At 39.0% G+C, this 68,181-nt stretch overlaps 1 long non-coding RNA gene across 2 annotated transcripts; it reads right to left on the reverse strand.

Annotated features, from left to right (window-relative positions):
* Positions 1 to 14,397: 14,397 nt before the first annotated feature.
* LOC110805210 (uncharacterized) lies at positions 14,398 to 39,247 on the reverse strand. Of its 2 annotated transcripts, XR_008921367.1 has the most exons (4): positions 39,096 to 39,247; positions 38,551 to 38,771; positions 38,210 to 38,262; positions 14,398 to 14,947 (listed from the first exon to the last, which is right to left on the reverse strand). It is a non-coding gene; the product is annotated as an uncharacterized lncRNA (long non-coding RNA). The 2 variants fall into 2 exon arrangements; XR_008921366.1 differs by lacking the exon at positions 14,398 to 14,947 and having other exon boundaries at positions 36,799 to 38,262.
* Positions 39,248 to 68,181: the final 28,934 nt, after the last annotated feature.

Here is a 68,181-nt window from a genome sequence, read left to right on the forward strand (position 1 = left end):
GGAGATTTGTGTTCTCATCATCGAACCTTCCCTTTCGGGAATGGGGACAAAAGTAGGTGTCTACAGTTAGCCCCCACTTTGACTGAGTCTTGGAGTAAGACGATGGTCAAAGTATCAGACGGAGTGCGTCATACAAGACATGGTGTATGTGACCTATTTTGCGAGGGTCTCACGAGCCCCCGAGTGATAACATTTGACTTAAGGGTCATCACTTGAAGTGTTAACACATTCCTCACGTGTCATTGGAATTTGTTAAGTATAGAAACTCCCTCACTTTGTCATTGGAAGTACCTACAGATGTATAGAAACTCCCTCACTTTGTCATTGGAAGTACCTACAGATGTATAGAAACTCCCTCACTTTGTCATTGGAAGTATCTATAGACGTTTTGAAATCAAAGCTATAAAGTGTAACCAGGCCTGGCCAAGCCCGATCACGAGGTAAAAATGTTTTTAAAGATTCTCATTTTCAGGGTTAGCTAAACGAGAAAACCCCCTTGTTTTTATAGGACGTAAAACGAAGGAAAATCCAGCACATCGCTCTTTTTTGGAAAATCGGAAACCATCTTTTGATTTTTGGAAAAGGGAAACCATCTTTTGATTTTTGGAAAAAGATAAACCACCTTTTGATTTTTGGAAAAAGATAAACCATCTTTTGATTTTTGGAAAAAGATAAACCATCCTTTGATTTTTGGAAAAGGGAAACCAGGAAAAGTTATCGCTGCAGCGACTAAGGACCTACGCGGTTAGTGACGCAGACCCCGCCCGCTGAAGGTGGGCGAGCCTGTCCTGCTGAGGGTGGACGCCCCGTCCGATAGAAGCGGGCAAATCTGTTTTGATGTTTTGAAAATAAGGACCTACACGGTTGGTGACGTAAACCCCGCCGGCTGAAGATGGCGAGCCTGTTTTTTGAAGATTTTTTGTTTTCGAAAATTGAGAACCTGCGCAGTTAGTGACGCAGACCCCGCCCGCTGAAGGTGGGCGAGCCCTTATCCGCTAAGGGTGGACGCCCCGCCCGCTGGAGGTGAGCCAACCTGAATTCGTCTTTTCGATTTGGGACTCGCGTGGTACGTGCCGCGATCTTGCCCGATTGAGGTGGGCAAGTCCCTATTTCATTTGTTCTTGTGATTTCTTTTGAGAATTTCTTTTTATTTGTTCTTGTAAGAGCGAATTCTTTCGAGGGATGCTCGGACTTAGTTGCAACCTGAATGTGGGTTGACAACGTGCTTAGACGGACCATTGTCTCGTGGTCATCATCTTTCATGGTTTTGAGCTAGTCTTTACGGCTCAATTTTGCCACTACCTGGGTCCTTGATTACGGGATTATGTATAAGTATCAACGGCGACCTTTGTCTTGAGGTCGTAATCCGGTTTTATCTTTTTATCCAAACACGGGACTTCGTACAGCGTAGTCTGGGAATATTGTTTTAACCTTGCATACTCTCTTTTGAAATATATATTTTCTTTCGAGCCCCCCCAAGCACTCGCGCTTGACGGTCATTTCTTGTCAAAGAGGTTCCTTGGGGATACGCATTTTGTAATGTCCTTGATCGTGTTTGGGGATCGTGCTCGTAAGTGCGAGCGATCTTTGTAGTGGTGTGCTACTTTGATGAAATCGTGGAGTGCGACTTCATTTCCAGGCGACAAAAATTGCTTCATTCTTCAATGATTAATACATCAAGCTTGGATCGGTCTTTTTGACAAATAAACGCTTTTAATTTGAGAAACCAACGACGTAATGATTCTTTTTGTTTCTGAGAATGACCTTGATTATTATACGTTTGTTTTATATATTGCTTTGAAAAATGTACACATATTTTTTGAGACGAGTCTAAGTTTTGACATTTGCTTTCACTATTTGGGCTCTAAAAGTGCTTTGGGCTTGATCTTGATTACAACAGAGCCCCGTGTCTACTAACACGATTTTAGGCATTTTCCTGGTTCGCGTTTTGGAAGAGTTGGGCCTTGGGCTGCATTTTCATCGCCCCAGGCCAGGCGTTAGATATTTCGGCGCCCAGCCTCGGGCGCTGAAAATGCTACCTTAGCAGCTTTTTTATTTTTCCAAATTTCTCAACGCGTTTCCGAATGGGATCAGGATGATTTCGTGTATATATAGGGGGTTAAGTACGTCTTTCTTTTTCACCACTGCCAACTTCTTCTCTCCTACAATTATCTAGCTTTATTTTTTTTTCTACTCTTGCCATGTCGATTCCTCCTTTCTCCCTCCAACAAGTTGTTAGGCGCTAGCTTAGAGCCCTTAATTCCACAGAAAAGGTTTTGCTGAAAGGATACCACTTAGAGGCACTTTTAGGCTTACAACAAATTAACATTGATTATAACTTTCTGCATGCCGCCCTAAACTTTTGGGATTCTGATCACCATGTTTTTGTTTTTCGGGGCAATGAGGTATGCCCTTTGCCAGATGAATTTGCCGCAATCCTGGGTTATCCTACCAATGCTACTCCTGCTACCCCTGGCACTGTTGAAGAGGGTAAAACAATTATAGGGGCTTTCCTAGGACTAGATGATGACACGCTTGCTGAGATCATTGTGGGTGATAAGGTTAATTTGGCGAACCTTGCAAAACATCACTTTAGGCCTAGTAAAAATATGACTCAACAGAAATTGAATATCCGGGCACTTGTATTTTTCTTGTTGAACCACTATTTACTGTCGAATAACAATGGTGAGTTTGGTGACATAAGGTTGATTCCCCTGATCAGTCAGATGGAGAGTTGTTATTCCATTATGCCGTTGATTGTTGCCGAGACCTTGTTGGGTGCGGATGAGTTAAAGAAGGATGCCAAGTCTGAAAATTTTAAGGGGAGCCCCCTATTGCTGCAGGTAATTGATCGTTTATTTGTGCGCATAATAATTATTTTTTCTTTTCGTTTGCCTCTACCTGGAGCTGATTTTCAGCGCCCAGGGCTGGGCGTCGGAATTTCTAGCGCCTGGTCTTGGGCGTTGAAAATGCGTCCCATGCCTTATTATTTTTCTGATCGTACCCGTTTTTTTTTTCGCAGACTTGGCTCATGGAACGACTTAGGCTTCTAGAAGCTCCTGACGATCCTAAACATTATCGCCCTATAGCCTTAGGCAACCGAAAGTATTTGCACCAAGGCCAGGACGAGGCCGAATGGGCCTCCTATTTTACTCATGGCATATGCTCTATTAAGTGGGTGGTACCGTGGTGGGGTTTGACTAATATGACGGGGGGTTCCGAGACGTTAGTTCGTGTTTCTTTGTTGGGATTATCTCGGCCTGTTTACATCTTTCCTTACCAAGTCATGCGACAATACGGCTTAAGGCAGACTATCCCATTTGCTGATACGGTACCACCTAAAGTAGCGGTCTTTTCACGAGCACGGGTTCAAGCGTGGGCTAAGTATTATGGTGGCCTCCCGCGTTGGACCGTGACTACAGATGGCTTTGTGGGTCTTTCCGAGAATTATAAATTTTGGATGAGTTCCGATGATAAGGCTGTGAGAACTAAGGCTCGAAATGAAGAGCCGGCTGAACTTTTGATACCTCGAGGTAGGGCTAAGTATGGAAACCGTAATCCTGCTAACCCTCGCGAAAATGGCATTAAGACTGTGAAAGCTCGTCCTGATCGAAAGCGAAAGGAAATTCCTCCCCGTTCCAGTTCTAGGCCTAAAAAGGTACCTAACATGAAGGGGCCTGCTGTTCCCAAAAGACATGCAAGTTCTCGCGGAGATCGTCGCCGGAATAATGTATGGGTTAGGAAAGTTCAGCCCCAAGTAGAACCAGTGGCTGATCGAATTGATGTCGATAATTCTTCCCCTACTATTGTTTGTGCCCTTGAGGCTGAGCGGGCTATAGCTGTTCAAACTGAAAATGTTTCTGAGGCCTTGGCATCCTTGGAAGTTAGTGTCAAGGAGCCTGTTCTTATGGAGATTGATATAGGGGTAGCGCAGAAGCCTGTGGAGGTGGACCCTGCGAACATTGCCCTCTACAAAACTTTGTTTGATTATCCGGAAGAACTCGAGTAGTGTAGTTCTTGTTAGGGTGTAGGTGCCCTTTATTTATTTCAGTTGTGTTTGTTTTTCATTCCTTATCACTTTTGTTTTCCTTCTTATTTATTTCTAAATATTAATAAAGGCGTGATTTTATTTTTCTGGTTTTTTGCTTTCTGGTTCTCACTTTGCTTCTCTTTTTTATTCGCTCATTTCCAACACCTATGCACATTATATATTTTTTGATTGGACCGAATCCATAAATAGGATTGCCTACGTATCCTTGTTAAATAACTTTAACTTAGAATCAGGTCGCGCGTAGTTCTAGCTAGAATGAATTCTAGGATGCCGAATTTGATAAGTATGTTCTGAGATGGAAACATATTATTTGAAACGGTAGAATAGGCGAGGAGAAGTTTATTTTAATCTGCTGCTTTGCCGTAAGTCGAAATTTGCTTTATGATTTTTTTTTTTAGTACATGTATTTTGCGCATCGTTTTTTTTTTGTGGTATGTATATCTGAATACGTGAACACGTGTTGTACCCCCCAAATGTTTGTTATTTTTCCGTGTATGTGCGGATAAAATGACGAGCACTTCTGGGTAAACTTCGGCAAGCAGAGAGTTTCAACGCCCAGACTGGGGCGTTAATGATTTCGGCGCCCAGCTCTGGGCGCTGATAATGATTTCTGGGTGATTTTTGGCGTGTTGCTTCTTTTCTTTCACATGTTTCTTGCTTTTATTTCTTTTTTTCTTTGTTTTTTTTTACTTTTTATTTGTCAGAAATCAATTTTAACACTATTTCGGAAGCTTTTTGGACTGTTAGCGTGAGATGCATTTTCGTCCGGATTAATTTTATCTATTCGTGACTCAAAACGGCTTTGAAAATGGAGCTAGGGTGCGAAAGATGTGAATATCTTTGTGTAGGGCTTTTGGGTGGGTTGAGGTGCGTGTTGCTAATGATGTGGATAATGGGGGTTATGTTTTTTTTTTTGAGCAACATTTGCATCGTTTGGATTTGATTTCTTTTTGGTTTCTTTGGGTTGCATGGGTTGACTTTTATGATTGCACGGATTGACCTTTATGTCTTGGAGGTACGGTTTATTTTGTGGATTTCGAGAATTGGTTTTGCTGTCACGATTTAAGACCGAGTGGGCCTTGCTATTGGGCCTAAAGTGGGCCGCTTCCTTATATTTTTCGATTTTGTTTTTGCAAATATGATTAGTGCTTGTTGTGTTAGAGCAATTTTTTTTTTAAGAGAAATCTTATGCCTTTATTAATTTGGAAAGTAAGGAAAACACACTGAAATAAATTAGCCTATATTCTAATGGGTCTTAGGACCGTCTCTAGAGTTTTATTATTTCTATCATCTAAAGAACTACTAGGCGTTTTGCTAAAGTGCTCTCTATGGCTCAAGCCTTGGGTTTAGTCTCGTAGAACCTTGGTCCTTCGCCTGTACTCATCTTGAATTCTATTCCCTTTGCATTGACCCACTGATATGTCTTCACCCATCCGTTCTCGATCTCTTCTGGTGTTGATGTAGGAGTGATTAACCGGGTTGGATTGAAACCTTCATCTTGCAGGGCTAGGGTGGTTATTACAGTCTCGTCCTCCATAGGCCTTGATTCGTTAAACAATGTCCATAGAGCTTTGTTGTCTAATATTTCAGTTGTTTCAGTCTTGGTGAGGTTGGGTGCCTCATCCATAGTATGACAGTCATGGAAAATCTCAAATCCGGGTTTTAGCAGGCCATTCTGAACAAAGGGTTCAGGGAAGTCGCAGCATGGGTGTTCTTCTCCTTCTCGGACAAACATACCGTTAAGGGTTCTTTGGTATGGGGGAAGAAGGGTGGTTTATTTTGTCTTGGCTGGCTTAAGGCGTAGCCTAGACAAGTGGTCAGCAATATCTTCCTCAGTTGGTGTATAGCCTAGACCAAAGGGAGTAGTTTTGTCGGGTGGGGGATGGAACATGTTGTTCTTCTTCCTTATGCCCAATGGAGTTCCCGGGAAATAACCTTGAGCTAGCAACATTTTAGGGATGACCCGGGACGCTCGCGGATCTAGAAATACTAAATTATAGTCCTCAATGACTTGGATGACTTCATCCACTTGAAAACCGTAAAGGTCTTCTGCAGCATCGGTCCTTCCGACCATAGTACAACTGACGTCGAGAGGAGGGGCGCGTATTTCCAGAATTACCCCGTTATGGTTAAGTTTAACCATCTGGTGCAAGGTAGAAGCCACACCTCCTAAGTCATGGAGCCAAGGGCGCCCTAAGAGGAGGTTGAAAGTGGGCTTGATGTCAACTATCTGAAACTCCGTGGTGCGTGCCACAGGCCCGGTTTGTATTGTGAGGTTGATTTTTCCCAACACATGCCTTCGAGAGTTATCATAGGCTCGCACCCCTTGCGTGGAGGTTTGGAAGTCATCATTTCCTAGCCCCAAGCAATGGGAGGTTCGCAATGGGCAAACATTTACCGCTGAACCGTTATCTACGAGTACTAGGGGATGTTTTGTCCTTTGCATCCAACCACTAGATAGAGAGCCTTATTGTGGGCGCCTCCTTCTTTAGGTAAGTCTTTGTCAGTAAAAACTATTGCTTTTTCCTCAACATCTCTCGTGACGTGGCTAACCAACGAGTCAGGTGTGATGTCCGTAGGGACTGAGATGAGGTCAAGTGAGCGAATAAGTTTTTCACGATGTTCCTTTGAAGTGCACATGAGATCCCTGATGGTAATCTCGGCTTTGGTTCTTTTTAGTTGCTTCAAGAGAGGATTTTCGATGACTTCTGCGACGTTGGTGTGCCGCACGTTTTCAGGAGTCTGTCTGACTGGGATGTCGTCCACGGGAGGTGGGCGAATATCCTGTTGGTATACCCTTCCGGACCGATACTTGGGACAGGTGTTAATGGGAGCATGCCCGGGCCAAGTTTCAATAAAGAGGTCCTGGCCCGATACTTGGGACAGGTAGATATCTTCAGCATCATCATCCCACACACCGCACACTTCTCTCTCGATTTGGTCCATAGGGACCATGGCGAGTGGTGCACCTTGGGGCGTAATATACACCATAGGGTCAAAGTTCATATTTTCCGGTTGATCGAGAGAGATGTGACAAGAGCCGAGTGGGCTCTTCTTGTTGTTGGGTTTTCCAACGTTAGGGAGGGGTATTATTTCATCCTCTATCATATACTGGATCGTGTTTTTTAGATTCCAACAGTTTTCAGTATCATGCCCATTTCCTTGATGGAACTCGCAGCGAGCGCCCTCGGGTGTGGGGGCTATGGGCCTTAGTTTTCCTTGTTTGGTTAGTCTTTGGAAGGCTTGTACTAGAGTCGACCCGAGTGGGGCAAACTTTCAGTCTCGGGTCCACCTTCCGGGGCTCCTTCGGGTTGGGGTTTCTTCTACGGCGTGGACCTCTTGGGCTTGAGGCGTGTGGCCCCTGTTGTAGGTATTACTTTTGTATGCAGGCTTGCTTTGTACTGTTTTTGTGAGGTCATCCTCGATCTTTATTCCTACATCGTAAACCCTCTTGAAGGTGTCAAGGCCCAAGTATCTAAGATGTTGTTTATAAGCTGGGTCTAGGTTGTCAATGAATTTTTGGACCAATTCAGTTTCAGGAGGCCTATTGATTAGTTGGGCCGCTTGGTCCCTCCATCTAGCGAAGTAGGTCGTGAAACCTTCATTTTTCTTTTGGAAGAGGACTTCCAGCTCGCGCATGGTGACTTGAAAATCCATGTTCGACAAGTATTGCTTGATGAAGACATTGACAAAGTCCTTCCAAGTGGGGAAGAGCTTAGGGTCCTGGTGGTAGTACCATTTGAGTGGCACAGGTTCCAAGGACAAAGGAAAGGCAGGCAGATACATGGACTTGTCCACACCTTTCAAGTTCATGGCATTCACAAAGCTCAAGAGATGATCACGGGGATTGTCCGTGGCTTTGAACTTCGGTAAGTCGGATGAACTAAACTTTTCCGGTAGTTTGCCGGGAAAAGGTTCAGGATCGAGGGAGAAATACTTGCTCCCCATAGTTTGCTGCGGAACCATTTTTCGATCTTCTTCTCGTTATCGAGGTCATGTTTGGCTTGCGCAGCCGCTAAGGATTCGTTTTCCATTTTCAGTTGATTCATAAGTAGGGTCATTTGGGCAATTTGGTCCCGCAGCTCTTCTATGGACATGTTTGAGGGTGCGAATCAAGGTTGGGGAATCGGAGATCCTTGAAAAGGGGAGTGACGAATGGAGCTTGGAGTTGCTAGACCTTGTGTTGGTGATGTATCTTCGAGACATACTAACCTTTGATTTTCAAATCGACGCCAAGTGGCAGAACCAGCCCTATGTATAAGACAAGCTAAAGTTTAGGCCCAAAGTTAAGCATTACTTAGTCTAGACTTTTGACTCTTCCTATCGGTTTTCTATTCTCACTCTTGTTGGTATATTTTGGCTTTTCTTTTGGTCATTCTTTAGATTTTCGAAACACTTGCCCTCGTGACATTCAAAGTTATATTAATTGGCATGCTTGGTTTTGGTGCCGAACATTGTCGTCATGGGAGGCCTAATGACGACGCAAGGAGTTATTTATTTTATAAGTCGTTTTTAGAATTGAGTGCCTTTTCCGTACGCGCTCGTAACAAATTTGTTACGAATTTTCTATTGCTACGTATATTTTGTGCGCGGGCACCGAGGCTGCGGTGCCTGGCCAAAAGGCCAAGCAGCAACTTCAACGCCCAGCAGGGGCGATGGAATAATTGGCGCCCAGCCAGGGGCGCTGAAAATGCGTCCCTGACTGGTACTCGTATTCTGTTCGTCTATTTTTTTTGTACATACGACTTAATTTTGCGTGCTTGCCCAATAACGTTCTTTGCGCGTTATGCAACGTCGTGGGATCCGTTACAGGCCGTCCTGGGCGTCGCTTATTTTTGTGGCAATCGCCCGGGGTTGCGGAACACGTATTTTGGTATAACTCTTTTGTCAATCGGTGTTTATGAATGTTTGGGCAATTTTTAGGGTCGTTAGTTTTCCGGTATTATTTGTCACACACAATCACAACATAATCACATAATTCGCTACACATAACTAGCATTACAACATGAAGCAAAAAATAATATGTCACGTAGTTTATGATAGGCTTCTATGGGTAATATTTGCACCGACTTGGTACCGCTTCTATCGTAGATCCAACACATGCCCCGGTCGAGGTAGTGCATTCAACACACGAATTTCGTCCCAAGAGGCCAATCACGATGTAGGCCAAGGGGGCATGCACCAATAAGAGGGACCTTAGTGGGCGAGCGATTGGGTTTGGGACGGGTGTACTACTAGCGAAAAGTGCCGAGTGGACAACATTCGAAGCATATGCACCCCCCGGTTGGCGATGGGTATCCTTAGTCCCAAATCCCGAGATGAAACATGCCAAGGGAGCCGAGATTCGTTATGCGGTTCTGTCCGTTCACATTAATATGCTGATTTTCAGGTCGTCCCAACTTGATAAGGAAATAAACGCGGAGTAGGATCGTTTCACCCTTCGGCTATTTTGATTACCTACGAGCACGAGTATTTCATTAACGCTCCCCAGTGGAGTCGCCATTGTGAGGGGGGTCGAAAAAGCACGAGGCTAATGCGTGACCTCGTCCCTCGTGGGCGTGACGTTGTCAGATCAAGTGTAATTGGATTTCCTGTGAGTTTACACCCAATTGATTAGTAATATAGGAGTCGCCATTCAGTTTTTAACGACAATGAGAAAAACTGACAAAACCCGATTATCGTGACATAAAGGGAGTGCAATTATGTTCGACCACGACGGCCATAGGTTCCCTTATGATCCCTGGTGTGGGGATCGCTCAACGTACACCCGTAGGGCAGAGATTGAGAGTTCGGGGGACTGTAACTACCGAGAGGAGTGCTCATCAATAACTCCAGAGGCAGGTTATCCTTACTAGCTCAGCATAAATAATTGAAGGGACATGTGTTTAAACTATTAAACTATTCTGAATTGATTTTAGCAATATGCAACACATAATACTAAATCGATCGTGATTATCTTATTTAGATTGATTTAAGGTACCTAGCATGATAATTCAATTGTCCAGGGTATTATCTTATTAGGCGTGATAAATCAATCAAGTTAATAGTTTGACAATTTTATAAAAGGGCGATGAAAGCGATTAAATCATATGAGGGACACATTACAACGCACTCTTGAGAGGTGCGTCACGGTTCTCAGAAAACTAACCACTTGGCTTTGCTATTTCTCCTTTTATTTAACGAATCTCGGGTTTCCAAGCAATGTTCCAGTATTTAGGCTTAATTCATCAGCTACAAGGGACAGGATGCGTTCTGTTCGACTTTTGGGTCGATTGCGACAGAACGCCGGATCAATTTCGCAGCGAGAGGCTAGGCTTAAGGCTAGAGTCAATACTCAGGTTATGGAATTGTGTGTTGTGTTCACGTCGGTTTTTAGGCTGTATTTATAGGGAAAGATTTTGTGGAAAGATAGATCTTTAGAATACGAATCCAAAAAGAATTCGGAGACGACACGGCCCCAGGTATTTTCAGCGCCCAGGGCTGGGCGCCGAAGATTTCGGCGACCAGACCCAGGCGTTAAAAATAGGATCTAGGCCGAGCCTTTTGTCAGATCTGGACTCTTAAACACGGAGCTTTGAGACTTATCCTAGTTTCTTAGTGTGTATTAACTTATGACGGAATGCGTCTGGGCCCGTTACGAACTCTAGGTTCGTTAGGAATTTAATTAATATGTAACTCTTATTTCCGAATCATAGCAGGAATAGAATTCCTTTTGCCAATTCTATCTCTTTTAGGACTTATGTTGGAGTGCAACACCTAATTCTGACAGATTTCTATTTTTTATGACTTTGCCACTTTTAACAACTACTTCTTACGGCAGTTACTATTTTTAGCAGGTTTCTATAAATAGCAGTTTTGGCTGAAATGAAAGGGTGATTGAGATTCGTTATTTTATAGGAGATGCGTTGCCAAGTGGAGATTTGTGTTCTCATCATCGAACCTTTCCTTTCGGAAATGGGGACAAAAGTAGGTGTCTACAGTAATCAATTATAATTTTAGCTTTGTTTTGAGACCTAAACTGTCAATTTTTAATGGTTTTAAGCATGAAATTAGTCAAATTTCATGCTAAGGTTTTAAACGGTTAATTGGAATTATTGTTTTATCGATTAACGATTAATTTCTAATTAATTCAAGCGTTTTAAATACTTAATAAAGTTGCTGGAAATTTAAGGACATGGATAATAATTAAGTTTCATTATTTTAATGATAGGAGTAGATTTATAAATTAGTGGATTGAATCACAAAGTGGCCCCCGTACTTAGAAATTCAAGGTACGTACGTGCAAGTCTAGGGTGACCACCTTATTTTCACGGGAATTCATGTGGTGATGTTATATTGTGATTCATATATTTGGAATATTTATGGATCATGTTTGTTGAATTGAAATGAACAAGCATGTTATGATTAGTTATGTTTGTTGAATTGAAAGGAACAAGCTAGCATGTTATGATTGGTTATATTTGTTGTATTTAAATAACAAGCATTTTGCCCAAGCATGGTTATGCATGTATGGTTTATTCAAATGCAAGGAATGGTTTATACTATTGCATGTAATGTCTAGCATGTTTATGAGCCAAGTATATTGTGCCTAGTTGCATTATTGTTATTTACCACATTAAAATTTTCTAATCCCTTAATAAATCTCTTCTTAAATTTTAGTCCCTTAATTCTCGCTCCTTTAATTTTCTAAAATATTGTTACTACGTGGGAGGATTTTCATTATGTCATAGTCTTATGATATTTAAAGAATTTCATAATATTAGTAAGAGTTACTCAATACCAAGATAGATTTTTAATAAATTCCAAATGGAAGGAATATTTGTTAATTGAGGAATTTATCATAGACTAGGCATCTAGGACTCTGGTAGTTGGGGAATGATCGAAGTCTATTATAATCAGGAAAGTGTGTAATCCGTATATGTTATCTAAGGTGATCAGATTCACAAAATACACTAAATTAAGGTTAGTTTGAACTTTTATTTTCTTAAATGTTAGTACTTCCTCCGTTTTAGAAATATCGCATCATTTTTTTTTACACTATTCACATTACGAATTTGGCCATTTTTTTATTAATATAAGAAAATTTAATTTAGTCATGTGGGGGTTATGGTAGATTCGTAACAATATATATTTTCTAAATATTATTTTTTTATAACTTTTACTTGCACATGATTTGAGATATTAAGAGACAAACTAACGGTTGGAGGAGTAAAAGTCAACCATGGTGCGATATTTCCGTAATAGAGGAAGTATTAAACTTACTTATATCTAGTACCAGGTTTCTCCATTTTTTCCGAATTGTTATTTGTACACTGTGTAAATATATGATAAAGTTGTACGTGATTTATTTCCGTAAAGTACATCTTGCAATGTACGCTACTTCTCCAATGATTAGTTATTTGTCCCTTAAGCAATTTAGTTAAGTTAAAACACAAGTGTTATTTGTTAATTGTGATGATTTGATTATTTGGCAACTTTGCACAAGGAGTCATACTAGAGGTGTAACACGGACAACATTACAATTAGGAAAACAAAGAGTGATCGCGAAATATATGATTTTGATCTAACGTGATTTTATTCTTTATCAGATTACAGATCTGAAATTGGAATTTCAAACTTAAGATTAATGTTTTATATATAATAGTGTTTCATTTTAAGGTCAATATTTTGATGTTGTTTTGAAAATTTTGGGTGAATTTGATATATTGTGGTTAATATGATCAATGTTGGATGTATATTTATTTGTACATAATCGTTGGAATAACTATTACTTTTATTTAATTATAATAGTTAGGGTTTTTAGTCGATATTTTATTGTATTTGTTGTACCTAACAATCATTACATGATCCCTACTCAATTCAACACAGGAACTTGCCAGCAATATCATCCAAAAAAGAGGTCGATTGTTTTGTTTAAAGAAAAAGGAAGAACAATCTATATAATATATTTCGTACTAAAAAAGAGGAAATCAATGTGTTGATACACTTGTTACTCATTGATTTCCCTCTCTTTTAATATTAAAAATAAAGTTAAAAAATAAAATTAAGCAACAAATATATTAAAACACAATAATATCACGTAATATATGTTCAACTTACTGAATTTTATGGTAACTTACTGTATGTTTTGTTACCATATAATACGGTAAATTTTTTCCCCCTTCAAAAGAACTTACTGTATTTTATGATAACAAAAACTAATTAATATGGAAAAATATATAAAGAATTAAAAGATTCATCAATATTTTTACCAACTTATATGGAGGATTTCCTATATATGTATACATAATCAAATTCTACACATAATCTAATTCAAACATACATCGCATATATCAGGATAAGTATTTGAAATTTATATGGTTTATAACAGCCATATACTATGTATAACTACCGTATAATCTATTTAGCTTATGCACTAACCCTGAGTTTACCATTTATACGTTTGGCCTAAACTTTTAACCAGCATTTGATTGTTATTCTAGGTTTAACATACATAGTGTATAAAATAAATTGCCAGTTAACAAATATAACTGATTCATCACGAGTTAACAATAAATCACTACTACAAAAACACCTTTTCGTGTCGCCTCTAAATTGCCTTTAGTGTCGCCTATGGTGCGACTCTGAAGCTAGGGACTCTAAAACTTTTTGGTGTTTTGGAGTCGCCCCTTTGAGGCGACACGAATGTAATTATACGTGTCGCCTGTTATGGAAGAGGCGACACTGAAGATATATTTTTCAAAAAAATTAATTTATTAATTAATCTTTCCGAGTCGCCTATTAAAATAAGAGGCGACACGAAAGGTACTTTTTAATTATTTTAAAAGAATTAATTAACCTTTAATGTCGCCTCTAATCTCTATAGGCGACACGGAAAATAATTTCCGGAATTATTTTTTTATTTTTTTAATTATACGAGTCGCCTCTAAATTTTATAGGCGACACGAAAACATATTTTTCGAACATTTTTATTAAATTTGTTAATAATCAAGTCGCCTAATATACTAAGAGGCGACACGAAAGAGTTCTGCACAATTATTTTATTAAGCTAATTACCTTTAGAGTCGCCTCTTAATGTTACAGGCGACACCAAAAGTATTTTCCGAATTATTTTTTAAACGTTTTTACCCATTTTGAGTCGCCTATTATACCAAAAGGCGACACCGAAAGTATTATTTTAAAAATATATATATATTAATTAACCATAAGAAGTCGCATGTAATTATAGGAGGCGACACCTTAAGTGTGTATTATGTTTTTAGTTTTTTTTTTTTATTTTGTTCTCGCTAATTTAAATTATTTCTACGTACGTAATAAATTCAAAAAAATAATAAATAGAGCTGAGATTTGCAGAATTGCGAAAATATTTTTGTATTAATTCAAACAAGAAAGTTGGTTCAACGTACAATTGTAAATAATTGTATTCCAAAAAATAACCTAATTTCTATCTCTGAAAACTAGAAAATGACTACAAACAACTACTAATAAAATATCTACTCCATTTTTCTCGAACGTCATCGATCTCCTCTTGAGTGTACGGGTTTAAAGAAAATATCTGTACTTCAATTCAACAAAATAATGTATTAATAATAACAACTGAGATAAAATAATAACAAACATACATGTACACGTACCTCTTCCACATTACTAATACTTTGTAATCCAAGTAAAACTATTTGATACATGTACTTCATGACGTAATAGCCACATTCAAGCATTTCCTATTCGCGAGAACACTAAGATACAAATATAATACACATTAAATTAAAGAATAACATATATATGAATGAATTACAATAAAAATAATAATCAAACTAATTAAATCTTTATGTAATTTCTTTCCATCTTAGAGACTTTCGAGATCCTTTGTTGTTGGCTTGCCAAGTCCCATAACTCCTAAACATGAGAACAATTGTTCCAAGTATTATTAGTTGTAGACTCTTGAAACACGGTTAATCACTTGCGTGGCATATATCAGTCATTTGAAGACTCTTGAAACTGAACAGATACATCAGATACATGCATAATTAAAGGACAGCTCCATTTACACCACTTCGTTATTTTCTCCTGGTAAAGTCTTATGTATGCTTATCTGAACTAGGGTAGCTGTATCTGAACAGACGTGACTATTGAAACGTAGAGACACACATTTGAAATTTATATTTTCTGAAACTTGTTTGTGTAAGGTGAAAAGAAAAATTATTAATATGGTTGGGGTCTGAAACAGGCCAAGTTGATGCAATCCGTTTAGGGATCAGTAGAGCATTACAAAGTTGGGAACCTGGGTTGCGTTATCTACTCAAAGAAAGGTATAGTATCCTAGTCACTGCCAAAGCATTTCAAGCCTATTGCTTTTTTTTCTTTATTCTGCTGCTTCATATTGTTTCTCTTCTATTTGACAATGTTATGCTTTTTGCTAACAATCCCATTAATTTTGCAGCAGTTCAGATAAGCATACATAAGACTTTCCTCAAGTATGATACGCTCAGTTACAGCAGTGACTAGCATTTTAAGAAATTTGCCTATGTTCAACCTACTCAACCATAATATTTGTAAACCTGGCCTAGAGCTGAGAGAGGAGGAGTGGGATAGAGGAAAAACAGCGGCACAAGGGTATTAACTACGTTCATTTTAATTCATGCACACCAATTTTTGTGGACCAACGAACATCCTTTAATAGTTAATGAGATACAAAGTATTAATTTTCTTAAGCTTTTGTATGATAGGTTATACATTCGGATACTCACATTTGTAATTATGTCATACATTCAAACCCCACCGATATTTTTACTCCGTAATTTATATGGAACGAGAGGTAAATGTTAGGTTATGATACATATGACAAAACATAAATCATGCGGAAAAACCATAAAGCCAGGAAACATATTATTCACACATAATCATTTAGCATAGTTTAGATGCATACACTTTGTAGCGTGCCTTCCCTAGCTGCGCCCGGACCGAACAAGAACAAGTCTTTAGGACTCCAAGTGTCGTCCCTCCGTAGATAGTCCACAGCACGTCCGGATCCGCCTTAAGCTTGACAAACTAGAATTGCCCTTAAGGTTGCTTAGGAATTTCGGCTATTATGGTGCAAGTGTTTGGCTGATTTTGCTTAAAAACTTTACCTTTGAATACTTCAATTCTCGTCTGTTAAATATGTGACCCTAGGCCTATATTTATAGAGTTTATGGAAAGGAATTGGAATCCTACTAGGATACTAATTAGCTTAATTAGAATTATATTAAAACTCTTATTAACTATTTTATCCTATTAGGATTAGGAATTTAATCTTTGAACAAACCCCTTTAGATTTAGGATTTGTATCGGACACAAAAACCCACGAGCACGACCCTCGCGAGCGCTCAGCCCACGCAAGCCTTGCGGCCCACGCGAGCAGCGCAGCTCGCAGCCCACTCGTGCGCGCGCCTTAGCCTGCTGGGCCTGGCCTTGCGTTGGGCCTGGCGTGGTCTTGGCTGCCTTGTGTGGCGCGCAGGCTTGCTGGACGCGGGCCTGGCTTCGTGCTGGGCCTTCGTCTAGCAAGTCTCGTCCGATGCTAATTCGTACGACGCGCTTCCGATTAATTTCCCGATTCCGGAATTCATTTCCGATACGAACAATATTTAACATTTCCGATTCCGGAATTAATTTCCGTTTCGAACAAATATTTAATATTTCCGTTTCCGGAATTATTTTCCGATTCCGATAATATTTCCGATGCAGACAATATTTCCGTTTCCGGCAATATTTCCGATTCCGGCAATATTTCCATTTCCATTAATATTTTCCGATACGTACCATGTTTCCGTTTCCGGCAACATCTACGACTTGGATAATATTTATATTTCCGATACGATCCATATTTCCGTTTCCGGCAATATCATCGTTTCCGGAGTATTCATTTCTTGCTTGTGACGATCTCAGCTCCAACTGAAACCAAGATCCGTCGATTCCGAATATCCATAGATGGATGATTTAATTCCATTAAATACTTGATCCGTTTACGTACTATTTGTGTGACCCTACGGGTTCAGTCAAGAGTAAGTTGTGGATTAATATAATTAATTCCACTTGAACTGAAGCGGCCTCTAGCTAGGCATTCAGCTCACTTGATCTCACTGAATTATTAACTTGTTAATTAATACTGAACCGTATTTATTAGACTTAATATTATATGCATACTTGGACCAAGGGCATTCTTTCCTTCAGTCTCCCACTTGTCCCTAAGGACAAGTGTGCATTTCCTAATTCCTTTGTCGCTCGATGTTTGCTCTTGAACATAAGGTAAGAGTTGTCATCCTTATTATGTCCAGAGGTGTTTCTCGGTTTCAGAGTTCAACTGATCAAATAAACAAATAATCATAGCCTATGATTCATCCGAGCACGGCCATGCATTTTACAGTTTCTAGCTCTCCGAGTGGCCTTGTAAAACTTTTAAGCATCTCATCCTGATTTATGGGAGGACAATCCCAATCTTGCGATCTTGAGATTACACTTCGTTTGATAGGTGATTACCTGAGCGTTGCCTTTATAGCCTCCTTTTACGGTGCGACGGTTGGTCAACGTCAAAGTAACCAGTTCTCAAACAAGTAATCTCAAATCACTCAGGTATTGAGGATTTAGTGTCTAATAATTTTAATGAAATTTACTTATGACAGATTTTCATCTCTTACAGTAAAGTTTCATAGGTCTGTCCGATACTAGTCTTCCCAAAGTAAGTATCTATGTAAATGATTATGACATTGTCATGTCCACATAGTTCAAGAAAACAGAACTACTAGTCATCTTGCATTCTAGTCGTCTAACGTTTTCTATGCGTCCATCTTTATAGAAAACTCCGACCAGGGACCATTTTCAACTTTTGACATTCAAGTTCACTTGATAGACATTTCTTAGTCACAGGACTGGTCCTGACAGTCTATCTTGAATATTTCGTCAAATTGAAGGGACTCATCATTTAATACTAAACCAAGATTAAATGGAATATGAAAATACATTTCATATATGATAAATGTTCAACCCCAATGTTTTACAACCATGGGCCTCAAACCCATCTTTAAAACAACTAGTGGAATTCAAAACTATGCTTTGATTTCCAGTGCCACAATGTGAGTGTTGTTTCTCATTTGTTGCATAGGTTTAGTTATCATGCTTTGCCAATCTTAATATCCTTTTCATCGAATGTTCTTCGAGATATGATGATAAGATCTTTTGAGTTTGTTTATTATAAGATCTAGTCTTTCTTACTTCGATAGTGGTTCTACGCATTTTGCAATGAAGAACCATCAAGTCAGCACACATATGATCTCCCCAAGTTCAATGAAGAACTCTTTAACATAAACAACCCTATTTTATTGCTTTTTTAGGCAATAAGTACTTTTACTTCAACTGTTTAGGTTGCTAGTGATGCTTTGTTTGGATTTATTTATCCAAGCAGTTCACAGATATGCGGAAGACTTTCCAACTATATCTTGAACATAGAAATTATTAATTTTTAATTTCTCACACAACAACTCATGGTCTTCAATCCATGTTGGCATTTCAAAAACACGATGCTTTTTAGCTCGTCCTTGTCAATGGTTAACTCCAAAGGAATCTTGCTTGATCCTTTGCCATTGTTTATGCGTGTAGCATCAATATTTAGCATATCTTTATTTCCTTGAATCAAGAACTATTCCTATGTACCTTTTCAAGTACCATAAGTATTCTTAATCTCAATCTAGTTGATCTTCACTTAGATCAATAGAGATTGGTATATGTTCGTCATGCCTAAAGTCATACGATACATTTTGGCGATCCTCATATTATATCATACATGATAAATTCTTTTGCAGAATAATTCCCCATTGAATTCTATTCATGTAACTTTAGCTCATTCTAGTTTCGGTAGATACTAAATCCAGCTAAATTCTTTGACATATAATATAGGTTAAGAATCTTACTTAGATCCTTTGATGTTTAACTTAGTAAATGCTTATACATAGTTCAAACATCTTTTACTTAGATTTATTCATATGGGTCGAATATCTCCAATGGAGTCTTTCGTGTTTGATTTAGTAAATGCCATTACTTAATCCAGAACAATATTATAAGATCTTTGTGAATGGATCTTAATACCCAGTATGCACTAAGTTTCTCCTTGGTCCGTCATTGATGAATAATTTCAAATGTAAGTCATTAGTATTTGAATATTATTTCACAATAGAGAGATATGTGTGTGATACACATAGGACCAATTAAGTTTTTATGTACTCCCACTAAACTTCTTATATATCTATAAGAGTCATGTACATTTTATGAAACTAAAATACTTATTAGCTTCAATAAAATACATTTCTAATTCCCAATTGCTTACTTAAATCTGTACTTAGATTTCATAAGCTAGCTTTCTTTTCAAGCATTTATTTGGATCCATAAATCCTATGACATACCATGTACATAGTTTTTTCCAACATTTGATTGAGGAATACGTTTTGTCATCCAATTGCCATATGTACCAATATGCAATCATTGCTTGAATTATAGACTTAAGCATTACGATTATGCATAAGGTTTCAACACAATGAATTTGCTTGTAACCTTTAGCAACTAATCTAGCTTTGTGTGTTAACACAATTCAATGTTTGATGGTTTTTATCCTTAAAACCAATTTGCAATCAATAGGTGTTTAATCTATTCTTGCAAATCAACAAGATTTCAATTTTGTCATCAAAACATTAAGTATGTTTTATGGCCTTTAACCGTCTAAAACATTGAGTCTATATATGGCCTCTAACCATTTTAGGGAATCTAGGTTTCGTCATAGCTTTCTTACAGGTCACAAACTCATTAAATAGTTTGACTGCAAGTTGTAGGTTTCTTCACTATCTAATTAGAAGAATCGCATAGCTTCAGTGGCCTAAACTTCATGTTTCTTCACTATCTAATAGAAGAATCTCATAGTTTCAGTGACTTGAACTCTATGCCTACTTGGGTATAAAACATCAAACAATAGAATATCAATAGCCACTTGAAAGTCCTTTGAATATTCTGTTCTCCTTGAAGCACTTGTAAAGTCTTCTAAGAGATGTCTATTCTTTAAAGCCACTTCTAAAGTCCTTAAAGAATAATCTCGGATTTTCTGAAGCATTTCGAAATGCCTCCGGAATGTCCGTTTATGTTTGTTGTTCGCCTCGAAGACTTTCGAGGTCTATTTTCTCCCACTTGTCATTTTGAAAACGAATCGCCAAAAGGACATTATTTCGAGCAAACAAACATTATGTTCTCAAAAATTCGTGGTACAAACAATACCCTTGTGTCTCATTTGAATATATCACAATGAAACATATATCTATACTTGGGCCTTAGTTTGTTGAATAACAAACACTAAGCTCCCACTGAGTTTAGCAACTCTTTAGATATATAATTATGAAAAGATATTCTGAAATTACTTTTCAATAGCTTTGACGAATTTGGTTTAGTTTGGTGGTAGTTGAGCATTTGGTTTTAGAAATTATAGAAAAAGTCTTTATGATTCATCATTGATCGAATCAAGTACTAATTGACTTCGATCATTCCAACTTAGATATGCAATATCTTATGGGGCTAGATCGTGAAATTACAACACACAATCTTTGATGATCATTCTTGGTCTTAAGTAATCATCAACATGATCTAACCTAGATCTTTATGATTTCTTGCCAAGTGAATTTTATACTTCTGAATCTTTGAACTAGCCAAACAGAATCAAACTTATATCACATTGAGTAAATAAACCAATATGCACTCAAAATCATGTGAAATAATAAAGTCATAAAATCTTTCTTTAGCTTTGAACTCTATTGTCTAGGCGTTCTAACAATAGTTCATATCTTTTGTTACTTTCAACAAGTAAGACTAGCTTGTCTTGAATGATCTAGAAATCAATTAACTTTCAAAAGTCCATCAAAATAGAGCTTTTGAATGTTAACTTGTTGATATGGTCTAAGCAACAATGCCAAAGATTAGTGTAACTCAAATCAAGATATTGATTTGAACCTAGTAAAGTTCTTTAAAGAGTTGTTTGTTTTAATTAAACATATTGACTCAATCCGTAATTGACCATTTCATTCAAATAAACAAACAAACATTGTTTTTGTTTTCTTGAATGTGAGTCTTTCTGTGTTTGAAAACAGAAATTTAGGTATGCTGATTATGGAACAAAATAGCCATTAAGTTCCAGCCTTTGAAAGGACTTAAAACAAACTAGATGACCCTACAACTAATGTAGCATTGCCATGCTTCATTTCCCACTTGTAGGTCATTAGTGTATCCTAGCTTCCATTGTTTGAGTTATTACCGAAGTAAGAACCTCAAGCGGTATATGATACCAAGGAAGTTTGATTGCTAGGTTACTTCTCTTTAAACATAAACTTTTAGGTAGAAACGGAATTGTAAATTCCTTTCACTTGTTCCTTGTTTTCCAATTTCTTGTACCCTTTCTTATAGTCTTTAAGAATTGAATTCTCTAGTGATGACTTTTATACTTTGTTTAGACATGTCCAATGTCACTCCAACAAAGTTCTTACCATTTTATGTTGAATATTCAGTTTCAACTAGATGATCTTACCAGAAGCTTCTAAAGTTCTCTAAGCATCGATCTATTCGAACGTCTAGGGACTAGACTCATTCGAGAATTAAATGGACAAAGATATTAGGTTGTTTAACCATTGGTAAAGCTGAGCGTTTAAACTCAATGCTTTATGATCTCAAAACTACATTGTATTTTGAATTCACAAGCACCAATCGGTTTGCCATTCGACTTTGATACTCGAAAACAACCATAAAAGTCGCTATAAAAAACGTACATTTAAATTGCTCACTTCTCTCATTTTTGTGAATCGTTCTTGGATTCACTACCAATCGAGGAAATTTACTGTTACCTTTCTAAAAGGATTTATTACAGTGCAAGATATTTAATTATAAACAATAATTAAAACATACATTGAAGCATGCAAAGTCTAAACATTTATCATGAATAATAACTTGAAAATTAAAGCAATCATGCAATTCAAACAAGTTATTAGCATTTTATTCGAATTTATTGTTCCGGCAGGTGTGAATAAAATGATTCCAAGACCCTAAAACCATTGGAGAATTAAGCACATTATGTATTTTGACTCAATTCTAAAACATTTTAGGTAAGCAAAAGCCTTTTGCTAATAGTCTAAAAACTACTCTTGGTTGATAGATACGTCTAAGAACTTATTAGGTAAACCTATCGATTTTGCCACGACATAAAAGGACTCCTTACTTATATCGTTGAGTTTCACCAAAACTAACATGTACTCACAATTACTTGTGTACCTTACCCCTTTAGTATCGATAAGTAACACCTCGCTATGGCGGAAAACTATTACTAAGATCGATGAAAAAGGGATATCCAAGTAAGAGTTATTTTGGCATGGCACCTTTTAACTCAATTTTTAAGTTTGGAACTTAAGGCTCTTACTATGTTGGTTAGATTTTAAGTGAACTAAAATCCTTAATCATGCAACATAGTCAAGCCACAATCTCATGCACATTTTAGACATATTTAAAAGCAATAAATAACTTAAAGCATGCATAAGATAAATGTGATCTAGTATGGCCCGACTTCATCTTGAAGCTTCAACTTCAAAGTCCGTCTTGAAAATCTCCGTGGGAGGCGCCATTTTCTTCAAATAGGATAAGCTATAATTAAACTAATTACAACTATTTGATGGTACGCAGACCATATTTGAATTGAAAAACAATTTGGTGCTTTAGACCAATTACATTCAAATTAATGGTACTCAGACCATATTTTCTATCCTATTTGGGCCATACTAGTCACTTCATAACCTGCAAAACAGTACATATACAATATATACCATTCACCCATTCATTATCATGAATGGCCAACATAGCTGGTTAGTAAAACACGTTATGCATCACATAAATATTTGCAGCAATTAATCAAGGGCACCAATTGTTAGGTTATGATACATATGACAATTCATAAATCATGCGGAAACAACCATTAAGCCAGGAATACATATTATTTACACATAATCATTTAGCACAGTTTAGATGCATACTCTTTGTTGCGTGTCTTCCCTAGCTGCGCCCGAACCGAACAAGTCTTTAGGACTCCAAGTGTCGTCCCTCCGTAGATAGTCCACAGCACGTCCGGATCCGCCTTAAGATTGACCAGCTAGAATCGCCCTTAAGGTACTATTATTTTCGGCACTTTTAGGCAAATATGTGACTGATTTTTTCTCTCAAAAACTCACTTTGAAAACTTAAAAACTCGTCGTAAATATGTGACCCTATGCACTTATTTATAGAGTTTATGGAAAGGAATTATAATCCTATTAGAATACAAATCTATTTAATTATAACCCTACTAGGATTCTAATTAAACAAAGTTTATCTATTAGGATTAGATTTAATCATATTACGAATCCCGGTAGCCTTAGGATTCCGAGTAACACACACGAGTGGCGCACAAGCACCGCACGCCCGCACGCAGGCCTTGCGGCCCACGCCGAGCGCACAGCGCAAGGCCCACTGTCGCAGCCTTGTCCGCGCGCACGCCCAAGCTACGGCTGGGCCTGGCTTTTGCGCTGGGCCTGGTCGTATGCTTGGCGTGTGGTTGTTGCGCTTGGCTTGCTGGGCGATGGCCCGGCTTCGTGCTGGGCCTTCGTCTGGCAGGCCTCGTCCGATGCTAATTCGTACGATACGCTTCCGATTAAATTCTCGATTCCGGAATTCATTTCCGATACGAACAATATTTAATATTTCCGATTCCGGAATTAATTTCCGTTTCGAACAAATATTTAATATTTACGTTTCCGGAATTATTTTCCGATTCCGATAATATTTCCGATTCTTACAATATTTCCGTTTCCGGCAATATTTCCGATTCCGGCAATATTTCCATTTCCGATAATATTTTCCGATACGTACCATGTTTCCGTTTCCGGCAACATCTACGACTTGGATAATATTTATATTTCCGATACGATCCATATTTCCGTTTCCGGCAATATCATCGTTTCCGGAGTATTCTTTTCTTGCCTGTGACGATCTCAGCTCCCACTGAAACCAAGATCCGTCGATTCCGAATATCCATAGATGGAGTATTTAATGCCATTAAATACTTGATCCGTTTACGTACTATTTGTGTGACCCTACGAGTTCAGTCAAGAGTAAGCTGTGGATTAATATCATTAATTCCACTTGAACTGAAGCGGCCTCTAGCTAGGCATTCAGCTCACTTGATCTCACTGAATTATTAACTTGTTAATTAATACTGAACCGCATTTATTAGACTTAACATTGAATGCATACTTGGACCAAGGGCATTATTTCCTTCAATCTCCCACTTGTCCTTAGGGACAAGTGTGCATTTCCTAATTCCTTTGTCGCTCGATGTTTGCTCTTGAACATAAGGTAAGAGTTGTCATCCTTATTATGTCCAGAGGTGTTCCTCGGTTTCAGAGTTCAACTGATCATATAAACAGATAATCATAGCCTATGATTCATCCGAGCACGGCCATGCATTTCACAGTTTCTAGCTCTCCGAGTGGCCTTGTACAACTTTTAAGCATCTCATCCCGATTTATGGGAGGACAATCCCAATCTTGCGATCTTGAGATTAGACTTTGTTTGATAGGTGATTACCTGAGCGTTGCCTTTATAGCCTCCTTTTACGGTGCGACGGTTGGTCAACGTCAAAGTAACCAGTTCTCAAACAAGTAATCTCAAATCACTCAGGTATTGAGGATTTAGTGTCTAATAATTTTAATGAAATTTACTTATGACAGATTTTCATCTCTTACAGTAAAGTTTCATAGGTCTTGTCCGATACTAGTCTTCCCAAAGTAAGTATCTATGCAAATGATTATGACATTGCCATGTCCACATAGTTCAAGAAACAGAACTACTAGTCATCTTGCATTCTAATCGTCTAACGTTTTCTATGCGTCCAATTTTATAGAAAACTCCGACTAGGGACCATTTTCAACCATTGACATTCAAGTTCACTTGATAGACATTTCTTAGTCACAGGACTGGTCCTGACAGTCTATCTTGAATATATCGTCAAATTGAAGGGACTCATCATTTAATACTAAACCAAGATTAAATGGAATATGAAAATACATTTCATATATGATAAATGTTCAACCCCAATGTTTTACAACCATGGGCCTCAAAACCCATCTTTAAAACAGTTCATGGAATTCAAAGCTATGCTTGATTTCCAGTGCTACAATGTGAGTGTTGCTTCTCACTTGTTGCATAGGTTTAGTTATCATGCTTTGCCAATCTTAATATCTTTTTCATCGAATGTTCTTCGAGATATGATGATAAGATCTTTTGAGTTTGTTTAATATGTGATCTAGTCTTTCTTACTTCGATAGTGGTTCTACGCATTTTGCAATGAAGAACCATCAAATCAGCAGACATGTGATCCAGCCAAGTTCAGTGAAGAACCTTTTTAATGTAAACAACTCAGTTTTATTGCTTCTTAGGCAATAAGTACTTCTACTTCAACTGTATAGGTTGCTAGTGAAGCTTTGGTTTGGATTTACTTATCCAAGCAGTTCACGGATATGTGGAAAACTTTCCAGCTGTATCTTAGAACATAGAAATTAATATTTAATTTCCCACGCAACAACTCATGGTCTCCAATCCATGTTGCCATTTCAAAACACGATGCTCTATAGCTCGTCCTTATCAATGGTTAACTCCAAGGGAATCTTGCTTGATCCTTTGCCAGTGTTTATGCGTGTAGCATCAATATTTAGCATATCTTTATTTCCTTGAATCAAGAACTATTCCTATGTACCTTTTCAAGTACCATAAGTATTCTTGATCTCAATCAAGTTGATCTTCACTTAGATCAATAGAGATTGGTATATGTTCGTCATGCCTAAAGTCATACGATACGTTTTTGGCGATCCTCATATTATATCAAACATGATAAATTCTTTTGCAGAATAATTCCCAATTGAATTCTATTCATGTAACTTTAACTCATTCAATTTCAGTAGATACTGAATCCAGCTAAATTCTTTGACGTATAATATAGGTTAAGAATCTTACTTAGATCCTTTGATGTTTAACTTTAGTAAATGCTTATACATAGTTCAAACATTCTTTACTTAGATTTATTCATATGGGTCAAATGTCTCCAATGGAGACTTTCGTGTTTGATTTAGTAAATGCCATTACTTAATCCAAAACATTAATATAAGATCTTTGTAAATAGATCTTAATACCCATTATGTATTAAGTTTCGCCTTGGTCCGTCATTGATGAATAATTTCAAATCTAAGTCATTAGCATTTGAATGTTATTTTACAATAGAGAGATATGTGTGTGATACACATAGGACCAATTAAGTTTTATGTACTCCCACTAAACTTTTTATATATCTATAAGAATCATGTACATTTTATTAAACTAAAATACAATTCCAATTCCCAATTGCTTGCTTAAATCTGTACTTAGATTTCATAAGTTAGCATGCCATGTACATAGTTTATTCCAACATTTGATTGAGGAATACGTTTTGTCATCCAATTGCTATATGTACCAATATGCAATCATTGCTTGAATTATAGACTTGTGCATTACGATTATGCATGAGGTTTCAACACAATTCACACCATGAATTTGCTTGTAACCTTTAGCAACTAATCTCGCTTTGTGTGTGAACACAATTTCATGTTTGATAGTTTTTATCCTTAAAACAAACTTGCAACCAATAGGTGTGAACCTATTCTTGCAAATCAACAAAATTTCAATTTTGTCATCAAAACATTGAGTATGTTTTATGGCCTCTAACCATTTAAAACATTTGAGTATATATATATGGCCTCTAACCATTTTAGGGAATTTAGGTTTCGTAATAGCTTTCTTACAAGTCACAAACTCATTAATCTACATGATAATAGTTTGACTGCAAGTTGTAGGTTTCTTCACTATTTAATAGAAGAATCTCATAGTTTCATTGACCTGATCTCTATGTTTCTTCACTATCTAATAGAAGAATCTCATAGTTTCAGTGACTTGAATTTTATGCCTACTTGGTTATAGAACATCAAACAATAGAATATCAATAGCCACTTGAAAGTCCTTTGAATATTCTGTTCTCCTTGAAGCACTTGTAAAGTTTTCTAAGAGATGTCTATTCTTTAAAGTCACTTCTAAAGTCCTTAAGGAATAAGTTCGGATTTTCTGAAGCACTTCGAAAAGCCTCCGAAATGTCCGTTTATGTTTGTTGTTCGCCTCGAAAACTTTCGAGGTCTATTTTCTCCCACTTGTCATTTTGGAAACGAATCTCCAAAAGGACATTATTTCGAGCAAACAAACATTATGTTCTCAAAAATTCGTGGTAGAAACAATACCCTTGTGTCTCATTTGAATATATCACAATGAAACATATATCTATACTTGGGCCTTAGTTTGTTGAATAACAAACACTAAGCTCCCACTGAGTTTAGCAACTCTTTAGATATATAATTATGAAAAGATATTCTGAAATTACTTTTCAATAGCTTTGACGAATTTGGTTTAGTTTGGTGGTAGTTGAGCATTTGGTTTTAGAAATTATAGAAAAAGTCTTTATGATTCATCATTGATCGAATCAAGTACTAATTGACTTCGATCATTCCAACTTAGATATGCAATATCTTATGGGGCTAGATCGTGAAATTACAACACACAATCTTTGATGATCATTCTTGGTCTTAAGTAATCATCAACATGATCTAACCTAGATCTTTATGATTTCTTGCCAAGTGAATTTTATACTTCTGAATCTTTGAACTAGCCTATATTCACTCAAATCCATGTGAAATAATAAAGTCATAAAACCTTTCTTTAGCTTTGAACTCTATCGTCTAGGCGTTCGAACAATAGTTCATATTCTTTGTTACTTTCAACAACTAAGACTAGCTTGTCTTAAGTTGATCTAGAAATCAACCAACTTTCAAAAAGTCCATCAAAATAGAGCTTATGAATGTTAACTTGTTGATATGGTCTAAGCAACAATGCCAAAGATTAATGGAACTCAAATCAAGGGTTCTATTTGAACCTAGTAAAGTTCTTTAAAGAGTTGTTTGTTTTAATCAAGCATATTGACTCAACCTGTAATTGACCATTTTATTCAAATAAACAAACAAACAAGCATTGTTTTTGTCCTTCTGAATGTGAGTCTTTCTGTGTTTGAAGCAGAAATTTAGGTATGCTGATTATGGAACAAAATAGCCATTAAGTTCCAGCCTTTGAAAGGACTTAAAACAAACTAGATGACCCTACAACTAATGTAGCATTGCCATGCTTCATTTCCCACTTGTAGGTCATTAGTGTATCCTAGCTTCCATTGTTTGAATTATTACCGAAGTAAGAACCTCAAGCGGTATATGATACCAAAGAAGTTTGATTGCTAGGTCACTTCTCTTTAAACATAAACTTATAGGTAGAAACGGAATCGTAAATTCCTTTCATATGTTCCTCGTTTTCCTATTTCTTGTACCCCTTCTTATAGTCTTAAGAATTGAATTCTTTAGTGTTGACTTTTATACTTTGTTAGACATGTCCAATGTCACCAACAAGGTTCTTTACCATTTTAATTTATGTTGAATATTTTGTTTCAACTAGATGATCTTACCAGAAGCTTCTAAAGTTCTCTAAGTATCAATCTATTCGAATGTCTAGAAACTAGACTCATTCGAGAATTAAATGGACAAAGATATTAGGTTGTTAACCATTGGTAAAGCTGAGCGTTTAAACTCAATGCTTTATGATCTCAAAACTACATTGTATTTTGAATTCACAAGCACCAATCGGTTCGCCATTTGACTTTGATACTCGAAAACAACCATAAAAGTCGCTAAAAGAAACGTACATTTTAAATCGCTCATTCTCTCTCATTTCCGTGAATCGTTCTTGGATTCACTACCAATCGAGGAAATTTACTGTTACCTTTCTAAAAGGATTTATTGCAGTGCAAGATATTTAATTATAAACAATAATTAAAACATACATTGAAGCATGCAAAGTCTAAACATTTATCATGAATAATAACTTGAAAATGAAAGCAATCATGCAATTTAAACAAGTCATTAGCATTTTATTCGAATTATGTGTTCCGGCAGGTGTGAATAAAATGATTCCAAGACCCTAAAATCATTGAAGAACTAAGCACAGTTTGTCGACTTAATCCTAAAATATCTTAGGTAAGCAAAAGCCTTTTGCTAATAGTCTAGAAACTATTCTTGGTTGATAGGTACGTCTAAGAACTTATTAGGTAAACCTATCGATTTTGCCACGACATAAAAGGACTCCTTACTTATATCGTTGAGTTTCACCAAAAATAACATGTACTCACAATTATTTGTATACCTTGCCCCTTTAGGACCAATAAGTAACACCTCGCTGAGCGAAAACTATTACTAGATTGATGTAAAGGATATCCAAGCAAGTGTATATTTTGGCATGGCACCTTTTAACTCAATTTTTAAGTTTGGAACTTAAGGCTCTTACTATGTTGGTTAGATTTTAAGTGAACTAAAATCCTTAATCATGCAACATAATCAAGCTTTTGATTTCATGCATTTTAAGACATATTTAAAAGCAATAAATAACTTAAAACATGCATAAGATAAATGTGATCTAGTATGGCCCGACTTCATCTTGAAGCTTTAACTTCAAAGTCCGTCTTGAAAATCTCCGTGGGAGGCACCATTTTCTTCAAATAGGATAAGCTATAATTAAAACTAATTACAACTATTTGATGATACACAGACCATATTTGAATTGAAAAACAACTTTGGTTCTTTAGACCAATTACATTCAAATTAATGGTACGCAGACCATATTTTCTATCATATTTGGGCCATACTAGTCACTTCATAACCTGCAAAACAGTACATATACAATATATACCATTCACCCATTCATTATCATGAATGGCCCACATAGCTGGTTAGTAAAACACATTATGCATCACGTAAACATTTGCAGCAATTAATCAATGGCACCAATAATCTACCAATTATTCTGTCCTTATTAATTCTAATCAAGTTGTTTTAACCTTAAGGATTTGTAGACCTAATCAAGAGTTTATGACTAAAAAGGGCTCCCACTTAAACCAATAAATTCATATGCTTTACTAATTTTAAACATAAAAATGTATTTCTAGTCTAACCGGAAACATACAAATTTAATTAAAATTTAAAGCTCATATAAATTTATAATTGAATCCAAAAAGTTTAATTTAATTTCAGTCGTATTTAAATTAATTCATGATTTTAATTTTAGTAAAATAATTAGAATAAATAAAATTTATTATAATTACAATATTCAAAATTAAAATCCAAGAAAATAATTTAAATTATTAATTTTTAAATTAATTAAAATTACGTAAACTGAAAATTTCAAATTAAAAATTTCAAAACGATCTAATCGTAACGCAACAACCCCACGCAACGTACGCCCATGGGCCACACGCACACAGCCATCGATGGCCATGTGCGCGCAGCCCATGCGCTGCGTCGCATAGCTGCTGCTGCTATCCTTCGCAAGGCTCTACGCGAGCTTGTGCTCGCTGCGCGCGCGCCAGCGCTCGATGCACGCGAGCCATCGCTCGCTGCGTTCGCTCGCCAGCGCTCGCTTGATGCTCGCCAGCGCTCGCTGCGCGGGCTCGCCAACGCTCGCTTTATGCGAGCCTGCGCGAGGCATCGACACTGGGCGCATCACTCGTGGCACGCGAGCTTGCGCTCGCTGCGCGCGAGGCTGCGGGCGCTTGCGCGAGGCAGTGCGCGTTGTGGCGCAGCTCGCTTGCTGCCCACACGCGACTGCCGTGCCTTGCTTTCGCCCATGCCCATTCGTCCATTGCTCATAGCCCACGACACAAGGCAGGGCTGCTGCCTTGTGCTCGTGCACCATGGCCTTGCTCATTGCATTCGTGCCGCATGGGCGACGAGCTCCCTTGCTCGTCGTCACATGCCCGCACTATACAACACCCCTTAAGGGTAACACGTAGCGTCCATTGCTTTGAGCGTGCAAGTTATATGAACGAATCGCATAAAATTTAAAAAATTTATATTTAAAATTAATGACAAATTAATAAATAATATTAATTTCATAATTTTAGGGCGAAAAAATCGAAAATTTATTATTCAATTGATTTCCGATTAACATGGATTCAAGCCTAGGTCATAAAAATTTAAAATTTATCATAAATTTACAATTTTTATGGTGGTTTTTAATCATAGGTATCTAATTAAATTATAATTAATTATGAAAATCAAATTAATTCTAAATTATTCTAATTTTCAACAAATTAATCATAATTACAAATTAGATTGCATAATTAACAAGGCTAGGCATTCAAACTTGTTAAACATATACAGTAGGTCAATCAAAAATTCAAGATTTATCAACAAGAATCGCAAATATTTAATTTAAAATCTTAAATTTACGAAATTTTGCATTCGAAAAACTAAAACCTTCGAAAAGTCATAGTTAGGCTTCGAATTTGAGAATTCTGGGTTCGGCAGAAAAGTACTATTTTTGTCAAAATTTTAGAATGCCTTTTACATGCGGAATTGACACAAAAATCACTCGATTTTGATGAGTAACGAAGAAACTGCCGAAAAACTGCGTACGTATAATTAAATAAACGCAATTTGCAATTAATTAACAATTACGAAAATTAATCACCCCTTTTAATTTTTGCAAATTTGTAATATTTAACCATGTTAATGCAATTTAGATTATGAAAATAATAAGAGGATCGTGATACCACTGTTAAGTTATGATACATATGACAATTCATAAATCATGCGGAAACAACCATTAAGCCAGAAATACATATTATTTACACATAATCATTTAGCACAGTTTAGATGCATACTCTTTGTTGCGTGCCTTCCCTAGCTGCGCCCGAACCGAACAAGAACAAGTCTTTAGGACTCCAAGTGTCGTCCCTCCGTAGATAGTCCACAGCACGTCCGGATCCGCCTTAAGATTGACCAGCTAGAATCGCCCTTAAGGTACTATTATTTTCGGAACTTTTAGGCAAATATGTGACTGATTTTTTTTCTCAAAAACTCACTTTGAATACTTAAAAACTCGTCGTAAATATGTGACCCTAGGCACTTATTTATAGAGTTTATGGAAAGGAATTATAATCCTATTAGAATACAAATCTATTTAATTATAACCCTACTAGGATTCTAATTAAACAAAGTTTATCTATTAGGATTAGATTTAATCATATTACGAATCTCGGTAGCCTTAGGATTCCGAGTAACACACACGATTGGCGCACAAGCACCGCACGCCCGCACGCAGGCCTTGCGGCCCACGCCGAGCGCACAGCACAAGGCCCACTGTCGCAGCCTTGTCCGCGCGCGCGCCCAAGCTACGGCTGGGCCTGGCTTTTGCGCTGGGCCTGGTCGTATGCTTGGCGTGTGGTTGTTGCGCTTGGCTTGCTGGGCGATGGCCCGGCTTCGTGCTGGGCCTTCGTCTGTCAGGCCTCGTCCGATGCTAATTCGTACGATACGCTTCCGATTAAATTCTCGATTCCGGAATTCATTTCCGATACGAACAATATTTAATATTTCCGATCCGGAATTAATTTCTGTTTCGAACAAATATTTAATATTTCTGTTTCCGGAATTATTTTCCGATTCCGATAATATTTCCGATTCTGACAATATTTCCGTTTCCGGCAATATTTCCGATTCCGGCAATATTTCCATTTCCGATAATATTTTCCGATACGTACCATGTTTCCGTTTCCGGCAACATCTACGACTTGGATAATATTTATATTTCCGATACGATCCATATTTCCGTTTCCGGCAATATCATCGTTTCCGGAGTATTCTTTTCTTGCCTGTGACGATCTCAGCTCCCACTGAAACCAAGATCCGTCGATTCCGAATATCTATAGATGGAGTATTTAATGCCATTAAATACTTGATCCGTTTACGTACTATTTGTGTGACCCTACGGGTTCAGTCAAGAGTAAGCTGTGGATTAATATCATTAATTCCACTTGAACTGAAGCGGCCTCTAGCTAGGCATTCAGCTCACTTGATCTCACTGAATTATTAACTTGTTAATTAATACTGAACCGCATTTATTAGATTTAACATTGAATGCATACTTGGACCAAGGGCATTATTTCCTTCACCAATAATCTACCAATTATTCAGTCCTTATTAATTCTAATCAAGTTGTTTAACCTTAAAGGATTTGTAGATCTAATCAAGAGTTTATGACTAAAATTGCTCCCACTTAAACCAATAAATTCATATGCTTTATTAATTTTAAACATAAAAATGTATTTCTAGTCTAACTGGAAACATACAAATTTAATTAAAATTTAAAGCTCATATAAATTTATAATTGAATCCATTTTATTTAATTTATTTTTCACTTGAATTTAAATTAATTCAAGGTTTTTAATTTTAGTAAAATAATTAGAATAAATTAAAATTTATAATAATTATAATATTCAAAATTAAAATCCAAGAAAACAATTTAAAATATTAATTTTAAAATTAATTAAAATTACTTGAACTGAAAAACTCAAATTAAAATTTAAAACGCGACAATGGTAACACGACGAGCACTTGGGCTTGCGCCCAAGCCCCGTCGAGTGCACGAGGCTTAGTGCCCCTCGACTGTTCGTGTAGCAATACGCAAGCAGGCCACACGCAACGCAGCAGTGCAGGCCACGCTGCGCGCGCCCGCTCGCTCGTCGCGCCTGCGTGCCTCGCGTCTGCTTGCTTGCTGGGCGTGGCAGCGCGCGCTGTGGCGCAGCATGCTTGCTGCCCACACGCGTCTGCCCGATGGCTTGCACCTTGGCCCATCGCCCTTGCCCACTCGCCCATATGCGCACAACACTCGACACAGGGCAGCGTGCTACCTTGTGCTCGTGTGCCATGGCTCTTGCTCGTTGCATCGTACCGCATGGGAGACGAGCTCCCTTGCTCGTCGTCGCATGCCCGCACTATACAACACCCCTTAAGGGTAACACGTAGCATCCATTGCTTTGTGCGTGCAAGTTTTATGAGCGAATTGCATAAAAATTAAAACTTTTATTTCCAAAATTAATGACAAATTAATAAATCATATTAATTTCATAATTTTAGGGCGAAAAATCGAAAATTTATTAATCAATTAATTTCCGATTAACATGGATTCAAATCTAGGTCATAAAAATTAAAATTTTAACATAAATTAACAATTTTTATGGTGGATTTTAATCATTGGTACCTAATTAAATTATTAATTAATCATGAAAATCAAATCAATTCTAAATTATTCAAATTTCAACAAATTAATCATAATTACAAATTAGGTTGTATAATTAACAAGTCTAGGCATTCATAATTGTTAAACATATACAGTAGGTCAATCAAAAACTCAAGATTTATCAACAAGAATCGCAAATACTTAATTTAACATCTTAAATTTACAAACTTTTGCGTTCGAAAAACTAAAACCTCCGAAAAGTCATAGTTGGGCTTCGAATTTGGGAATTCTGAATTCGGCCGAAAAATATTCTTTTGTCAAAACTTTAGAATTCCTTTTACGTGCGGAATTGACACAAAAAGCACTCGATTTGGATGCGTAACGAAAAACTACCGAAAAACTGCGTACATATAATTAAATAAACGCAATTTGCAATTAATTACGAAAATTAATCACCCCTTTAATTCTTTGCAAATTTGTAAAATTTAACCATGTTCATGCAATTTAGATTATGAAAATAATAAGAGGCTCGTGATACCACTGTTAGGTTATGATACATATGACAAAACATAAATCATGCGGAAAAACCATAAAGCCAGGAAACATATTATTCACACATAATCATTTAGCATAGTTTAGATGCATACACTTTGTAGCCAGGAAACATATTATTCACACATAATCATTTAACAAGTCTTTAGGACTCCAAGTGTCGTCCCTCCGTAGATAGTCCACAGCACGTCCGGATCCGCCTTAAGTTTGATCAATTAGAATCGCCTTTAAGGTTGCTTAGGAATTTCGGCTATTATGGTGCAAGTGTTTGGCTGATTTTGCTTAAAAACCTTACCTTTGAATACTTCAATTCTCGTCTGTTAAATATGTGACCCTAGGCCTATATTTATAGAGTTTATGGAAAGAAATTGGAATCCTACTAGGATACTAATTAGCTTAATTAGAATTATATTAAAACTCTTATTAACTATTTTATCCTATTAGGATTAGGAATTTAATCTATGAACAAACCCCTTTAGATTTAGGATTTGTATCGGACACAAACACCCACGAGCACGACCCTCGCGAGCGCTCAGCCCACGCAAGCCTTGCGGCCCACGCGAGCAGCGCAGCTCGCAGCCCACTCGTGCGCGCGCCTTAGCCTGTTGGGCCTAGCGTGGTCTTGGCTGCCTTGTGTGGCGCGCAGGCTTGCTGGACGCGGGCCTGGCTTCGTGCTGGACCTTCGTCTATCAAGTCTCGTCCGATGCTAATTCGTACGACGCGCTTCCGATTAATTTCCCGATTCCGGAATTCATTTCCGATACGAACAATATTTAACATTTCCGATTCCGGAATTAATTTTCGTTTCGAACAAATATTTAATATTTCCGTTTCCGGAATTATTTTCCGATTCCGATAATATTTCCGATTCAGGCAATATTTCCGTTTCCGGCAATATTTCCGATTCCGGCAATATTTCCATTTCCATTAATATTTTCCGATACGTACCATGTTTCTGTTTCCGGCAACATCTACAACTTGGATAATATTTATATTTCCGATACGATCCATATTTCCGTTTCCGGCAATATCATCGTTTCCGGAGTATTCATTTCTTGCTTGTGACGATCTCAGCTCCAACTGAAACCAAGATCCGTCGATTTCGAATATCCATAGATGGAGTATTTAATTCTATTAAATACTTGATCCGTTTACATACTATTTGTGTGATCCTACGGGTTCAGTCAAGAGTAAGTTGTGGATTAATATAACGGATTTTTCATGAAATGCCCCCGAGGTTTGTCTTAATGCACCAAATACCCCTAAACTTTCCAGAATGCACCAAATACCCCTGAGGTTTAAAACAATAACACAAAATGCCCTTAATGAGCATTTTCCGTCCATTCCGTTAAGTCACCGTTATCGTGAATTTACTTTTTTGCCCTTACTCAACCATTTTCTTTACTAATTCTAATATTAACACTTAATTAATTAATTAAACCCCTAAAAATTAATTAACTAGTATCTAAAAGAAAATTAAGCCCCTGGAAAATCTAATTCACTATTAAAAAATAAAAAAAAAAAGACCAAAAACTGCTTGCTTCTTCATCGCCGATCAAACGAATTTGCAGGCGTAATCGATTCAACAATGTATGAGAAGAATTAAGGATGTAATTCGAGAGGAGAGAGATAAACAGTTGGTGATTGAATTCTAGGGTTTCCTAAAAAATAGGGGTTTGAAAAATAAAAATTGAAAGAGGGAAATTGTTGATCAGGATAGAGAGAAGAGGAGAGAGAGAGCTTCCATGTTACCACTGTATGTATGGTATCGCCGCCACCACCAAAAACTGTGACCAAAAACAAATTGAACAAAGCTGCCACGAACTTCAATGCAGCCACCACCAAAACCCACCCCCCGGCGTTTCCCTCCCCCGCACTGACCTTCAATGCCGCCACCAACAAACCCCTCCCCCCGGGTTTCCTCCCCCGCACTTCCTCACTGCTCCTCACTGCCGCCACCACCAAACCCCATTCCCCCTTCCTCGTCGGCGACATTTCCTTCCCCTGCACTTCCCCCTCCGTTCCGATTATTACGACGAGCAGCAATGCTAGATTGAAATCCCCGATTTGGGGATCAATTTTTTTGTTAGGGCTTGTGTTGTAGATATGAATTTTGAGAAGAGAGGAAAATCGAATGTGTTTGTTTGAGTTTGAGTTGAATCTTTGAAAGGGGAGTAGTAGAAAGCTTCTCCTTGAGTTCAGGTGAAATAATGGGGTTTGGTGGTGGCTTGGTGGTGGTTGTGAGTGAAGTTCATGAAGATTGAAAAAGGAAAGAGAAAGAGACAGAGAATTAAAAAAAAAAAAGAGGAAAAAAAAAAATTAATGTTAACGGTGACTTAACGGAATGGACGGAAAATGCCCACTAAGGGCATTTTGTGTTATTGTTTAAAATCTCAGGGGTATTTGGTGCATTCTGAAAAGTTTAGGGGTATTTGGTGCATTAAGACAAACCTCAGGGGGCATTTCATGAAAAATCCGTTAATATAATTAATTCCACTTGAACTGAAGCGGGCTCTAGCTAGGCATTCAGCTCACTTGATCTCACTGAATTATTAACTTGTTAATTAATACTGAACCGCATTTATTAGACTTAATATTATATGCATACTTGGACCAAGGGCATTATTTCCTTCGGTAAATAGCTTAAAAGTGTGTGAAAAGGGGTGGAGAAAATCAATGGTAAAGCTTGTTGAGAAGATTAACGAACATGTGAGTTGGGACAAATTGTCCCATGTGGAAGAAATAGAGGGAGATTGACTAACATATAGATTGGTTGATTTTATAATGGAACCCCGTCAGACTTATATGTTATTTTATCGAAAAAGTAGATATATAGGAATTAGTGGAGTATTTTTTTAATTGAATGGGAGAGGATGTGAGGAAAAAAAATAATGGAAAGAAAGGTATAGTATCCTAGTCACTGCCAAAGCATTTCAAGCCTATTGCACGAGACCTATAAGACATTGAAACATCAAGCCATCAAGTTGCCATAATCAGAATCAGAAATCCAACTTCCTTGGGTTGTCATATTGTTAGGGTTCTCTTAGAATTGGTTAGTGACAAGCCTAAGCGAAATCCGTTATACAACTATTCTTGACACCTATAAGAAGCTATGTAGACATGTCTGGAGAATTGGGTGATGCTACACCTACGCCATTTCAATATCTTTGTTTGGAGTTTGTACAAGGCATTGGATGATAAGCATGTGAGCATGTCTATTTGACTATAGTTTAGGTGGGGCCGTGGGAAAGGTAAAAAGGTGACAAATGATAATTAATGAAAGTCACACAGTGAAGAGGAAAATCTAACAACTAACAAGAATGACTAAAATGAGTAACTTACAGCCGTCACTGGTATCTCAGGAATGTCAAACCATGAGGGCATGACAGCACCATCTGCAAACAAAAATAGGCATTAGTTAATTTCATAGGAGATAGAGGAAACATTTTACAGTCTTCGATCCATGACTACAACAACAGAAATTTCAAAATATGTTCAGACATGAATTCAAAGGACAGAGACAGAAGAAGGGGAAAGAGAATCGGCCTTTTCTATTTTTCAGAAGAAATAGAAAACAGAGAAGTGTGACAAAGAATTTCAGAGTTCTTCCGGAATTCTTTAATCTATTCCCCTAAACTCTATCATTTAAGTAATATACATATATTAACATTAATCAAACTCACACTAGAATTTGAATCAGATGAGCTAAGGTGTCCGTATGTAATCCGATATTCATGAAAAAAGAGAGAGGATATTTTACAACCTCGTTATTCAAAGATAGGTCATCCCTGCATACCCATAAACCGTATTCAATTTCCACAACTTAAAAAACCAAACATTAACCAGAAGTGCCACTTCCATCAGTCGTTTCCCCACCTTCTTTAATTTGAATCTCAATATTGTTCTGAAATTGCAGAAATTGAAACAAAGAAAGGAGAAGATAAGAATCTGAACACCAAAAATCCCTAAAAATTTGATGATGCCTGGGAACGATAGTAAAACCCTAAAATTTGATGATGTCCAGGAACGATAGTAAAACCCCTGAGAAATCAAAATTTAAATAACTAGACATAAATATTTCAGAAACTAAGAGAAGATACGAATCTGAACACCCAAAACCCCTAAATTAACCTAGAGTAAGAAATTTAACGAAATATGGAAAAGGGAAAAACCAAGTGGCCAAAACAAAATCAGAAATTGAGAAAAGATAATAGAACAGGGAAATTACCCGAATCTCCATTATCATCTCCATTGTGCTTCTACTCTAAGGGTGCCATGGCTGAGAGTGCGGTTGAGAAAATAAGGAGAGAGAAAAGAGCCGAGTATTACAGTGTAGAAGAGAGGGAAGAGCTCTTATTCAAGCAACAACATTTCGGGGGAAAAAAGAAGGAAATATGAAAAAGGGTAAAACAGTTTTTTTATAATGCCTATAAGAATAAAGACAAAAAATAGGGAACAAAATGGTGGCAAATTTGAAATTTTAGAAGCGGCAATTTTTTCTTTGTAAAGGGTGTAGGATATTTTATTTTTGTTCATGGGAAATTCTTAGGAAAAATTTGTCCGCAATAATTATTTTTTTTTTTTTTTTGATGGTGGGATAGGTGTCGCCTGTTTTAATGTACGACACCAATACTTTTAGAGTCTCATTTTATATTAAAGACGACACTAAAATTATTTCATTTGATTTTTTAAAAAATAATTGAAATGAAAATTAAGAAGAAATAGGTGTCGCCTGCTAAATGTGAGACACCAAAACCTTTAGAGTCTCATTTTTATCATAGGCGACACTATAAATGTTTAATTTGATTTTAGAAAAAAATATTGAAATGAAAATTAAGAAGAAATAGGTGTCGCCTGTTAGTAATATGCGACACCAAAACTTTTAGAGTCTCATTTTAGAACATAGGCGACACGCTAGTCTCTTTGAAATATCTGCTAACAACTTTATGTGTCGCTTGTTTTATAAAATGGGACTCTAAATGTTTTAGTGTCGCACATTAATTTGAGGCGACTCTAAAAGGGCGACTTATAAAGGTGATTTTATAGTAGTGAATTTGAGATCTTTATACACACCATTTAACATTAAGATATATTGTTCAAAATCTGATATTTGACACACTTCCCGGATATATTAAGTTTTAATAGTTGTAATATATTAAATCTTAGTGCATACGAAGTGTAATTTAAACATTTTAACTATAATAATTAAGTTTTTTTTAAAAGTGGTAAGCGTTAAAGATAAGATTTTGAACGCTCAATAAATTATACATTCGTCAAGACATTATAGCTGTAAAACTGACAATCGTCCTACAATAAAATAATTGCGAATTATCATATTTCATAAAAAAAATACGTAAAACCTTCTAATTACGTATAGTAATAATCGATTATTATACAAAACTAGATTATATCCCGTGCACACACATACTCCTTATATTCTTAAATTATTATTTGACTGGCCATATTGTAACTCCGTATAAAATATTCCTCCCCCTAAAGCTAATGTTTAATTAATAAATATCGAAAGTACATATTGATCGAATCATCTAATATGAAATTCTCCTCCTACTACGTTTACATATTTCATATGCTTAATAAATTTGATCAAAATAATGATTAAATATATATTTTTTTTTTGGCAAATAAAGATTATATTACCAAAAGGAAGAAGGCAACAACCAATTTACAAGCTCAGAGCCACACAAGCCACAAAGCTACCAAGCTAGAAAGCCAAAACAAACTCTAACAAGCTAAAAAGCTACAAACTCAAATCTAAAAAGTAAGAGTTAAGCTCCTTAGTAGTTCTACTAGTAACATTAAATTGAATCCTCCAAAACAGATCCTGTGGGGTGATACTATGTTGGTTATAGACCATATCATTCATGTTCAACCAGAGAGAATACACACTTTCAGCAAAAAACATAGCCAGCAGTTTATGCCTATGACCACTTCTCTTACAGCTCTTCCTCACCCATATCAGTTTCTCTATGAACCCACCTGGACATCTTCTAAACTTGAGCAAATTCAGCACTTTCTGCAAGACAGCTCCAGAAGTACAACATTTGAAAAAAAAATGACCAACTGATTCTGAACCGTTATGACATACATGGAAAATATCAGCAGAAACCACTCCTCATTTCAGAAGCCTATCTAAAGTAGGCAATCTCTGCCAAATAGCAATCCAAAGAATGAACAAGCTCCTATGTGTTGCTAAATTGTTACAAGGAATTCTTCTCCAAGGAACCTTGACCTGCACCCCACACAGATTCTGATACATCATTTTAATAGAGAATTTACCACATTTCATGACTGAAGACCAGCCACCAACACTATCAATAAGAGTCATACAACCTATGATTTTTTTCAGTGACCATGACATAGCTGAAGTGCACTGAAAAACAACCTATGATTAAGTATATTTTCCATTATTGATATACCGATTTGACTAAAATATTTCAAAAATAATTTTGAACAAATTATTATTAGGTGATATCTATTATTGTCCTATTATGTTATCCAATATCTTCTCCATACATAAACCATTTATAGAAAACGATAGAAAAATAAAATAAAATAAAATAAAGTATATATGTTTTAGGAAAAAGGTTTTTGGTAGGAAAAATTGCACTAGGAAATGACATGTGTCATTCATCGTGTCTATTTTAGTATAAGGTAATAGATATATTTACATTGATGGCGGTAAATTTCTTAATTTAAACATTCTACTAAATACTAAATTAACATGCTTTGAATATACTCAATACATCAAGATAATTGACTAAAAGAATTATACCGAATATACTTCAATATCACAATATTCACAACCATATAACAATGATTTTTAAAACACGAATGAAAGTATTTTAACATGTTTTATCATTTCAATTAGTAATTCCTGAATCTTTTAAATGCGAAACAATTTCAATAATTTTTTCGTTTAATTTTTATATTATTTTTTCTTTTCCTTTATTTGATCAAATTGGGTAATATATTTTTGCATTGTAATCCACTAAATAGTTGAACTTTTACTATAAATTCAATTATTATAATATTGTCACTGTTTAAAAATTGTGTCATATATATAACAAATACAGATATGTATAAAAAATTTAAATCTTGATATAAAATATTTAACAAGGTTATCACAAACATATTTTAGGCTTCATATTACTTACAAAATGAGGCCCCTGACCCTATACTTTTTTATGAATGGCTAGCCTATATAATTTTTTTCCTGCACCTAGAACACTCACCCAATATTAATATAGATTTGATGGTGGTGAGCGGGTATAAGGATAACATGTACCCACCTTATGGGGCGAGATTAAATTTGCACTTGTAAACACTCACCCAATCTTAATTATGAATTATCACTTTTAAATATTTTATCAATATTAGTGTAGCTGATACAATTCATTTTAATAATTAAGTTATGTCAATATATTCAAAAGTTAGGTAAAGGCAAAGTAACTTATTTACTGAATATAGGGATGTTAAGTTGTCAGTGGAGTCAATCTTTTGGGAGATCACCCACGCATCCTCTCCATGTGAGTGGGAACGAAGGAGAATTTAATTTGGTAGGTGATGGGATTACAAATGTATTTGCCGCAGGTAACGGGGCAAGAATGGATTTTAGATAGGACTCGCGCGCATCCCTTATCTTTCATCTAATTGATCATGAACATATATACATTATTTTTACTACTAACTTACATATTATAATGTTTTTTTTATTTACTAAATTAATCGAATCAGGCAACTGAATTATCGAAGATGCCAGAACATAGTTTTAGAATTCAAAACTTTTTTACCAAAAAAAGGAAGTTGAATCTAGGGGTGGGTTTACACAGTGGTTGAAGTATGATTTTATTTTGTTCTCGACCTCTCGAGACGGGGAATGAGAGGGGTGGGTAGGAGTTAAGTGATCAAATAATGAGGTAAATAAAGTGAGTATTAAGTGAATATGACTACCGAAAAAAGGGTGAATGAGATAACTTTATGTTTGACAGGGGGTGATGATTGAAAATTAAAATAATTTCTCATTTCGCCACATGTCGCGTCCTATTATCGATGACATACCGCATCGTCATATTTGACACGTCATGCATCTCATATAATTTTCTCGATCATGAAAAAATATTAGTTATAGGTTTCGAACCTGTGACCTCTCATTTGTAAATCACATATTTTAATCAGTACACCACAATTCTTTCTTGTACGTGCACAATTATATTAAGTTAATATAATGAGAAAAATGAACTGAATCATTTATTAATAGTCTCAATCACATCACTAATTAGTCATTACTTTTACGAGTTAGTAATCCTTACATGTGAAAATTTATTAACGCATATTCAAAGCAAGATATATTGTAATGTAACAAATTAAATTAGACTCAAAACGAGTTATATAAGAATCTAATTAATCCGTTTTTCTACTATTCGGAGCATCGCTCGGGGTCCTAACTAGTTCTCTACTATAAAACAAAAGAACATTCCTTAGAAAAAAAGAACTTTTGATTATATAATTGTGTATGTCACAAAAAAAAGAATGGTAATCGTGATGTATCCCTTTACGTTAGATTTTTTGCATTAGAAATGGAATGGATAACGCCATATGCCAAATAACCCTTCTTGACTAAGCATAAAAAAGCCAATTTTACCCATTTTAAACTTCATAAAATGATAAGCATGTAGGAGAACGTTCCTAAAGTGTTTTATAAAGCCTATTTTTACCTCTTATTTCAAGTTAAGATGCAATAATAAAATATGTTTTCTTATATTCGCACGCATATTGTGCATATAAGTCTAGCCTTCAATAGACGGGGAGCATTTTAATCAAACCCAGAGACTTGCATCTAATCTACTCATGTAAATGACTTTTTTGTGTCTAGGCATAGAATAGTGTGAAATGCCGCTAATAATAATACACTAGAATTTTAGCTCATGCGATGCACGGATTCAATTAAACTGTTAAATTAAAATAACACTCATATACATACTTGTAACCGTATCAAATAGTTATTAGATACCATTTTCTTCTGAAATTGAATAATATTTGTAACCGTAAACATACTCGTACCCTCGATCTATCCAAAATTTTGGATATGATATTGATTTGATAACTATACCAGTTATAATTAATATCCTATTTTCTAGACTTGGTATATTGGCTTTCGATTTTATCAGTAATTTTGTTGAAGTACATAAAATAAAATATAATTTTTTTATTTTCTGTTTTTGGGCATGGTCGTATAATTACACATTTTAGAGAAATTTATTTATTTACTTATTAACTACTTTAGGTTAAGAGTATAGTGTTTGTTTTGAAAATTATTTATATGAAAATCAAAAATATTTTTTGCTATTACGGAGCTTACAACGTGTTTTATAGAAACAGTAATATAAAAAAAATGTGATTTTTTTCCATTCCTATCATATATTTTCTTCAAACCGGTATTAATATACTCCCTCCGTCCCGGAATACTTGACCTGTTTTCCTTATCGGGTCGTCCCTTAATACTTGACTTATTTCTAAAAATGGAAATATTCTAACAATATTACTCCCTCCGTCCCGGAATACTCGACCCGGTTTGACCGGCACAGAGTTTAAGGGACTTGAATTGACTTATTTAATTTAATAGGTAGTAGTTGATAGTGGGGTATTATTTTAATGTAGTTAGTGGGAAATGTGTAAAGGGGTGGGGTTGGGGGAGAGTAGGGGTTGAATTTTTAATTATTTTTTGTATGGAGTAGGGGGTATGTGGGTTAATAGGGGTGGAGTGAGAAATAATATAATATTGTTAGAATATTTCCATTTTTAGAAACAGGTCAAGTATTAAGGGACGACCCGATAAGGAAAACAGGTCAAGTATTCAGGGACAGAGGGAGTATATTATTTCTCACTCCACCCCTATTAATCCACCTACCCCCTACTCCATACAAAAAATAATTAAAAATTCAACCCCTACTCTCCCTCAACCCCATCTCTTAACCCACCTCCCACTAACTACATTAAAATAATACCCCACTATCAACTACTACATATTAAATTAAATAAGTCAATTCAAGTCTCTTAAACTCTGTGCCGGTCAAACCGGGTCGAGTATTCCGGGACGGAGGGAGTATATATTTATCCTTGTCGTAATACATGAAATCGTGATTTATTTTTTCATTTATATTTCTATTATATTAAATAGAATGAAAGAATAAGAAAAAAATAATCTGGAAGTCAAATATTTTAAAAGATTTTTCAACTAAAATATATTTTTCTAAAAACAAAAAAAATACTAAGGACTCACCAGGACGTGACACGTGTCATTCCTGGTGTCTCTTTTAGTATATATTAATAGATTAATTAACTAAAATATCTACGTGACACCTAATTAATTATCTACGTGGCACTCGATATTTTAATTCAAAAATAAATTAGAAATCTTTTTTTTATTGGCCGAAACCATTAGTAATCTTAGGTGGCGCTCTAATATTTCAGCAAATATGCCATATATATATATATATATATATAACCTTTAAAAGTGGGAATAAGACTATTGTAGCTTATCTACAGTAACAAGAAACGATTCGTTTCCTCTTATTTAACTAACTTACAACACGCATTCATGCATGGATTCAAGCAACGATTCGTTTCCTCTTATTTCCACTATGCTTCTCGTTTCTCTCTCTCTCTCCTCTCATTCTACTTCATTCGATTTCTTCTGCCCTCGCTTTTCTCTCTCCTTGAGTCCTCCATCATCCATGGGAGACTGATTCATGCATGGATTCAAGCAACGACTATTAATTTTTCGATCTTCCTTTTAATAGATTGATTAATGTTTTGGTAAATTTTCTCTCCATTTTGCCTCAATGGTCAATTTCTAGAATCATCCTCATTTTTCTCTCTATTCTGGTAAAAATGAATGTAAAAGAGATGCAAAATGTTCAAATTCTGCTAGAAAATATCATGCCATCGGCTGCTAAGAAGAGAAAAGCTTCCAAAAAAAGACGCAAAAGCAATCCCATAACACTGAGGGTCTTCCTTCAAGGTATTATTTTTAAAATCTTTTGCTTAGATCATTTTATTCACATGGTTTATCTATCTGATATAATTATTAATCAATGATTAATTTCTGTTTATTTTGGTATTTAATTGTTCATATGGAAAATCACTTAATCACTCCATGATTTACGTCCAAAAATCAATTATCTTTCACTTTAATTATTTATTTGATTTGTTTTCTATTTAATTTCGCACATACTGCGTACATAAAAGACTAATATAATTAAATTAATTAAAGTGTTGATCAATAACAAGCCCTAACATTCAATACTCAACTCTCCTGCATTCTACCAAAAAAGGCAATTCAATAAGTTGTAGGGAAAAAAAAACAATCAACTAACTTATCTTATAAAAGGAAACTTGAATAACAAAATTATTTTCATTAAATTTAGGAAACATTACTCTATAATTTGATTCCATAATTTATTACGGAGTACTAATATTTAATATCCAATCAACTTAATAAATCTAGGAATTATTTTTAATGTTTGAAATCTTTTCTTAAATACTTGGTGTTCCGGTGTTGTAAAGATGGAAACAATGGGCTTCTAATGAAGGCCCTTTCGTGTGTGTTGAAGATCTTGCTTGATTGACTGAGTTGAGTCCGAATTCACCTGCACAAGAGCAAAGTCACCAGCCTCGGGGGTGTTTCCGAGGAAAGCCCCTCCGATGCCTAAGTAAGAACGATGCTCGGATTCTAGAGAGAAGTTCTCTAGAAGAGTAGTCTTAAGGCGATAAATTGGACGTACCTTGAGGTGTGAGCCTTGGCGGCCTATTTATAGTGTTTGCATAATAAATGTCCATAGGTCATTTATTGCTATTGGGCCTTGGGCCTTAATGGATGGCTGACTAGCCATTGGTGGGTTTGATGCTGTTGTTTAGAGCCATTGGGCTTTAGACTTAGTGGCCCAATTGAGAATCAATTGGGAGCCCAAACAACATGCCCCCCAGACCCGGTCCATTTAGAATTAAATGGGTGGGTTTCCAGTTGTCAGAAGTCCAAAAGTTCCCTCTCTTTTTTGAAAAGGGATGATTTGCATTGATGACAAGTGTTGGGATTTGCATTGTGTCGTGGAGATCGTGGGTTGAAAAGAAGTTGATACGCTTCCCTTTTCTATAAATACTGGGCGCTAAACTTCCTTCAAACTTTACTTTCTCTCTCTTTTAGACAAACTTCCTCTCTTTTTCCGGCGATCGCAGTTTTCGAGTTTCTTCAGATCTACGAAATTCAGCCAGCTTTAGACTTCGGGAACTTGTGTCGTTCGTTTTGTCGGCGAATTCCGCTTCGGAAAAAGGTAATTTGTTTCTGAATTCTCCTTACTTCTTCGTTCTTTCTTCTACTCCTCAATCTAAACCCTAGACCGAGAATTCGCGACCATGGCAAAGAATAAGGGCAAAAGTAAGTTCGTCGTTGGCTCCTCTAGTGAGAGGGAGGATGTGCCTTCGGGAAGGGTACAGAAAACTTCAAGGGGTTGGCCTTCGGAGAGGCCGGTGGAGAAACGTTCGACTGGTTGGGACGCTTCCAAAGACGGTGCTGTTGGCGGGTCTGGCGTGTCTGAACGCGCTACTTCTGGTAAGAAAGCTGGTTCTTCGGGTGTACGCCGTCCTTACCCTGAGTTTCCAGTTCATTGGACTGAAGCTGATCCGAAGGGCAAGTATGCCCCGATCTTGCATGAGACTACCAAGATCGATGGTCCGTTGGAGAAATCGGTCAGTGGTGACTGGTTAGTGGAGGCGAAGCTGGGGAACTACCATCGGAGGGCCGAGGAGCTATACGGAATCCAGCACGCCTTGGGGTACTGGTGTAAACTTCCCGATCAGGAGCGTCCTCGGGTGACTCATCCGCCGAGGGGGTTCATCTCTGTGTACACTCATCACTTGGAGAACGGTCTCCGCTTTCCCTTGGATCCGTTCATTTCCGAGCTCCTGGTGTCGTACAACATCAGTTTGGCCCAACTTACACCCAAGTCTATGAGGCACATCATCGGATTTAGATGGGTGTGCGACTTCGTTAACTTTCCCTGCTCTGTCTCCGTTTTTCGGGATCTCCACGATCTGTCTTTCAACCATGCTTCCAAGGGTGATGGGTATGGTTGGTGGACCATCATCAACAAAAATTCCCGAAGGAGAGGGGAGCCGAACTATATTACGGCATACCCTTACCTTAGCTCTGACCATAAATGGAAGACGGAGTGGTTGCTTGTTCGCGTGCCGACGGATCCGAAGCATCCCAATTTTTATCGCCCTCCAAAGTGGTTTGTGACTCCTGATCCTGACATGGGGGGCGTGGCTGCTCCGGATCGGAACCATCAACACTACATGGATCTCCTCCAGTGGTTCTTGGCTCGGGAGATATTTATAAACTGCCGTCTAGCTGGCTCCCGAACCTTAACTACATCTTGCGGGAGGACATTCTTGCTGTCGTCGGTCTCAGCAGGATTTTTGACAGGGGTAGGTGTCTTTCGGCTGGGACCGTGTTTCAGTGAGTTTGTCCTCCTCTTTTTTCCTTCGTTTTACTGATTCATTTTGTACTTTGTTTTTGCAAAGTACGGCTTTAGCTGCCTTGATCCTGAGATTTTGGGCATTTCTTTGGATCTGAAAACTATTCACGACTTGGCTCCTGATTACAAGTTCGGGAAAGAGAATCCTCGTAATCCTCGCCTGAAGGATTACGTGTTGTCTCCTTCGGGTGTTGCTCGGATATCCGAAGTTCGAGCTGATCCGTGGGATTCTGCCTCCTCTCCCGAAGCTGTTCCAGTGAAGGTCGTGCTTCCTGTTTTGAGGACAACTTCGGATCCGGTGAGTGTTTTTATCGGCTCGGTTTTTGTTTGTCTTTTCTTTCTCTTTGGTTGGCCGTCGGCTAACGTCTTGGTCCTGGACCATATTTCTAGGGTCCTGGGACTGACGCTGTGCCGCGTGCCGTTCCTTCGGTTTCATCCCTGGCTCGGATAGATATCTCTTTATCTAGGAACCGGGTACTTCGCCTTTTTCCTTTATTTTCCTTTATCTTCTTCTGAATTTACTGATCCTTTGTCTCCTTTTCTTAGGATCAAAGAAAAAGGAAGGGTAGCACTCTTCTGAAGTCTTCTGCGCATCTGAAGAAGGCGAAGGTTTCTCAGTCCTCGGAGAAGGTATTTGCTCTGACTTAGGACCTTTCTTGTAGTCCGTTTTTTTCTTTTCCGAAGCTGATCTTTGAACGCTTGTTTGGTAGGAAACGGCTTCGGAAGACATGCCTCCTCCTAAGAACCTTCTTCACTTCATGCCCTTGCCAGGGCAGAAGTTAAAAAGCGTGGTGGTTGCGGAACTACCACCCGTGGATCAACCGCTGGCCGAGGAAGATACCATCCCTTCTCCGCTGAAGCCGTCTACTGCTTTAGGGATCGAGATCCAGGATATCACCAAGGTGGTGGAGGCGATTGAAAACGACTCTGTTCCTGGCTCGGATGTCCCTATCGTGGCCGAGGAGAAGAAGGAATCTGCTGACGTTCCTCTCGAAAGAGAAAGAAGTCCAGATAAGGAGATGGTGGATCTCACAGGCCCCGATGTTGAGATTCCCGAGGCTGAGAAGGATGTTCTCTCTGCTGAAGAGGAGCAGCCCGAACAGGGTCTAACGAGAAAAAGGCGTCATTCAACTTTGGGGTCTACTTCGACTTTGGCCCTGGACAGGTTGATCCACGCTGACCCTTGCTCGGATGTTCCGCTGAAACGGATCCCCGAGGAAGTAAGGGAGGCGATGGCTCGGTTTGCTAGGGCTCCGGTTTTGGGAGAGAATCCCCTGGCTCATGTGGGAGAATCTTCTTCGGGCCAATCCGCAGTGGAGGGTTCCTGGAGCTGAAGAGAGGAATCCGGCTATGATGGCCCAGTACTACCTGAATGAGGTAATTGTTGGTTTGCTCTTTGATTTGTGTCTTTGTCTTATATTTTTCCTACTCTTTCTCATCTTTCTTTCGTTCCCAGGCTGTCTTCTGGTCCTCGTTCGCTTTCGACTGTAGCTCGGTTGAGGAGAGACAATTGAGGAGATATCAGGAGGCTTATGCTCGTGATATTCCTATCTTGGACCAGAAGGCTGGGCAGCTCCTCTCCGAGCTTGTGGAAGTCAAGCAGTTGTACCTTAAGTACAGTCACGAGGCTAGAGCTACCGCTGAGCAGATCGGGGCCGAGGTTGGTAAGCTTACCTTCCGAGTCGAAGAGGATGCTGAAAAAATAGCTTCCTTCGACAGGGAGAAGAAGGATATGGCCGCCAAGTTTGCGAGCGAACTTGAAGAAAAAGACAGACTTCTCAAGGAGATGACGTCTAAATTTGAGGCGGATGATAAGGAGAGTAAGGATGCGGAGGTGAGGCTTCAGCAGTTCGTCAAGAATCGGGAGATGATTCAGAACCAAGCTGACAAGGTGCCTGTTCTTAAGCTGACGATCCGAGAGAAGGATGAGACCATTCGGAAGCTGGAGCAAGAGCGAGCTGACCTCTATACTGCTGATCAGTGTAGAGAGCAGTATTGGAATGGTATCCTGGGTGCTCGGCGCATGTTTGCGAAGCACATGCCTCATTTCCCTTGGAATGAGAAAGTTCCTCTCTGGATGCGGGCCCAGGATCACTTGGTGGAATGCCAGGCTGACCGAGACGAAGCTGAAGCCGAACGCCAAGCTGCTCTTGCAGTGGCTCTGGCCCAGAAGGCGGATTCCGAAGGTGACACTAGTGCCGGGGGTTCTTCGAAGGATGCTCCCCTAGGGGCTGCTCCTGAGACTCCCAAGAGTTAGGGATTCGGGCAGTCGTCTTCTTCAGAGTCGGTCGGTTCTAGTTGAGGACTTCCGAATGTGTGCTTGCCTTTCCCCCTTTTGCCTCGGCGCTGCGTTGTACTTGTTTCTTTTTGCTTTTTAGTACTTCGGTAGGCCGGTATTATCTGTTGATGGTTGCCGATTTTAACTGTTTCATTTTCTTTTCAATTTTTGAGGGTCCTCGGGTGTGTCCCGAGTTGGTTTGATGTATTTGTACTTCCCCCGAATATTGAATAAAAAATGAATGTTCGTTACTTGGCTGTCTCTTTTCAATTTTTTTTTTGTGCTTTCCGAAGTTTTAAGTCTGCCTTTGAACTTGTAACTCTCGAGCTTTTCTTTGTGGACTTGCTGAGGGATCCTTTGACCTGTAGATCTACTAAGAGACTCTTCAGTTTTGCGAGTTCTTCAAATCCGTAGATCTGCTAAGAGACTCTTTAATTTTGCGAGTTCTTCAAATCCGTAGATCGGCTAAGAGACTCTTTAATCTTGCGAGTTCTTCAAATCCGTAGATCTGCTAAGAGACTCTTTAATTTTGCGAGTTCTTCAAATCCGTAGATCTGCTAAGAGACTCTTTAATTTTGCGAGTTCTTCAAATCCGTAGATCTGCTAAGAGACTCTTTAGTCTTGCGAGCTCTTCAAATCCGTAGATCTGCTAAGAGACTCTTTAATTTCCAGACTCTTCAAATCCGCCGATCTGCTCAGAGGTCTGAATTGTTCTTCCGATCTCTTGTGGTTCGGAAACCTGGGCAAGAGATCGCTAGTCTGCCTCTTAGTTATGACTTTGGCGATCCGTGGATCTGAGCCGAAGTTTTATAACTTGATTCGAGCGACTGTTTGTTGCGAACAAGGTTTATCTGGGTATCGCGAATCCGAGGATTCTGGACGATTCCCCGAAGTGTATGATTTGGTCATTTCTTGCATTTTATCAAGGAATGGGCAAAGTCAACCTGCTTTTAGTCTCGGATTGATCAGATCCGAGGCTGCATGTATATATAACAGGACAATGAATTTGAAATATAGAGATAGGTTTAATGAAACACATGGCGCCAAACGGCTTTCCTCTTCTCATTAAACAACTTACTTGGTTTACAGACAGAGATCATACAAAATACTTCTTGAGAACATCGGTATTCCAATGGTTCTTCAAGATTGTTCCATCTAACTGTTTCAGCATAAACGTGCCTGGCCTTTTTTCGGAATGGATGATGTATGGTCCTTCCCAGGTGGCTGAGAGTTTTCCATGGATCCGTCCTTTCTGAACCGAGGCGGCGTTTCTGAGTACTAGATCTCCGACTTTTAGGGGTCTGGCGTTGACTCTTCGATTGTAATGCTTGTTGACCCTCTGCAAATAAGCTGCGTTGAGTGTCCTTGCATCGCTCCGAGCTTCATCTAGTAGGTCGAGAGCTTCAGACAGAAGTTGGTTGTTGCTTTCTCCTTGGAGTCCATCATACCTATTGTATGCCTGGATCCTCAAGCTTTCTGTTCCGATTTCCACAGGGATGACAGCCTCGGATCCGTATACAAGGTGGAACGGTGTTTGCCCAGTAGCTTCTTTCTCGGTGGTCCGAAGGGACCATAACGTTTCGGGTAGCTCTTCCAGCCACTTGTTTTTGTCATCCTCGACTCTTTTCTTGAGTGCGTTGAGGATGAGTTTGTTTGCAGCTTCAGCTTGTCCGTTGCTTTGTGGGTGGCAAACTGCCGAGTAAGCTAGGTGTATGCCGAACTGTTTGCACCATTTTCGCAGCGGGGTGTTGTCGAACTGTTTCCCGTGGTTGAAGACCATCAGTCTTGGTATGCCGAACCTTGTTATGATGTTCTGCCATATGAACTTGCGGACCTGAGGTTCGGTGATGGAGGAGACAACTTCGGCTTCGATCCATTTGCTAAAATAGTCTACTCCTACAATCAACCACTTTTTCTGGTTCGTAGCTGAGGGGAAGGGACCAATGATGTCTAACCCCCACTGTGCGAATGGTAAGGGGTATAGTGTTGATTGTAAGGTTTGAGCTGGTTGATGGATAGCTGGTGCGAACTTTTGGCATTTCTCGCATTTCCTTGCCATCTGCTTTGCCTCGGAAACCATAGTGGGCCACCAGTATCCGGCCCGAAGGGCTTTGTGTGCCAATGTCCTGCCTCCGATGTGGTTTCCGCATATTCCGAGGTGGATTTCTCTTAGGATATAGTCAGCGTCTGCTGGACCCACACATTTCAGCAGTGGAGCGGAGAATGATTTCCTCATGAGCTCTCCTTCGGCGTCGATGATGAACCACTTGTTGAATCTTTTCAGCTTTCTCGCCTGTAGCTTATCTTCGGGAAGTTCTCCCCTTTCTTTGTATGCAATTACTGCGTCCATCCAGCTGGGTTCGGTACGTAAACTGCATACTGTTGGGAGTGGCAAGTCAATGCTTCTCTCTTTGTGAACTTCCACGTGGACCGACCTGTTTAGGTCGATGAGTGTTGAGCTTGCGAGCTTTGACAGTGCGTCTGCTTGCGTGTTTTGTCCTCGGGGGATGAGAATGACTTCAAAGGATCTTAACTTTGACGTTAAGGATTTAATTTTCGCTAAGTAAGCTGTCATGCTGGGCCACTTGGCCTCATACTCCCCTCGGATCTGGTTGGCTACAAGCTGGGAATCAGTTTTGAGGCAAACATGCTCGACCTCCAGGGATAAGCAAAGCTCTATCCCTGCGATTGCGGCCTCATATTCGGCCTCGTTGTTAGTTGCTTTGAATCCGAACTTCAATGCATACTCTATGCTTTTCCCCGTTGGGGGGATTAATACAACTCCTGCTCCTGAGCCGTTTACTGTGGAAGATCCGTCAGTGAAGACCTCCCAAGTGCTTTTCGTATCATCCAGCATTTCTTGGTATGAGCACTCGGCCAAGAAGTCTGCCAACGCCTGTGCCTTGATGGCGGTCCTCGGCTGATATTTGATGCCGAACTCTGATAGTTCGAAGGCCCAGGCAGCCAATCTTCCTGACCTCTCTATTTTGTCGAGTACTTTCTCGAGTGGTTGGTCGGTCAGTACTGTGATCTGATGGGAGTCGAAGTATGGCCTCAGTTTTCGTGCAGCTACCACCACTGCATATGCAACTTTCTCGATGAGCGGGTACCGAGTTTCGGCGCCTGTGAGTGTTCGGCTGGTGAAGTAGATTGGCTGTTGCTTCTTCTCTTCTTCCCGAAGAAGCACTGCGCTGACGGTTCCAGGGCTGACTGCGACATATAGATACAGGGTTTCCCCCTCCTTTGGTCTGGCCAGTGTCGGCAGTTGAGCTAGGTGGGCTCTGAGTTGCTGAAAAGCCTCTTTTTGCTCCTGCTCCCATATCAGCTCGGGGTCCACCTTCCTCGGGACCCCCTTTTTCTTGACTGGTTCTGCTTCTCCCTCGGGGAGGCTCTTTGGTTTTAGTGCTTTGAAGAAAGGGGCTCCCTTGTCCGAGGCTTTTGATATGAACCTTGTTAGTGCGGCTAACCTGCCGGTTAGCCTCTGCACGTCTCTCTTGGTCCTCGGCTCGGGTAGATCCAACGCTGCTTGGACTTTGTCCGGGTTCGCATCGATTCCTCTTTCGCTCACCATGAATCTGAGGAACTTCCCTGACTTCACCCCGAAGACACATTTTTTTGGGTTCAGCTTCATGCTGTATTTCCTCAGATTTCCGAAGGTCTCTGCCAAGTCTTTGACATGGTCTTCCTCCTTAATGCTTTTTACGATGGAGTCATCCACATAGACCTCGACGTTCCTCCCTTTCTGGTCGGTGAAGACGTGATCAACTAGCCTCTGGTAGGTAGCGCCGACGTTTTTCAAGCCGAAGGGCATCATTTTGTAGTTGAACACTCCTGCGCTCGTGATGAATGATGTCTTCGCCCTGTCGTCGGGGTGCATGAACACTTGATGGTAACCTGAAAAAGGCATCCATGAAGCTGAGCAGTGCATAGCCGCTGATGGAGTCAACCAATTGATCTATCCTCGGCAGGGGATAACAGTCTTTGGGGCAGGCTCGGTTCAGATCTGTGAAATCCACGCACATTCGCCAAGAGCCGTTTGCTTTCTTGACCATCACCACGTTGGCCAACCATTTTGGGTACATGCATGGCTCGATGAATCCGGCTTCCTGCAACTTTTTCACCTCTTTGGCGATGGCTCTGTTTTTCTCCGAGGAGTAATTCCTCTTCTTTTGTTTGATTGGCCGAGCTTCAGCGTTGACGTCCAGCTTGTGACAAATCAACTTCGGATTTATCCCTGGCATATCTGCTGCTGACCATGCGAAAATGTCTTTGTGATCCCTGAGCAGTTGGATCAAATCGATTCGGAGCCCCGAGCTTAGGCTCTTGCCTATTCGGACGCTCCTGTCTGAACCCTCCTCGAGGAAGATATCCTCCATTTCTTGATCTGGTTCGGGAGATAGGGTTTCGGGACGGGCATCGACCTCGGCGAGAGATAAGCTGCTCGTGCCTGCCTTTCTCCTTTTTGCCTCGTTCTCCTCTCCTGGAGCATCTTTCTCCGCCTCGGAACCGTCTCCTAATTTGGGCTTTCGGACGGCGGTGTGGCAGGTTCTTCTTGCAACCTCTTGATCACCTCTAATTCGTTCGGCGAATCCTGCGTCCGAGACGTATATCATCAGCTGATGGTATGTGGAGGGGACTGCTTGCATCTTGTGAATCATGGTTCTTCCCATGATTACGTTGTATACGGAGTCGCAGTCCATCACCAAAAATTCGTCCCGAAGGGTTTTTGCTGCTTGGCCTTCGCCCACTGTGACTGGTAGGGTGATCTTTCCTCGAGGGATGGCTGCGGATCCGTTGAATCCGATCAGGGGGTAACTGACTTTCGTCAATGCTTCCTCTGACTCCTCGAGGATCAGTTGCTCGAAGCAGTTTCTGAAGATGATGTTGACGGCACTTCCTCCGTCGACCAACACTCGGTGTACGTTGTGGTTATTGAGGTCCATGGAAATGACTAAAGGATCGTCATGTTTGTACTGGACTCCGAAGCAATCATCGGCAGTGAAGGTCATGTTCGGGGGGCGTGGTTGGTTGTCTCCCAGTGCGCTGAAGTTGACTCGATGGGTGAGAGCTCTTAGGTGTTTCTTGCTGGCCTGGCCAGACTTCTGTCCCCCGAACACCACTAGGATGTCATTCTTCTTGTGCCCTGTTGCTTCGTAGACCCTTTTCTGGGGTTGCTCGTGTTGTTTGCCACTTGCGGCTTTTTCTTTTTCCTCCCTTCGGTCTAACAAGTATTGCTTCAGATAACCTCGGCGAACGAGGTCCTCAATGTTGTCTTTCAGCGAGTTGCATTCTTCGGTGTGGTGACCGAAGTCATCATGAAACTCGCAGCATTTGTTCTTGTTTCTCCGAGCTGGGTTGGACTTGAGCTTCCCAGGTAGTTTCCACTTTTCATCATTTCTGTTGAGGCTAAAGATTTCCTTTCGGGGTAGAGTTAGTGGAGTGTAGTTAGCGTACTTGGGTTGAAGTTCACCCCTTCTCCCGTCTTTCTTCGGGCTCATTTCTCTAACTCCTACTTTCTCCTTCCCATTCCTTGAGCTGCCCTCGGGCTTGCTCTGGACATTTTTCGTGTCTTTCGGATCCGACGATCCTTTCAACCTTGCAGCAGCTTTGTTGAACTCTTCGGTTCTGATGAATGCATCAGCCATTTGGAGCACGTCGGCTATTTTGGAGGGGTTTTTCATCGAGAGCTTGTCACGGAATTTCCCTTCCTGGAGCGCGTGCTTCAAGGCGAAGATGGCCACGTCTGGCTGCAAGTTTGGTATGTTTGTTGATTCCTTCATGAATCTGGCCATGAACTCTCTTAGACTTTCGTCTCTTTCTTGTTGGATTGAGGTCAGTTCTGCTGTGGTTCGCTCGGGGCGATTGTTGCTCACGAACTGTGTGCAGAATCTCTTTTTCAGCTTCTTCCAGCTTTTGATCGGTCCCTTCGGCAGCGATCTAAACCACTCTCCCGCCACTCCGGTTAGCGTGGTTGGGAAATATTTACACCAACATGCTTCGGAGTAGGGGCTCAAGAACATTTGCTATTCGTAGGAGATGACATGATCCCTCGGATCTGTGATTCCGCTATATGTCAGGTGTGCTGGCAGCCTCACCTTCGGAATTTCTTCCATGATCAGCTCGTCCGAGAAAGGGGATGACGTGGGAGTCATGATTCTTTTCCCGAGTCTAGCCCTGATGCCTTCGTTCGCCGAGGTTCTGTGATTAGAACGTTCGGGCGTACGATGGGGGCTAGGGGTTCGATCATGCCTCCTGTCTCTTCTTCTTTCTCGGCTACTGACCTCGGGTCGTTCGCCAGATCTGCTTGATTCGCCTACCCCGAGTCTCGTATGGATCGAGGGTCTTAACCTTGAGTGGACCGAGGGCCTCAACCTGCTGAGCACCGAGCTTCGGATCCGAGTGTTATAAGTAGTCGATTCGCTTTGGAGAGCTGTTGGAGTAGGCGATGGTCTTGCAAACCAGTCTGGTTGTTGTTGTGCCCTTTTTTGGGTGTCCCACGTGCTTTCCATCCATCTCGACGTCAGGTGTGTTCCTGTCAAGGGAGGGAGCTCTCGTTCGGGTCTGGACACCTCTATACTGGGCGGCTCGTTCAGCCTTCGCCTGGTCCTCCTCTCCTCTCTGCGGTCTTTTGCCAATCCTTGCTGCTTCTCATTGAAGAGGAAGTTTTGCATGATGGTCATGGCCGCAGTGAGCTCTTCCCTAGTTGGAATCGGAGGTCCTGCGTTTGTGGCGGTCGTAGCTCTACTTGGCTGTGACCTCGCCACCGATTGAGGGTGCTCCTCTTCGTCAGATTCTGAATCTGACCGCACTATCATATCGTCATCATTGTTGTTGACAACATCATTAACCATTTTGCAGAAAGAGGTGGTTAATGTCTTTCAAAGGCTTTGAAGTGTTCTTCCCCACAGACTGAAGGAAATAATGCCCTTGGTCCAAGTATGCATTCAATGTTAAGTCTAATAAATGCGGTTCAGTATTAATTAACAAGTTAATAATTCAGTGAGATCAAGTGAGCTGAATGCCTAGCTAGAGGCCGCTTCAGTTCAAGTGGAATTAATGATATTAATCCACAGCTTACTCTTGACTGAACCCGTAGGGTCACACAAATAGTACGTAAACGGATCAAGTATTTAATGGCATTAAATACTCCATCTATGGATATTCAGAATCGACGGATCTTGGTTTCAGTGGGAGCTGAGATCGTCACAGGCAAGAAAAGAATACTCCGGAAACGATGATATTGCCGGAAACGAAAATATGGATCGTATCGGAAATATAAATATTATCCAAGTCGTAGATGTTGCCGGAAACGGAAACATGGTACGTATCGGAAAATATTATCGGAAATGGAAATATTACCGGAATCGGAAATATTGCCGGAAACGGAAATATTGTCAGAATCGGAAATATTATCGGAATCGGAAAATAATTCCGGAAACGGAAATATTAAATATTTGTTCGAAACGGAAATTAATTCCGGAATCGGAAATATTAAATATTGTTCGTATCGGAAATGAATTCAGGAATCAAGAATTTAATCGGAAGCGTATCGTACGAATTAGCATCGGACGCGGCCTGCCAGACGAAGGCCCAGCACGAAGCCGGGCCATCGCCCAGCAAGCCAAGCGCAACAACCACACGCCAAGCATACGACCAGGCCCAGCGCAAAAGCCAGGCCCAGCCGTAGCTTGGGCGCACGCGCGGACAAGGCTGCGACAGTGGGCCTTGCGCTGTGCGCTCGGCGTGGGCCGCAAGGCCTGCGTGCGGGCGTGCGGTGCTTGTGCACCACTCGTGTGTGTTACTCGGAATCCTAAGGCTACCGGGACTCGTAATATGATTAAATCTAATCCTAATAGATAAACTTTGTTTAATTAGAATCCTAGTAGAGTTATAATTAAATAGATTTGTATTCTAATAGGATTATAATTCCTTTCCATAAACTCTATAAATAAGTGCCTAGGGTCACATATTTACAACGAGTTTTCAAGTATTCAAAGTGAGTTTTTGAGAGAAAAATTCAGTCACACAATTGCCTAAGAGTGCCGAAAATAATAGTACCTTAAGGGCGATTCTAGTTGGTCAATCTTAAGGCGGATCCGGACGTGCTGTGGACTATCTACGGAGGGACGACACTTGGAGTCCTAAAGACTTGTTCTTGTTCGGTTCGGGCGCAGCTAGGGAAGGCACGCAACAAAGAGTATGCATCTAAACTATGCTAAATGATTATGTGTAAATAATATGTATTCCTGGCTTAATGGTTGTTTCCGCATGATTTATGAATTGTCATATGTATTATAACCTAACAGTGGTATCATGAGTCTCTTATTATTTTCATAATCTAAATTGCATGAACATGGTTAAATATTACAAATTTGCAAGAATTAAAAGGGGTGATTAATTTTCGTAATTGTTAATTAATTGCAAATTGCGTTTATTTAATTATACGTACGCAGTTTTTCGGCAGTTTCTTCGTTACTCATCCAAATCGAGTGATTTTTGTGTCAATTCCGCATGTAAAAGGCATTCTAAAATTTTGACAAAAATAATATTATTCGGCCGACCCCAGAATTCTCAAATTCGAAGCCTAACTATGACTTTTCGAAGGTTTTAGTTTTTCGAATGCAAAATTTCGTAAGTTTAAGATGTTAAATTAAATATTTGCGATTCTTGTTGATAAATCCTGAATTTTTGATTGACCTACTCTATATGTTTAACAAGTTTGAATGCCTAGCCTTGTTAATTATGCAATCTAATTTGTAATTATGATTAATTTGTTGAAAATTAGAATAATTTAGAATTAATTTGATTTTCATAATTAATTATAATTTAATTAGATACCTATGATTAAAAACCACCATAAAAAATTTTAAATTTATGATAAATTTTAAATTTTTATGACCTAGACTTGAATCCATGTTAACCGGAAATCAATTGAATAATAAATTTTCGATTTTTCGCCCTAAAATTATGAAATTAATATTAATTTATTAATTTGTCATTAATTTTAAATATAAATTTTTTAAATTTTATGCGATTCGTTCATATAACTTGCACGCACAAAGCAATGGACGCTACATGTTACCCTTAAGGGGTGTTGTATAGTGCGGGCATGTGACGACGAGCAAGGGAGCTCGTCGCCCATGCGGCACGAATGCAATGAGCAAGGCCATGGTGCACGAGCACAAGGCAGCAGCCCTGCCTTGTGTCGTGGGCTATGAGCAATGGACGAATGGGCATGGGCGAAGGCAAGGCACGGAAGTCGCGTGTGGGCAGCAAGCGAGCTGCGCCACAACGCGCACTGCCTCGCGCAAGCGCGTGCAGCCTCGCGCGCAGCGAGCGCAAGCTCGCGTGCCACGAGTGCTGCGCCCAGCGTCGATGCCTCGCGCAGCGAGCGCTGGCTCGCACAAAGCAAGCGCTGGCGAGCGCGCGCAGCGAGCGCTGGCTCGCATCAAGCGAGCGCGCGCAGCGAGCGCTGGCTCGCATCAAGCGAGCGCTGGCGAGCGCGCGCAGCGAGCGCTGGCTCGCATGCAGCGAGCGCTGGCGAGCGAACGTAGCGAGCGATGGCTCGCGTGCATCGAGCGTTGGCGCGCGCGCAGCGAGCACAAGCTCGCGTGGAGCCTTGCGAAGGATAGCAGCATCAGCTATGCGACGCAGCGCATGGGCTGCGCGCACATGGCCAGCGATGGCTGTGTGCGTGTGGCCCATGGGCGTACGTTGCGTGGGGTTGTTGCGTTACGATTAGATCGTTTTAAAATTTTAATTTGAAATTTTCAGTTTACGTAATTTTAATTAATTTTAAAATTAATAATTTAAATTATTTTCTTGGATTTTAATTTTGAATATTGTAATTATAATAAATTTTATTTATTCTAATTATTTTACTAAAATTAAAATCATGAATTAATTTAAATACGACTGAAATTAAATTAAACTTTTTGGATTCAATTATAAATTTATATGAGCTTTAAATTTTAATTAAATTTGTATGTTTCCGGTTAGACTAGAAATACATTTTTATGTTTAAAATTAGTAAAGCATATGAATTTATTGGTTTAAGTGGGAGCCCTTTTAGTCATAAACTCTTGATTAGGTCTACAAATCCTTAAGGTTAAAACAACTTGATTAGAATTAATAAGGACTGAATAATTTGTAGATTATTGGTGCCCTTGATTAATTGCTGCAAATGTTTACGTGATGCATAATGTGTTTTACTAACCAGCTATGTGGGCCATTCATGTTAATGAATGGGTGAATGGTATATATTGTATATGTACTGTTTTGCAGGTTATGAAATGACTAGTATGGCCCAAATAGGATAGAAAATATGGTCTGCGTACCATTAATTTGAATGTAATTGGTCTAAAGTACCAAAGTTGTTTTTCAATTCAAATATGGTCTGCGTACCATCAAATAGTTGTAATTAGTTTTAATTATAGCTTATCCTATTTGAAGAAAATGGTGCCTCCCACGGAGATTTTCAAGACGGACTTTGAAGTTAAAGCTTCAAGATGAAGTCGGGCCATACTAGATCACATTTATCTTATGCATGCTTTAAGTTATTTATTGTTTTAAATATGTCTTAAAATGCATGAGATCAAAAGCTTGATTATGTTGCATGATTAAGGATTTTAGTTCACTTAAAATCTAACCAACATAGTAAGAGCCTTAAGTTCCAAACTTAAAAATTAAGTTAAAAGGTGCCATGCCAAAATATACACTTGCTTGGATATCCTTTACGTCAATCTAGTAATAGTTTTCGCTCAGCGAGGTGTTACTTATTGGTCCTAAAGGGGCAAGGTACACAAATAATTGTGAGTACATGTTAGTTTTGGTGAAACTCAACGATATAAGTAAGGAGTCCTTTTATGTCGTGGCAAAATCGATAGGTTTACCTAATAAGTTCTTAGACGTACCTATCAACCAAGAATAGTTTCTAGACTATTAGCAAAAGGCTTTTGCTTACCTAAGATGTTTTAGGATTAAGTCGACAAACTGTGCTTAGTTCTTCAATGATTTTAGGATCTTGGAATCATTTTATTCACACCTGCCGGAACACATAACTTGAATAAAATGCTTAATAAACATTGAATTATGCATGTATGCTAGAATTTAAGTTTATTAAGAGAAACTGTGAATGGTTATTTATTTGTTTATTCTTTTCAATTGTAGTTTTTAATATGGCAAACAACAATTCATTCAACATTCGATCAATTCTCGAAAAGGAGAAGTTGAACGGGAAAAACTTCCTTGACTGGCAAAGGAACTTGCAAATAGTTCTTATGCAGGAAGAAAATGAGTATGTCCTAGAAGAGGCGATGCCCGAAGCCGCAGGCGACGGGGTCACTCAGGCAGCCCTCAATCGTTGGATTGATGCCAACAAGGATGTGAAATGTCTAATGCTCGCCACCATGAGTGCGGATCTGCAGAAAACGTTCATCAACTCAGATGCTTTCACAATCATCAGTGAGTTGAAGAACATGTTCCAAGATCTGGCTCGAGTCGAAAGATTCGAGACTCATAGGCAAATTCTTGAGACCAAGCTTAATAAAGGTGAGCCCGTAAGTCCACATGTTCTCAAAATGATTGGACTCATTGAGAATATGAGTCGGCTGGATCAGCAATTTTCTCAGGAAATGGCTATAGACACCATCCTCCATTCTCTTCATAGCGGGTATGATCAGTTCAAACTGAACTACAGTATGAATTGTCTGGACAAAACGCTCACTGAGCTTCACGGTATGCTGAAGACCGCTGAAAAGACGCTCAAAAGTGATAAGCAGGATGTGCTTATGGTGCGTGGGGGCAAGTTCAAGAAATCTGGAAAGAAGAGGAATGCTAAGAAAGGTGGAAACAAGGCCAGCCCAACTAAGCAAACTGGCACCAAATCTGTAAAGAGGAAGGTCAGTCAACCCACTTCTGAATCCGAATGCTTCTACTGCAAGAAGAAGGGGCATTGGAAGAGAGATTGCTTGAAGCTAAAGGAAGATCAGAAGAACGAAACAGTCGTTCCATCTTCAGGTATTTTCGTTATAGACTGTATACTTGCTAATTCAACTTCTTGGGTATTAGATACAGGTTGTGGCTCACACTTATGTTCCAATCCATAGGGACTAAGAAGAAGTAGAAAGTTAAGAAAGGGTGAAGTCGACCTACGAGTGGGAAATGGAGCACGGATTGCTGCATTAGCTGTAGGAACTTATTATTTGTCGTTGCCCTCCGGGCTAGTTTTGGAACTGGAAGAGTGTTTCCATGTTCCAAGTCTTACTAAAAACATCATTTCAGTTTCTTGCTTAGATGCTAAGGGATTTTCCTTTTTAATAAAAGACAATAGTTGTTCGTTTTATTTTAAAGAGATGTTTTATGGATCTGCTAGATTAGTCAATGGACTTTATTTATTAGATCACGACAAACAAGTATATAACATAAATACCAAAAAGGCCAAAAAGGATGATTCAGATCTCACCTATCTGTGGCATTGTCGATTAGGCCATATAAACTTGAAACGCTTAGAAAGACTTCAAAACGAAGGAATTCTAGAACCATTTGACTTAGAGAATTATGGTAAATGCGAATCATGTTTACTTGGCAAAATGACAAAGCAACCTTTCTCTAAAGTTGGAGAAAGAGCAAATGAACTATTGGGTTTAATCCATACAGATGTATGTGGACCAATGAGTACAAATGCTAGAGGTGGTTTCAGCTACTTTATCACTTTCACTGATGACTTCAGTAGATATGGTTATGTCTACCTAATGAAGCATAAGTCTGAATCCTTTGACAAATTCAAGGAATTTCAGAGTGAAGTAGAGAATCAATTAGGCAAGAAGATTAAGGCACTGCGGTCTGATAGAGGCGGTGAATATCTAAGCTATGAATTTGATGACCATCTGAAAGAATGTGGAATTCTATCAGAATTGACTCCTCCTGGAACACCACAATGGAACGGTGTGTCGGAACGGAGGAACAGAACCTTGCTAGACATGGTCAGGTCAATGATAAGTCAGGCCAAACTTCCATTAGAATTTTGGGGACATGCACTAAATACAGCTGCACTCACTATAAATAGAGCTCCGTCTAAAGCTGTCGAAAAGACTCCATATGAGTTATGGTTTGGAAAACCTCCAAATGTGTCTTTTCTTAAGATTTGGGGATGTGAAGTATACGTCAAACGATTAATTTCAGACAAACTTCATCCAAAATCTGACAAATGTATCCTTGTGGGCTATCCAAAGGAAACAAAGGGGTATTACTTCTACAATACATCTAAGAACAAGGTGTTTGTTGCTCGAGATGGTGTCTTTTTGGAGAAAGATCACATTTCCAAAATGACAAGTGGGAGAAAAGTAGACCTCGAAGAAATTCGAGTCGAACAACAAACTCTAGAGAATGCTCAAGATGACATTCAGGATGAAACTCAGAGATCTTTAGAAGAATCTGGTGAGATTCATGGTCAATCTAGAAATGTTACCCCGCGTAGATCGCAAAGATATAGATCTCAACCGGAAAGGTACTTAGGTATTTTGACGAACGAGAGCTATGACATTCTATTACTTGAAAGTGATGAACCTGCGACTTACAAACAAGCTATGACGAGCCCTAGCTCCAAGCAATGGCAAGAAGCCATGCAATCTGAATTAGACTCCATGTCTGAAAACCAAGTATGGGATTTGGTCGATTTGCCAGATGGCTACCAAGCCATTGGAAGCAAATGGGTTTTCAAACTGAAAAAGGACAAGGATGGGAAACTTGAAGTTTTCAAAGCTAGATTGGTTGCAAAAGGTTACAGGCAAGTCCACGGTGTGGATTACGATGAAACCTTTTCACCAGTTGCAATGCTAAAGTCTATTCGGATAATGTTAGCAATCGCTGCATATTACGATTACGAAATATGGCAGATGGATGTCAAAACTGCTTTCTTAAACGGCGTTTTAACATAAACTGTGTTTATGACACAGCCTGAAGGTTTTGAGGATCCAAAGAATGCGAAAAAGGTATGCAAGCTAAAGAAGTCAATCTACGGATTGAAGCAGGCATCCAGGAGCTGGAATATACGTTTTGATGAAGCAGTCAGTGACTTTGGTTTCATCAAGAACACAGACGAATCTTGTGTATACAAGAAGGTCAGTGGGAGCAAAATTGCTTTCCTAGTATTATATGTCGACGACATATTACTTATCGGAAATGACATTCCTATGTTGAACTCTGTCAAGATTTGGCTTGGGAAATGTTTTTCGATGAAAGATCTAAGAGAAGCACAGTACATATTGGGCATCAAGATTTACAGAGATAGATCTAAAAAGATGATTGGACTTAGTCAAAGCACTTATATCAATAAGGTGCTTGATAGGTTCAAGATGGCGGACTCCAAGCGAGGCTACCTACCCATGTCTCATGGAATGACTCTAAGCAAGAATCAGTGCCCAAAAACACTTGATGAGCGTAGACGAATGAATGGGATTCCATATGCATCATTGATTGGTTCAATAATGTATGCTATGATATGTACACGCCCGGATGTTGCGTACGCACTCAGTGCTACGAGCAGATACCAGTCGGACCTAGGAGAGGCGCATTGGACTGCTGCCAAGAATATTCTGAAGTACCTGAAAAGGCACAAAGATGACTTCCTGGTCTATGGTGGAGATGATGAATTAATTGTTAAAGGTTATACGGACGCAAGTTTCCAAACCGACAAAGATGATTTCAGATCACAGTCTGGGTTTGTCTTCTGCCTCAACGGAGGAGCAGTAAGCTGGAAAAGTGCTAAGCAAAGCACCATTGCGGATTCTACAACTGAAGCGGAGTACATTGCCTCACATGAAGCAGCAAAGGAAGCTATATGGCTAAGGAAGTTCATAGGTGAACTTGGTGTAGTCCCCTCCATTAAAGGACCAATAGCCCTGTATTGTGATAATAACGGAGCTATTGCACAGGCAAAGGAGCCTAGACACCACCAGAGAGTCAAGCATGTACTTCGTAGATTTCACCTTCTACGAGAGTTCGTTGAAAGAAAAGAAGTCGAGATAAGCAAAATTGGAACTGATGACAACATATCAGATCCATTGACTAAACCTCTGCCGCAGGCGAAGCACAACTCGCACACTGCAGCTTTGGGAATCAAGCATATTGGAGAATGGCTTTGATGTCTCTGTTTAATGTTTCAAAGTTTTAGAGTTTAAATCTTTGTAAAACATTATTGGTTAATCATTCAAAATAAATGAAAAGAATTCATTTTTCCATTTAATTTGTGGTTTATTAAATGATGAGTCCCTTCAATTTGACAATATATTCAAGATAGACTGTCAGGACCAGTCCTGTGACTAAGAAATGTCTATCAAGTGAACTTGAATGTCAAAGGTTGAAAATGGTCCCTAGTCGGAGTTTTCTATAAAATTGGACGCATAGAAAACGTTAGACGATTAGAATGCAAGATGACTAGTAGTTCTGTTTCTTGAACTATGTGGACATGGCAATGTCATAATCATTTGCATAGATACTTACTTTGGGAAGACTAGTATCGGACAAGACCTATGAAACTTTACTGTAAGAGATGAAAATCTGTCATAAGTAAATATCATTAAAATTATTAGACACTAAATCCTCAATACCTGAGTGATTTGAGATTACTTGTTTGAGAACTGGTTGCTTTGACGTTGACCAACCGTCGCACCGTAAAAGGAGGCTATAAAGGCAACGCTCAGGTAATCACCTATCAAACGAAGTCTAATCTCAAGATCGCAAGATTGGGATTGTCCTCCCATAAATCGGGATGAGATGCTTAAAAGTTGTACAAGGCCAATCGGAGAGCTAGAAACTGTGAAATGCATAGCCGTGCTCGGATGAATCATAGGCTATGATTATCTGTTTATTTGATCAGTTGAACTCTGAAGCCGAGGAACACCTCTGGACATAATAAGGATGACAACTCTTACCTTATGTTCAAGAGCAAGCATCGAGCGACAAAGGAATTAGGAAATGCACACTTGTCCCTAAGGACAAGTGGGAGACTGAAGGAAATAATGCCCTTGGTCCAAGTATGCATTCAATGTTAAGTCTAATAAATGCGGTTCAGTATTAATTAACAAGTTAATAATTCAGTGAGATCAAGTGAGCTGAATGCCTAGCTAGAGGCCGCTTCAGTTCAAGTGGAATTAATGATATTAATCCACAGCTTACTCTTGACTGAACCCGTAGGGTCACACAAATAGTACGTAAACGGATCAAGTATTTAATGGCATTAAATACTCCATCTATGGATATTCGGAATCGACGGATCTTGGTTTCAGTGGGAGCTGAGATCGTCACAGGCAAGAAAAGAATACTCCGGAAACGATGATATTGCCGGAAACGGAAATATGGATCGTATCGGAAATATAAATATTATCCAAGTCGTAGATGTTGCCGGAAACGGAAACATGGTACGTATCGGAAAATATTATCGGAAATGGAAATATTACCGGAATCGGAAATATTGCCGGAAACGGAAATATTGTCAGAATCGGAAATATTATCGGAATCGGAAAATAATTCCGGAAACGGAAATATTAAATATTTGTTCGAAACGGAAATTAATTCCGGAATCGGAAATATTAAATATTGTTCGTATCAGAAATGAATTCCGGAATCAAGAATTTAATCGGAAGCGTATCGTACGAATTAGCATCGGACGAGGCCTGCCAGACGAAGGCCCAGCACGAAGCCGGGCCATCGCCCAGCAAGCCAAGTGCAACAACCACACGCCAAGCATACGTCCAGGCCCAGCGCAAAAGCCAGGCCCAGCCGTAGCTTGGGCGCGCGCGCGGACAAGGCTGCGACAGTGGGCCTTGCGCTGTGCGCTCGGCGTGGGCCGCAAGGCCTGCGTGCGGGCGTGCGGTGCTTGTGCGCCACTCGTGTGTGTTACTCGGAATCCTAAGGCTACCGGGATTCGTAATATGATTAAATCTAATCATAATAGATAAACTTTGTTTAATTAGAATCCTAGTAGGGTTATAATTAAATAGATTTGTATTCTAATAGGATTATAATTCCTTTCCATAAACTCTATAAATAAGTGCCTAGGGTCACATATTTACAACGAGTTTTCAAGTATTTAAAGTGAGTTTTTGAGAGAAAAATTCAGTCACACAATTGCCTAAGAGTGCCGAAAATAATAGTACCTTAAGGGCGATTCTAGTTGGTCAATCTTAAGGCGGATCCGGACGTGCTGTGGACTATCTACGGAGGGACGACACTTGGAGTCCTAAAGACTTGTTCTTGTTCGGTTCGGGCGCAGCTAGGGAAGGCACGCAACAAAGAGTATGCATCTAAACTATGCTAAATGATTATGTGTAAATAATAAGTATTCCAGGCTTAATGGTTGTTTCCGCATGATTTATGAATTGTCATATGTATCATAACCTAACACAGACGGCGCCAAATTGTTTCGGTGTTGTAAAGATGGAAACAATGGGCTTCTAATGAAGGACCTTTCGTGTGTGTTG

Source organism: Spinacia oleracea, chromosome 5 (genome assembly GCF_020520425.1).
Source record: "Spinacia oleracea cultivar Varoflay chromosome 5, BTI_SOV_V1, whole genome shotgun sequence".
In the NCBI taxonomy this organism is placed as follows: Eukaryota; Viridiplantae; Streptophyta; class Magnoliopsida; order Caryophyllales; family Amaranthaceae; genus Spinacia; species Spinacia oleracea.